Here is a 55,284-nt window from a genome sequence, read left to right as displayed (position 1 = left end):
CTCCAACTGTTGTTTTCTATCAATTTTGATAATTCAGCTTCCATGGCTTCCTTCTAGTGGGGAAAAAGAATGGCTTGATAATATGTTGAAGGTTTTCTATGTGTAAAAATGAGTGAGAAAAAGATAAGTGGGAATAAGAAATAAAATGAGAAAGGGGGTATCGTGTACCTGGGAGAGAACCTTGGCTAGGTGATGCAATCCTATCTTGCATTGCTATGAGTCTTTTGTTTTGTAATTTGGGGTGCAGAATTTGCTGAGATTGGGTGGCTAAAATGGGTGAAAGAAATTATGAAATATTGGTGTATGGAGAATGATAATGAAACTTAAGAGATGTTAGGTCAACTCCTAAGAAGATTCAAGAATAGAAGTGCAAACTTGAGAGTGAGAATTTGAAGACAAATGAGTAGCAACTTGGGCAACATTTCTTTACCAATTCAAATTTGATTTACAAAGGGGCTAACACTTGTATTTATAGTGCTATGGGCAGCCAAGGTGCAAGTTTTAACCTTAAAAACTCTTCAGCTGGTCTAGAGTAGCATCGGGTCCAAGGAGGCCTAATTGTAACTCTATCTAGGCTCTTTCTTCTTCTATTTACACCCTACTCTAATTGGCCTAAAACATGGCCCAAGATAATGGCCGAAATACAAGCCTAAAATAAAGCCTATACTACTTTGTACAAATTTATAAGACTAGGAAATTTGGAAGAAAAGTTAAAAATTAATTCTCCATAAAAGTATAGTGTTTTGAACTCCTTCTTCTTATTCTTTTATTTTTCTAGCCATGACCCTTGTTAAAGGCCCAATATGTGCCCTTCTGAATGGTCCTCCATGTTGAAAATGAAGCTTTGATGCCTCCAAATTTGTGAAGATAGCTTGATGTCTGTGTTGTTGAGTTTGGGGTTTAGTTCTAGGTATTTTAGAATTTGTAAAATTCATTCTTAATCCAAAGCACCATTAAATCAATCTGGTTTTGAAAATGAAAAGTGTTTTTATAAGCTAAGTGAAAAACAACCGGTTGATTTCTCGGTTTAGTCGGTTGTTTTCCGCCCAGCTTGTTTGGAGGGTTTTCAAACTGTTTTTGACTTGGTTGACTAACTGTCAAAACCAATTCAATCGGTTAAATCGAATTTCAATCGGTTGATTTTTGAATTTCTTAACAGCTTTTCAAAAACCTGTTAAATCTGTTTTCAGTTGATTTGAAACTGTTTTGGCTCGTGTTTAACTGCCTAAAACGGCTAGTTTGAAAAGCTATAAAACTGGGTTACCCTCCATATTTGAAAATACAGAAAGAGAGATTAAGAAACTGTTTTGAGGAAGATTTGATTCAAGCTTTGCTAGATTTCCTAAGGTTGTGTCATTGGTTCAAGAAGTGAATTAGGAGCTCTATGATCTCCTGTACACCAGGTGTAATTTTTTCCTTTTATTCTTGTAATTGTTTTCAATTTGTATTCTTGAAAAACAGTAAATATGCAAGTCAGAGGATTGTTCTGACTGTATGTGTGTGTAAAGGCAAAAAGGGTGTGTGTTCTTGAGTGTTTAAGATCACCTCTTTGTGGTGTTGTGTCATTGTAATCTGTTGTTGATTACTTAGTGAAATACCCAGTGGTTTTCTGGGGACTGGATGTAGCTCTGGTAAGGAGTGAACCAGTATAATTGATTGTGTGATTTTCTCTCTCTTTCACTCATTACAAATTGTTTGATGTGGTTTTTGTCTCTGTTGCTTTAATCAACCGGTTAAATAAAAATATCAACCGATTGTTTTTCTACAAATAGTTTTAACAGCTTTGATTTCTTGGCTTCCCTGATTGCTCTTTCTGTAATTCTTCATAAATCTTCATTTTTTAGCTAACATTTGCAAAAATCTTTTGTTAAACAATTCACCCCCCCCCCCCCCGCTCTTGTTTAGGCCATTAATTCTTACACTCCATCAGACCCTCCCTCTTGAAAAAGGATTTATCCTCAGATCCAATTCTTCAATATTGTTAGCACCACCTGCAAAAGGAATCAAATCACAAACATTAAAAGTAGTGCTAACTCCATAATCAGCTGGGAGGTCTAATTTATATGCATTGTCATCTATGCGTTGAAGGACCTGGAATGGATCATCTCCTCTGGGACTAACTTTTGACTTTCCTTCGTTTGGAAATCTTTCTTTTCGTAAATGTAGCCAAACCCAGTCTCCTTCCTCAATTTTTTTTCTCCCTTTATTATTTCTTTCAATATATTTTTGAGCTTGTTTTTCAATTTGGGCTTAAACCTTCTCATGGAACTTCTTAATAAACTTCGCTCTAGAAACTACTTCTTCATGAATCAAAGAAGAATTTTCTAGAAGTGGTAGTAAAATCAAGAACTGTGAGAGGATTAAATCTATAAACAACCTCAAAAGGAGAAAGATTAGTAGTTCTGTTGACTACTTAGTTAAAAGCAAAGCAAAGCCTTAAGCAATCTTGCAATCTTGAAATACTTTAATCTTTTTGGTAATCTGATCTCTCTCATTTTTTCAGAGATGTAAACACTAGTTATATATACTCAAAAGTACCATTTAAGATTTTTAAACAAAGGCCAAAACAGTTTAAAATTAAGGAAAAAATGTTTACCAGACTTAACAAATTATGTTAAGGTTTTTCAAAACACAATCGATTGAAAACTCAATTCAACCGATTGAATTGGCCTTGACTGTTAGGCTCCCCAATTTCAGCTTTTTAAAATCTTTTTCAAAACTAAGTGTAAAATTGTTGATCAAGAGTGATCAAGGGCTTTGAAGTATCTAAATCCAATGTGTTTGATACAAGGCTGGAGTTGCTGTTGTGTTTAGGATAGGATCTGGGTAGTTTAAAATTGTAATCAACTCTTTGTTGAATCTAAAGCTAATGTGTTTTTAAAACCTTTTTAAAATTAAGTGTTTTTCAAACTAAGTGAAAAACAACCTGTTGTTTTGTCAAAACAACTGATTGTTTTACACTCAGGTGTTTTTGAAAAGGTTGAAAACTGTTTTGGTTGGTTGACTTGCTGTCAAACCAAAACAATCGATTGTTTCGTAGTTTCAATCGATTGTTTCTTTGAAAATCCTAACAAAATTCTGTTTTGGTAGTTGAATGTGCTTTAAATGACTTCCAACTGAATACGCTCCTCTATTAAATGCTTTGACCAATCTTTGAAAAGTATAAATGGTTTGTTTATGTTTTAAATCAGACAGGAGAAATAGATTTGACTTTCAGTTGTGAGAAAGATTGCTTTCAAGTTTTTGAACATTCTCATCAAGCTTTGGGTTTTCTCAAGAAATAGTGGAATAGGATTGCATCTGTATTGATTTCAAATTGTTCTGTAAACAAGTGTAATTTGTTCTGAATCTTTTGTAAATTTTGGTGTTGTTGCCAATGAGTGTTGTGTGTTCTTGAGGTGGTGAAGATCAACATTCTTGGTGTGTGTTGTGCCAAAGTGAGTGTGTTTATGGAAGGGTTCAAGGTCACTACTTTGGTGGTTTGTGTGTGGTCTGTGTTGATTGTTTAGTGAATTACCCAATGGCTTATGGGGACTGGATATAGCTCTTGGTTTAAGAGTGAACCGGTATAAATTGTTTGTGTATCTCTTTCTTTCCTTGAACTCCTTTAAATTCATTTGTTATTTCTTTACTGGTATAAACAACCGATTATTTCGCAGAAACAACCGATTGTTTTTTTGGTGCTTTGCTATTTTGTGCTTAAATTCTTGGCTAACTGAAATTTTGATCTGGATTCACACAAAAGATTTTGTTCAAGCTGAAAAAGTTTTCAAAAACCCCTCTTAAACAATTCACCCCCTTCTCGTTTAAGGCCATATATTCTCACAATTGGTATCAGAGCTTGGTACTTGAAAAATATTCAAGTTTGATCCTAAAATCTTTTTTCTATGGCTGAAAAACTACCTTTTGGGGAGGGTGCCTCAATTAACAGACTACCTCTGTTCTGTGGTTTTAATTATCAATTTTGGAAAGTTAGAATGAAAATCTTTGTTGAATATCTTGATAAAGGAATTTGGGATGCAATTGAAAATTGTTGAAGATGGATGAAGCCTTTTCTATACCTAGTGTTAGTTTGTGTTTGATGTAGAAAATAGCTAGTTTGTTGTAAAGTTTGTAATAGGTTTAGATGATCTTGTATGTAGGCTTGTGTATGTGTAAGGTTGCCTTTTGCTACATGATCTATTCTAGATGCCTAACCAAGCCTAGAATAAGCACATTAAGTGGTTAAAAGTTTTTCCAAAAAGCTTTTTGGAGTTTTCTCCTAAAATCAGGATACTGCACAAAAATGAATATGTTTCTCTGTAAAAGAACAGGTTTATTCTTTGGTCTGCTGAAAGGATTTTTGAAAGTTAGTTAGGGCACCAAAGGTACAACTCAGACAGTTATTTCAGTTAGCTGAGTTGGCAGTTTTCACAAAATAAATATGTTAAGTTCAAAACTGAATCTGTTGTTTTCATAACAGCTTTTCAATTGTTTTTTGAAAAGAAGTTAGAAACTGTTTTCTATATAAAGAAAAGCCTCTCTCACGTGAAAGGATGCTGAGCAATTACGTTTTTGACAGAGATCAAACACTTTCAATGTGAGAAGAAGGATTGAAAAGATTTTTGAAAGGTTTTCCAAAGGGTTTTTCAAGTGTGCTTGTTCTAGGAAACCTTTGATCTTGGTGAAGGAGCTGGTGCAGTTCTACAGCAAATTGAACTACTGGTTTTGAGTTCTTGCATCTTCTTTTCAGGTGTAATCTTTCCTTTATTCTGGTTTGTAAAGGTGTAAGTGTTAGTCACTCCTTGATAGGGTTTCTTGGAGTGCAAGGTGTGCTGAAATAGGGTTTTTCAGCATTGGTTGTATTGTTCTTGTAGTGTTCAAGAACTGCTGCGTTTGTAAGTGATTGGTACTGTTTTTAGTGGATTCCACCTTGGGGTAAGGTGAAACTGGACGTAGCTCTGTATGAGTGAACCAGTATAAAAACTTGCGTGCCTTTTCTTCTCATCCCTGCACTCATTTCTGGTTTTGCTTAATTCTGTCAAGAACTAAATCTGTTCTTTTGAAATTGAATCTGTTAATTCTAGGTTTAAGTAAAAATTGTTCTTCCTGATTTGTTAAAGCTCTCTGATCATAAACAAGGCAGTTGTATATGATGTTTTAATTGATCTGTGAACAAATAGTCTATTCATTAAAACCTGAGAAAGATTCATTCTCTTTAAAATCTTGTGTTGAATGAATTTGATTGTTTTCTTAGCATAGCTGTGTTCTTCATACTCATAAAATCCAACTAATCTGATTCTGTTATAACCCTCTGTTGATTACAATTTTAATTTGAACAAATTCAAATTGTGCTAGACTGCTCTGAAGAATCAATCTGTTTCATGTAAAAACAATTTGTTCTTTTGTCTCTGATATACTATTAATTGTGTGTTTTTGCAAAAATTTTATAAGCTCAATTCACCCCTCCCCTCTTGAACTTAAACACTAATAGACCCAACAATGACCCTTTTATTCCTAAATTTGAAAAGGATGGATCTTTTATTGAAAAACCTTGGTCCCAATGGACTGATGCTGAAAATAAAAAGGTCAAGTTTGATTGTATTGCCAAGAATATAATAACATTTGCTTTGAATTCTGATGAATTTTCCAGGATCTCACAATGTTCATCGGCCAAGGAGATGTGGGACATTTTGGGAAGTCACCCATGAACGAACAAAATGTGAAGAGAGGAAGGAAACATACTCTAATATAAGAGTATGAGATGTTTAGAATGCTTAAGGGAGAATCTATTGCAGAAGTGCAAACGAGGTTCACTCACATCATCAACCATCTAATGAGCCTTGGGAAAACCTTTGATAAAGAGGAACTAAACATCAAGATTCTCAAGTGCCTTGATAGATCTAGGAAACCTAAGGTAACAACAATCTCCGAATCAAAATACTTAACATCCTTGACTACGGCCTCATTGTTTGGAAGCTTAGAGAACATGAGTTGGAGATGAATAGACTCAATGTTCAAGAAAGTGAAGACAAGCATGTGAGGAGCATTGGCTTAAAAACTGCCAAGCACAAGAGTAAACAAGAATCAAGTGATGAAAGTGAGGAAGAAAACCTTAGCTTGCTGTCCAAAAAGTTTAGTAAGTTCTTGAAAAGAAATCGCAACAAAGATTCCAACAAAGAAATGTATGGAAACAAGAAAACTAGTTATTTCAATTCTAACAACTATACTTGCTTTCGTTGTGGAGAACAAGGGCATATAAAAGCTGATTGCCCAAATAAAAAAGGAAAGGAGAAGAAGTCAAGCTACAAGGAAAAGAAGGAAAAATAAAAAAAAGAGCATATATTGCTTGGGATGAAAATGAAATCTCTTCATCAAGCTCCTCATCAAGTGAAGACGAAAAAGCCAACCTATGCTTAATGGCAGAAGGAGATGATGATTCAAGCAGCTCAAGAAGTGTAAGTTCATGTGCTTCCCCAAGTGCTGAAAATTATAGTCAATTACTTTAAGTTTTAAAGAAACTCATGATGAAGCTAACTGACTGGCTCTCTCAAACAACCGATTGAAAGAGTTGAATAACTGGCTTGAGAGAAGGGTCAAAACACTTGAAGAAGAACAGGAAAAATCAAAAAATGATTTTGAAAATCTTGAAAAGCATTGCAAAAACTCTTCTCATGTGTGTGACTCTCTTGTTTGTGAAAATTGTGAAAATCTTAAAAAGAAAGTTCACTATCTTGTTAGAACTGTGGACAAGCTTTCGAAGGGCAAATCCAACTTTGAGAATGTCTTGGCATCTCAAAATTGTGTTTTTGGAAAAGCAGGATTAGGTTTTAATCCACAGAACAAGCAAGATAAGTTTTCGAAGTCTTTTTCAAAACTGTCAGGAAAACAACCGATTGTTAAGTCGAAACAACCGGTTGTTACATGCTTTTATTGCATGAAAAGATGTCATTCAGTCAGATTCTGTAAAATAAGGAAATATTATGTTCCTAAAGGTATCATGAAATGGATTCCCAAAGGTTGAGAGGTTTCAAATGATGAAGGTAAATCAAAAGAACCCACATTTGTAAAGGGACCAAATCATGTTGCTTGAACTTATTATGATGTAGGGATACTGAGTAAAGTGTGAAGTCCTAAGTTAGCTGATCAAGCTTTTGGAAGAAAAGCAGTGTGTCTGGAACTGAATTAAAAGTTGGTACCAGTCGAAGTTGTTTCAAAAGCCAAAAGAAGCATTCTTGATCACAAACAGTAACTCGTTGAAGGAACTTCATAACAAAAGGATAAGACCTTCCTTGTTTTGCTTTTCATTTACTAATTCATGATTAATTTTTATTTTTCAAATGGGCAATTGCATCTGTTTTGAACCTTTCTCTGTTTATGCTTGGAATTCACATTTTGTTAAATTGCTGCATAAAAACAACCGGTTGTTTCCTCGAAACAACCGATTGTTTCTTCTCTGACAGCACTGTGAAGAATTGATTTGATTTCTCTATGAATTCTATCTTTTGAAGATTCAAAATTTAATGAGTCTTTAAGTCAATAAAGTTGTCTTGAAAGCCTGATTTGATTATGGAGGAAGTTACATCTTGTCATAAAGGAATATATTTCATATCTTGGAAATTCAAGAGCTTTTATGTCTAGTCAAAAGTCACATGTGTTGACCATGTGTTTTTCTACTCTATGCTGATGTTTTCTGTGCAAGGTTTGGACCAGTCTTTTTACCTTGAAGACTGAAACCCACTACCACCAAAGAATCAAAGAAGGTTTCTACTTTGCTATAAAATCTGTTGCAGTTGTTTTCCTTCACAAAAACAACCCATGGGCTCATCTCTTGCAACATCTCTTTCTCTCCTTGTGTGTGTGCCTTTTTCTCATTCTGCTTTCATGGATTTCACTCCTCCTACATCAAAAAGGATTAAAACTAGGGTTGTGAGGTCAGGAGGACGTCTTGAGGGCTGGTTTTCAGGAGATAATGAATTGATTGAGAGGTATCGCTTTGAAACAAGTACAAAAGTGATAAACAATCCGAAAGTTGTCTCCTTTAAAAAGCCAAAAGTTGGATAATGTGAGAAGGTTTCTCAAGGAACAGCTGTTGAAGAGGTTCTTGGAGATGAAGGGGAACATATATCCGGATTTAATTCGGGTCTTCTACACAAATTTGAAGTTTAAAGGAAACAATCTTGTTTCACATGTTAAGGGTGTAGACATGGAGATTACCCATGATGTATGGGCTGCTGTAACTGGTTTGAAATATGTTGGGCTGAGAATTAATAAAGGAAACATTGGTGTAGTGGAAGACTTCAACAAGATTCAATATTACAAAAGTTGTTTGAAGAATCCACAAGCTCAAGTAAGAACTTGTTCAGTTGGAGGGCTGAAATTAGATTGTCACTTGGATTCTAATTCCAAGGGGGAGCAACCATTCTGTTTTAATAGAAGAAGATCTTGTCTATATCTATTGCATCATGAAGAAAGTCAAGATCAGTTGGATTCATATCATCAAAGAGCATATGCAAAAATCCATGAGGTTAAGTGACTACCATTACCCCTATGCTGTTTTAATTTCTAAATTTCTACTCTATTTTGAAGTGAATCTTGAGGATGAAACTTCTGAGTTGGTGAAATCAACACAAGAAGTGAACAATGATTCACTAAGAAAAATGGGTTTTACCAAGAACAATGGAAAATGGGTAAGCAAGGATGATGATCATGGTGGTTCCTTAAGTGTTGCACCTGCTGATTTTGATGAAGAAGATCAAGATGTTGATATGAATGTTCAGAATGAAGAACAACCTGCAACTAACTGTGGTGCTGGAACAAGTGCTGGACATCAAGGGAATGGGACTCCCTCAATGTCTTCTTTTGAGAGATACATGGTGGATAGACTTGATGGTTTTGCGGAAAATCAAAGAAATCTCCACGGTCTTTGTGTTACAAATTTCCAGAACATTGACAACAGATTCCAGAGCATGGACACTCGCTTTTTGACCCTTGATGAACATATTGAAGTTGTCCAGAATCAGATTTTTGAGCTACAATATGGAAAGGAAAACGAAAAGAAAAATAACCGGTTGTTTGCTCGGAACAACCGATTGTTTCTGCAATCTATAGTTGCTTTACTGATCTTTCTCTTTATATTCTGTTTTATCTGGAACAATTTATGTTTTATTACTTCCTAAAGTCTATTTATGAAGACAAATAGCGGGAAAATTTGGTTTTGTGTTGTCTTAAACTCTGCAAACTCTATCTGCTTGAATGGTTTTTTATTCTGTTGTTGTTGCTGATGTTTAAAGTTTGAATATGGTTTGTCTTTTTGGTTGGTTTTCTCTGCTTTGATGTTTATGCAGAAAATGAGCTAATGTGTTATCCTAACCTGCTGCTATAGATGCTTTGTATTGCATAAGTTTTTTTTTGCAGGAACTGCTTCAGATTCAAACAAAGTCTAACACAAGCAACTAGGGATTTGTCTTCATCAAATACGGAGAGATTGTTGATCAAAAGTGATCAAGGGCTTTGAAGTATCCAAATCCAATGTGTTTGATGCAAGGCTGGAGTTGCTGCTGTGTTTAGGATAGGATCTGGGTAGTTTAAAAGTGTAATCCACTCTTTGTTGAATCTAAAGCTAATGTATTTTTAAAACCTTTTTGAAATTAAGTGTTTTTCAAACTAAGTGAAAAACAACTTGTTGTTTTGTCGAAACAACCGATTGTTTTACACTCAGGTGTTTTTGAAAAGGTTGAAAACTGTTTTGGTTGGTTGACTTGATGTCAAACCAAAACAATCGATTGTTTCGTGGTTTCAATCGATTGTTTCTTTGAAAATCCTAACAAAATTCTGTTTTGGTAGTTGAATGTGCTTTAAATGACTTCCAACTGAATACGCTCCTTTATTAAATGTTTTGACCAATCTTTGAAAAGTATAAATGGTTTGTTTATGTTTTAAAACAGACAAGAGAAACAGATTTGACTTTCAGTTGTGAGAAAGATTGCTTTCAAGTTTTTGAACATTCACATCAAGCTTTGGGTTTTCTCAAGAAATAGTGGAATAGGATTGCATTTGTATTGATTTCAGATTGTTCTATAAACAAGTGTAATTTGTTTTGAATCTTTTATAAATTTTGGTGTTGTTGCCAAGGAGTGTTGTGTGTTCTTGAGGTGGTGAAGATCAACATTCTTGGTGTGTGTTGTGCCAAAGTGAGTGTGTTTATGGAAGGGTTCAAGGTCACTACTTTGGTGGTTTGTGTGTAATCTGTGTTGATTGCTTAGTGGATTACCTAGTGGCTTCTGGGGACTGGATGTAGCTCTTGGTTTAAGAGTGAACCGGTATAAACTGTTTGTGTATCTCTTTCTTCCCTTGAACTCCTTTAAATTCATTTGTTATTTCTTTACTGGTATAAACAACCGATTGTTTCGCAAAAACAATTGATTGTTTTTCTGGTGCTTTGCTGTTTTTGTGCTTAAATTCTTGGCTAACTGAAATTCTAATTTGGATTCACACAAAGGATTTTGTTCAAGTTGAAAAAGTTTTCAAAAACCCCTCTTAAACAATTCACCCCCCTCTCGTTTAAGGTCATATATTCTAACAAAAACAACATATTGAAACGATAAATCAACAGGTTGTTATTCACTACTTTGAAAAACACTTTTCTTTTGAAAGAACTTGATTGATTCAGTTTTGGATTAAGCTATGAGTGGATTGACAAATTCTAATTTACCTAGAACCCATGCCCAGAAGCAGCAACCCAGCCATCAAGGAATCTTCATGGATTTGGAGACATCAAAGCTTTAAGTTCAATAACTAACTGATTTAGATGATGACAAGGCTCGATATTTCCAAGTACTCGAAGAAATGTCTTCCATATTCTATTTAGTTACCCTCATAAAACTTGAGTATTGAGAGGGTGGCCTTCTTTTCCATGCTTGTGTATTTTCATGATTGTGGATGGAAGATGATTAAGTAGCTCATGGAATTGTGGGAGAACTGAGGAAAGGAACTGAGAATATGGAGTGGGAAATTGGAAGAAGCCTAGTGAGGTTAGGCCTATTCACTAGTAAATATTCTAGAGGCTAAGACGAAGATTACCAGTGTTTAGGCTACAATTTGGCAGCATAACACTAATCGTTCATAAGCTGAAAATTGCATGGTTGCACAATTCTATTTATAGATGTAAATTAGGGTTAGAGTATATCCAAAAGAGAGGGAAATTTAAACTTGAACTCTCTCCCTTTAGGTGTCGAACTCAAACTCACATTAAACATGTGTTTAATTTGTTAAGCATGGGCTAGGCATGTGCACTCTCACTGATTATTTACCTTAGGGTTTTCTTTGGGTTAAGGAGGCTTAGTGGAAACCCTAGGTAGGTTTTAGAAACCATAATTCATCATATACTACAATGGACCAAATCATATACTACTAGGAAAATGTTTTAGGCCCACTTTATTTAAACAATTACAAAGGAAAAAAAGATATTATTGTATTTACAACTAGGTCATGGCCCAAATATATAAGAGCTTCTCTTTGTTAGTCTTTGTTGAGTTTCACTCCTCTTGAATTCTCCTAGCCATTTTCCTCTAGTGGTTGGTCCTTTATTTGGGGCTCTCCCATCATCCCCTCCCTTTTCAAGAGGATTTATCCTCAAATCTAGAACGTCCACCTCATCATTTGTACTAACTGCAAAAGGAATTAGATCAATAACATTAAAGGAAGCATGAAACCTATATTCCTCAAGAAGATCTAATTGGTAGGAATTATTATTCACTCTTTTGAGGACTTGGAAAGGACCATCTCCATGAGGTTGAGTTTAGACTTCCTTATGGTAGGAAATTGACCTTTTCTAAAGGGTTGAGTCAAACCCAATCTTCCCCTAAAAAAACATCTCTCTTTTCTCCATGTTATTTTGTTTCATGTATCTCCTTTTTTTTTGTGTATTTGACTTTTAACATGCTCATGTAATTTCTTGACAAAGTCAGTCCTGGATACCTTTTCCTTATGTACAAACTCGTGTGGGTTAGAGTGAGGTAACAAGTCTAAAGGAGTGACTGGGTTAAAATCATATACAACCTCAAAGGGAGAGATATCAATACTCTTATGGACTATCATATTACATGCAAACTCAATGTGATGAAGGTACTTATCTCAAAATTTATGGTTATTCTTCAAAATAATCCTAAACATGGTAGTCAAAGACCTATTAACTACCCGAATTTGTCTATCTATATGAGAATAACAAGAGGTTAAAAAGTGTAGTTTAATTCATAGTCTTCTCCAAAAACTTCTAAGGAATGACTAATGAATTTTGGATCTCTATAAAAAAATTATAATTAAAAAAAAGTTTAAAAAATTATATACTATTTATAATAAATGAGACATATGTCATATATTGTTAATAAGTAAGATAATAATATAAGTGTCACATTCTACTACCATTATAATGTTCTCAAATAATGAATATTTTCCAATTAAATCTCATACTATTATAATAATTCAATAAATACGTATAATTGGTCAAGAGACCCATAGGCACGGTTACTTACTAGAATTTAATGAGAAAAACACATTGATATGTGACAATTACGTGATGTGCGTCACCTAAAATATTCATATAAAATGCTGATTTAAACTCTGAATTAGAACTCCGTGACTCATATTCTAAGTTAACGAATTAGACACATGAAAAAAAGTTCAACTTCTACATTCTAAAACGACAAAAAATAGGATGAACTTTATTAGAAATTAGAACCCAATTCAAAAAATTATAGACGGACGGAAACATGGGAAATTTATAAATTTGATGTAATATATTTCGTTTTAAAAAAATGATAAATTTTAAAAAAAAAATTACAATCACCTGAGGGAACATATTTATAAATTAGAAATTGTACTCTAAAAAATAAATTTCATTTTTATTTTTATTTTTAAACTACATTCGTTGGAAAGTACAATTTCTATTTTTTTTTTAACTAAATCTTAAATCCTAAATCACGATTTTTGTTTGCCAATATTTTTTTTTTTATTTCTTTTGGTTTTCATTTTTTTATTTTTCAATTTTATTATATTATTATTAAATAGTTGTTTAAATTACAATAAGAAGTTAATAATTATTTAAAATAACTTTTAAATTACAATAATAAATTATATTCAATTAAAAATAGTTAATACAAAATTTTAAAATTAATTAATTAAATACTTAAATTAACATAATATTTTTTAAAACTATAATGATATATTTTCTCTAATAAAAAGAAAATAAAATTTCATTGAATATATAATAATGGTATATAAATTAAACTTAAAAGCAAATGCATGTTAAATTTTTTTATGTTATTTATTTTTAGAATTGTATATTTAATTATTTATAATTGAATATAATTTAGATAGTTTGTTATTATAATTTAAAAAAATATTTAGTTAATTTAATTAATTAATTAATTTTTGAAATTGTGTATTTGATTATTTGTAATTAAATATAATTTATTATTGTAATTTAAACAAATATTCAATTAGTTTAAGTCATTAATTAACTTATTATTATAATTTAAACCCATATTTAATAATAACATAATAAAATTGGAAAATAAAAAAATAGAAAAATAGAAAAATGAAAAAGAAAAAACAAAAAATGATACATTCCAACATGACTTTAATTAGAAACAAAAAAATCAAGAAATCGTACTTACAACTAAGACTTCGGTTAAGAAAACAAAAATAGAAATCATCTTTTAAAAGCACGAAAAAAAAAATAGTCATAGAAACATAAGTTTTTTTTATCTAAACATGACTTCAAATTAAAATTGTCTTCATTTACCCATTTTTATTATATTTAAAAAAAATTCAATTGTGTAAAAATGAAAAAAAATTACACCAATTTATAAATAACCCGAACATATCACCCATACATTTACCACTATAAAAGTTATAAAAATATTAAATTCGTTCCTCATTTACTAGCTTACGTGAATCTATTTTTATTTTTTTTACAATTTTAAAATTAAAATGAAAATTAACACACCTGATTTGGTATTTTAACCTAGTGCACACAATGTGACTGCTAAAATTCATAAATAAAAACTATGGGCATTGTTTCAAGAGTTTATGATATCATTAAAATTGAGAGAAGGCTAACAAAGCTATCTACATGAATCACTAGGGGTAAACGAGTTGGTTATTCGCTATGTCGTAACACTTCTGCACCTAAAACTGATAATGTGAGACACATAATTTGATTACATCTCTGCAAGTGAAGTTCTAATCGACTGGCAAGAATCTCATACAAATTGGAGCACGAACCTTGAACAAAGCAAGAATAGATGAAGGGAGAATCCACAATCCATCTCCACAGATCAAACCAGAAGCAATTGCTGGAAGCATCAAACTAGCCTCCTTGCTTTTTAGTGTGTGATATGCATACACAATTAAACTACCCACACACATGTCAATAGCAAAGTATCCACCTACTACAAAGGGTACAGCCATTGCCATTGGAAATGGAACCCATCTCCCAATGTTTTTGGGGTTAAAATCTCTCACCAAGTTGGCTGCCACGGAGAATGCAAAGAAGCCACAACACAGGTGCAGACAATAGTGGGGAAGGGCAGAAAAGCCTTCGACACCAAGAATTGCCATGTTTCTATAAATGATTGCATATGGGGCTTTGTATTCACCATCTGGGTTCCCCACATCAAAAGCCTTGTAGAAAAGGAAGAATGTGAGAGGAGCAACGAGACAACCTATTGCGGTGCCAATAGCTTGAGTAAGAAGCATAGATCGGGGGGAAGTGAAGGTGAGATGACCAGTCTTGAAATCTTGCATCAAGTCAGACGAGGTGGAAACAAGAGACTTGATCACGCCACAACCGACGAGTCCAGCAACCACGCCGTGGCTTTTCCCACCTAAGGCAGCAAGCACAAAGAGAGCCACTTTCCCGTAGTTATAGGCCATGTTCATGTCAGTTAAGCCAGCACCATATGCATTGCAGAAGCTAAGAGTTGGTGCTAGAAGATAGGCAACCACCACATAATACCACTTCACCTCAGGGAAAATGAAAGGGATAGCTGTGATAGAAATGACAGAGAGAAGTATGTACCCTGACAATGCTAACCATATAGGAATCCTTTCACTTAAAAACACTTCGTTGCGTGTCACATCATCAGGAGCCTGCTGCCTCTGCCTCTTGTTATCTGAAATTGAAACTGCGGCCAATATTAGATTCATTTTGAAATACCACACTTATTCAAACTATAATTAAACCCCTCACATTGTCCTCAAATTAGTAGTTCTGCCAGGTCTAACATGGAACAACAAACTTCACAATAACATAACCCAAAACTGGAAATTTGATACGAGGCAAGTTTTTTACGTGATCTTTTATTCCTCCTTTCCATGCAGGCATGGATATTTGTGGCGGAAAAAAGCAAAATTTTGGCAAAATTGTACAACCCATCACCGAGGATCAAGGCAATGGAAATAAAAACCTGCATCAAGAAAATATGGGAAGGTTACTTAAGGCTTGAAATGGAAGAACTTAAATGAAATTAGATTAGAAAGTCCTTTATTGTAGTTCATTTCTGACCCTATAGCCATTAAGACTCTTCATACTACTTTCTGGTAAACTCTCAGGGAACCATTGTCCTTTTAGTCCCCTGATCAATGGCCACATAATGCCCCAAGAGAGAACAGCACCAAGAAGCAAGGATAAGTTGACAAGATGGGAACAAATCATTCCTGCTCCAACATAAGTCATGCTGAAATCGAAGTAAAATCTGCAAAATTCACACATTTTAATCATGAGGGGCAATTATTTCGTGGTTCACACTGTAGAAGAAAGATGAAAGCACACACGAGTTTTTCCATGCTTTCAATCCGAAAGTAGGAAACTGAATGAATCCACATTGCTCTCCGCCAGCAAAGAACCATTGGAAGAAAGACCAAAGGAAACTGAACGAGAAGAATTTCATAAAACCATGAACCTGCTTCCTGTGAAAGATGTAAAGTAGTTTTTATACTTATACAAGTTTACTGTGTTTAACTTGTTTGTGTTTAACTTGAAAAAGATAGATGATGCAAAATAAAAGCTTATTCATACTTTGCCATCTCATCTCCTTTTGGAGTGTGGAACCCATTAATAAGGACGGCTGTCGCAGTTCCAGTTGGATAAGTCAATTTGTAGTCAACGATCATCAACTGTTAAATAACTTACATTGGATCAGATGAGGCAGCAACACAATTCAAGTTACTCCCAACCAAATTCATCTGAAATAGTGATTTTCATCACATCTACATTGAGAATAACAACCTTTGGAAAACCAGATATGTTCAATTAATCAAGTGAAACCATTGAAGGCCACTCATCACAAGAAATACCTTCCTAAGGGGAACCAAAATCGCTAGCCCGACAAAGTATGTCGAAAAGAGAAAGGCTGTCATCCAGCCAATTCCAGGCTCCTTGGTTATTGGAGTATTCCCCGGTGTATCAACCCCTACTTGCTCATACGTTTTCCTATTCAAACCCAAGAGGTGAGACCCAAAACCACCTACAAATAATCAAGTAAAAGTTAAAAAAACCACATGAACAAACACTATCAGTTATTCATATGCACATACAAAATTATAGAATTCAATTTAACTTGTCACCTCCAAAAGAAGAGCTGTAGCATGCGACAGCACAAGTTTGAATTATGGTATTCTCCTGTCTAGTGAAAGGTGTTGTAACGATATTAGCTTTTTCAAGCAGCATAGTCCAAGTTCGAACAAGTACAAAGCCAAGGAGAGCCGCTGAAACATTCAGATTTGGAACAAGTCCGGTTGAGAGATTCAGCTTCATCACAATCACACTATAAATGATACCAATGATGAAGCTAGTTATTAGTCCTCGAATTGTGATCTGACTTGTCCATGATGGCATGCTACTCTGGCCCTCTGGCTGCTCTAGTTCAGCTTTTTCAATGTCTTCATTGGCACAGTTCTGAATCTCTTCTAGCTCTTCGTGGTTTGAACTGCCCATTGAATCAATCTTCCATAAACAATTAAGAAAGGGACTCTGTTAGAAAGGAAACAATTGCATTCAAGTGTCTACCCTGCTACATCTCACTTGGCATCTCTATTTAACTTGCAATTCAAGCTGGATAACAAGTCACAATTTATAAATGTGGATTTGGTCAACCATAATACATATCACTAATACTTCATCATAAAACCTGAAGTGATACAGAACAAAAGGAATGAGAAAATCTTCTTTTCTTGTTTAGCATCTCTGTTCTAAGAAGTATCCAAATTGCAAAGAGAGAAATCCAAATTGGGTAACAAGTTATAATTTGTAGGTGTAAATTCGAGTCACCCACTTCATTATAAGAAATAAAGAGATAGAAAACGAAAGAAATGAGAAAAAGTTCTTCCTTTTGTGCCATATATGCACACACATGCCCAGAAACAGATAAATTTAAAATAAAAATTTGTAAAAATATCTCTCAAAAAATCTAATAGAAAAAAAACAACTACTTTATCAAAATATGCTAAAATCAAATGTCATACCTCAAATTTTCCTTTTGGATGATAAAAGAATGGAGTTCAACGACAGGATGGTGCAAATTGAAAGCAATGTCGTAGAGTTAACTCAATCCCCCAATGATCAGAAAAGAAAAAATGGACACGCGTCACCTTCCCCAATTGAAGAATCCAAAACCTCCAAATGCTGTACAAGACCTACAAACAAGAGATTTTGGTGTGCATGCTGGTGTGATGAGTAAACTCAATAGAGGAGGAGATTAGAATCTCACTAACCCTTCTTAGGCTTTGATAATCCTGTCATAATCAACGTCAAAAGAGAGACTGCACAAACAAAGATTCGCAATACAGTGCAATATTTATGTCATTGCTAAAAAGGGGAAAAGAGTAAAAGAAAAAAGGTACATGCCATCTCATTTAAACTTCACCAACTTTTATTGTACTAGTGCAATACAAAGCTCAAGTGTGCCGTAGTACAAAGTCTAAAAAAAGAAAAATTGGAAAGGAAAAGCTTTAATTGTTGTACTGCAGTAGTACGAAATCATTTTATTTTTCTTTGGTCCTAACAAAACACTTCGTGATTTGAACACACGTTTGGCTATGAACACGGAATCAAAACCATTGTCTTTGACTAAGGTAAAGAGTCATTATGGTTATTTACGTTAAGCGTGTGGCTTGAACATTTAACCAAGTAAATGCGGACAGAGAGACTCGTTACAGGTCAACTACCGATAATCCCGAGAAGGACAATGACAGTGCATAGGTAAGAAAAATGAAACTGAAAATTAACGCATGGTAGTGCTAAATGTTAAATCAGACAATTTAATGCCGTTGACCTTTTGTTTTTAAATATTAAACCATGTTATAACTGTAATCTATTAAATATATACTTTCATCCCTAGTAATAATAATAAAAATAATATATTTATAATAGGAGATTTTTCATTATAATTATTATAACTATTTTTAATTGTATATTTATTTTTATTTTATCTTTATATTAATATTTTATTTTAGTTATTTCGTTATTTTATAATTATTTAGATTTAAAATTATAAAACATATATTGGATTTGAAAGAACCTATTTGAGAGACGTGAGTTGATAGACAGTTACTTTAATTCGGGAAAAAATGCACAATACAAATAAAACTTTGAGAGAAGTGTGAGAAAAAGAGACTAACACTGTAAAAAGAACAAAAAGAAAACATAATCAAAAAATGAATGTAAACCACCAATGTTAGGGTAGGACTCATCGTCCACCTCTTGGGTGTGGATCTTATCCTTCAGCTCCTCAATAGTCTTGGGGTTGGTGGGGGTGGTGAAGGACCTACTAATGAGATTGGTCGGTTCAACGGACGGTCCTCCTTCCACGAACTTTCTTTTCATCTCTTCATTCTTCCTTTGGAGAGTTGGGATTTCCTCCTCATTTATCCGAGTGATCTCCTCATTCCTTTTCTTCATCTTAGCCATCTCTTTCTGCAGAGACATCAACAATGTCATTTTCTCAACTTCAGACATCCTTTCGCTACCCATGCATCGGGTTGATACCATCTACTTTCTTTTTCACTCAATTTCTCTCGGTCCCACGGTGGGCTCCAATTGTTCTCAAATGGGGTTGGGGCCTAGAGAACTATTGGAACTGCTTCTCAGCTTCCTTGGTCGGTCGGTTGGTTCTTACTTCAAACAAGTTCCTTCCTCTCCTCTATTCGCTCTACTCCTCGGTCTTCATGTAGTCCGAACTTGGATGGTACCTGCAGAAGGCACTCTGACGCTCAAGTCAGATTTAGTATTCGACACTCGATATTCTGAGTGTGGTATATTGATGTACCTGATGTTTGAAATTTGTGTTATTTATATTATTTTGGTGGCTTTTTCTTATTAGGTTGGATTAGAGAATTGGGTCATGTTTAGGATACATTACCTAGCTCTTAATTGTTTATCAACCTCACTAATTATACTTAAGCGTAATTTGGTTGTGTGGTGTCAATCAACGTAATGACCATGTTCCAAACTATAGTGTCGGTTGTGCGGACCTTACCGATACATAATATAATGTGAAGGCATGTCATTTTGAAAAATGTTAATGAGATATGTTTTGAGTGTTTTTTTTATTTGCTCGGCAGAGATATGTTTCATGGTGTCACTACAAAAAAAATCAGTATTATCTACGGAATTTTACCCACATATCTGAATCCGTAGGTAAATTCAGCATTACTTACCAACTATTACGCATGGACAACATTACATATATATATTACCCACAAATTCTAAATCCGTAGGTAAATTCAACATTACCTACCAAGTATTACCCACAGATCTTATTACCTACCAACTTTTACCTATGGATTTCTACTACCTACCAACTATTACCCACGAATCTCTATTACCTACGAACTATTACTCATAGATCTCTATTACCTACCAACTATTATTATAATAATTATGTGCATAATATTAAAAATATTATTATAATATGAATAATTATAAAATCATAATTATTCATAAATAATAATAATCATAACTAATAAATATACATATTATTAATATTATAAAATTAATAATATTAATAATATTTTATAATATTAATATAATAATATAAAAAATATTTAATAATATTAATAATATTTAATAATATTAATAATATTTAATAATATTAATAATATTTAATAATATTAAAAATATTAATAATATTTAATAATATTAAAAATATTAATAATATTTAATAATATTAATTATATTAATATTATAAAATTAATAATATATTATAATATTAATATAATATTAATATAATAATATAAAAAATATTTAATAATATTAGTAATATTTAATAATATTAAAAATGTTAATAATATTTAATAATATTAATTATATTAAATATATGAATAATATTATTAATTATATTAATATTGATAATCATATTAATAAGTATAATAATAATTATAACATGATAAGAAAACTTAACTTGTGTAAACACAATATATAAACACACAACATCCCTGCAAGAGAAATTGAATATTAGGACCACGTCCCCTCCGCATTCAGATCTTCTATCCTAGGGTGCTATTAAAAAATTAAATTTAGCTTCCCTTACCTTAATTGCTTGCTTTCCAAGCAACTTCTAGAATTTTATTTCCGAGAGTCTGGATAAACTTCAAGATTTACGGGTCTAATGCAAGTTATCCAATTAGAACAAAAATTCAGTATATAGTAGAATAAGTTGAGAGGATTAAACTTCTCAACTGACCCCACCAAGATTGATGACTAAATCCTAAGGAAAAACATAGAACAAAGGATCTTTAGAGCAAAAATGAACTTACTCTGTTTGAAAATCTGATAGGGTAGAAATGTTCCTTAACTTCTCAGCTACAACGTGGTATGATCAGATTCTAAAATAGATGAAGTATGAAGTGAGAAATTAAGAGAGAAGATAAAAGGGAGAAATGGAGGAAGAAAGAAGAAAGAAAAGAATGGTGCGTGACCGGGCAAGGGTTCTGTTTCTATTTTAAAAAGAAAAGGTGTTGTTACATTTAACGTGGGCTTTACCCATGCAAAGGGAACAAAATTTGTTGCGTCCTTTAAAAAAAATCTATGTGAATGACAAACACAAACCCAAAAAAATAAAAAAAAAATTAGAGTAGGTGTAGCCTACGCACAAGTCCACATACAAGTCAATGTTAAATAAAAATGAAAAATAAATTAGAGTGGATTTAATCCATCCATAAGTCGATGTTAAAAAAAAAAAAATATATATATATATATATATATATATATAAACTTAGAGTGAGATTGATCCATATTAATTAGGGACAATTTATTACTAATGAATTTGTAAACTTGTCGAATTAAAGAGTCATCACAACCCGCAAAGAGCATAATGAGGGAATATACATATGAATATGAATTTATTAATTTTGATAATTTAATATATGTTGAACAATATGCTTTGATGTCTTCAAAGCTGTGTGGAAATCTAGAAGACCATGCCACTATGTGTGTGTGTTGTCTAGTAGTTTTTGACTTGTTAATTCACTCCTTGTTTTGATCCAAGCTCACTTGATTCTTTATCTTTTTGAAAAGAAGTGTTTTTTAAAAAGCTGTGAAGTTTCAACCTATTGAATTATCGAAACAACTTGTTGTTTGACACTTAGTAATTTTCAAAATGATTTGGAAAAGTTGTGCTTATTTTGTCTTTGTTGTCAAACAGAAACAACCGGTTATTTCGATAAAACAACTGGTTGTTTTTATGAAAACCTTAACAAGAAAATTATTCAATCGATTATTTTGGAAAACAACCTGTTGTTTTCATAACAAAATTTTGTTAAGTGGTTTTAACTGTTTTAAATGCTTCCAACTGCTTTTGGTTTATGATCTAACAACTTTGACCACTTGCTTGAGTCTATATAAAGGATGTTTGATATTCTTTTCAAGACTCTAAGAAAGAGAGATTGCTTTTAAACGTTTTTCAAGAATTCAAAAGCTTTGAATCATCTCAAGTGTGTGGAATAGGATTAAGTTTTGTATTTTTTTGAACTTAAGTTTTGTATACCCAGGTGTATTCTATTCTCTTCTCCTTAAACATTGTATTTCTGTGTGTTCTTGTGTAAGGAAGTTTCAGAAAGGTGTTTCTGGAAACTATGGTGTTGTCAAGGAGTGGTGTGTGTTCTTGAGGGGTTCAAGATCATCACTCATTGTCTGTGTTTTGTAATCTAGGTTTGATTACATAGTGAATTCTCAATGGTTAGCTGAGAGTTGAATGTAGCTCTTGGTTAAGAGTGAACCAGTATAAACCTCTTGTGTGATTCTCTTTATCTCTTCTCTTATAAATTGTTTTAACTTTATTTTATATTTTGTTGGTATAAACAACCAGTTGTTTCGAGAAAACAACAAGTTGATTTTCTATAAATAACCTTAAAACAGAAATTTTATTGAGTTGAAAAGAAAATCAATTGGTTGATTTTTCAGAACTTTTCACTCTACTTCCAAACTTTTCGAAAATCCTATGAAGATAATTTCCCCTGCCCCTCTTGTTTAGGCCACTAATTGTATATATTTATTTTGTATGAAACTGTATAATAATTCCCCCTGCCCCTCTTGTTTTTTACAAAGATATGGCTAATGATTAGAGTCCATTTACTTCAGATGTCACCTCTACCATTTACTAGAATAAGGTCTCTCGCATTGAGACATGCTAGTGGTGACAGGACACCACTTACAGTAGATGTCACTACTGGGGTGACATATGGTTCTAATGCAAACATGTTCAACAACTATCATGGAGTCTTACCACGTGAAAAGATGTCCATTTTAGTACATTCATTGGATCATGTGCCTAAGGTTGACTGATCCATGATATGGAAGGATATCTTAGTAATGCATTATATAGTGTTATCATTTTAATATATTTGTCTTTTATATTAAATTGTATTTAACATTTCATGGTATTCTCTTGCAGATGCATTTTGACATCACCAATATAGAGACCTTGAAATCAAAGGTTCTTTCTTCGATTGTCAGTTTAGGTTGAAACTAACATCAATATAAAAATTTTGGACTAAAAATGGTCAAAATTCTTGTTCAAGGTATGCAAAAATTGACGAAGAGACTTGGTGCTCATTTGTTGAAAGTCGTGAGGTTGGAGAATGGACGGTTAGTACAATTACTTATTCTTTCAAATTAATGGTTATAAATAAATTTATTATTAAGTGATTCACTTTGTTTGTTTCATTTGGGACAAGGTGCTAGACCAAAAGTTAGGGATATTCAGGCATATAATCTTACCTCGCACTTGTTGTCTCGTGGGAGTTATCATAAGCTTTAAAAAGATATTATAAGGGAGAAGAAGAAGAAGAAAGCACAACTTGTTACTACTTTCGAGGAAGAATCAAAGGCCAGTCAACCTTCATCACCACCTACCCGCCACAAAAAATGGAAGCAAGCCTACATAAAAAAAATCGGGAGGATATAGTTCTGAGTAATCACGGATAGTCTCAGAGAAGATTGTAAGATATTTTCTTCTCAAGCATATTTTTAGCTATTTTTGCAAATTGATATGAAATAATTACATAAATTTTGGGTTTTGCAAGATTCCTTTCTTAAGCAAAGCTTCCAACGTACTTTTTTCCCTCAAGATCATCAGGATATACTTGTTGCTGCTATTGGACGACTTGAGCACATGGTCGTGTGCATGCTGCAGGATCAGGGGTTGACATCTATCAGTTCTTCAAGATTTTTTCACGGAAATACTCGTCTCGGGCACCTAGCCAAGAGGCCATCTTGTTATTGAACAAATTAAGTAGGAGGTCATAAAGGAGGTCACTCATAAGCTTATACAGGAGTTTTAGCAACGCCTCGAGAGCTTAGGTCTATCCCAACAAGGTGTTCCTGCACAACAAACCTTTGTGGCTCCTAGGTAAAGTTAGTGCAAAGGGGAGTTGTGCAGCTGATAATCCATTAAGGGATGATATTGGCTCGATAAGTCAATATGAGTTATTTGTGGATGACGGTTTCACTCCTCGACAAGTGGCCCTAGGGAAAGTGTTTGAAAGGGCCAATGTTTTACATAATATGTCTCTTTCCCCTGATGTGGTGAAGGTCATGGTCGAGAAAGTACATATTGTTTATGTTGTAGTTCCAATGCCAACATATGAGGTATTTACTGTGGCACAAGCATTTCAAACATTCATAATGTAACCTAAACACCTCGTTTAATGTATTCCAAAACCTCTAATAAGAAAAAAAATTGTAATTATTAAATTTTATTTATGGATGAATACATTTGTACATTTAATTCATTGAAAATGTTGTTTATTTTGTAGCAACAACGTCGCAAACCTAGTCCGCAAAGAAAGAAGTAGGTTGCTTCTACTGACGATCCTATAGCCACATTATTATAGGTTGTCTCTATAGGTACAAACCCTATGGAGATTTCATGGGGTGCTACTTTTTTGGAAGAAACAGTGACATCCCGTTATATATACACATGTCTGATATGTTAGAGGTTGCAATTACCAACTGGGAGCTTAATATATAGGTCATTCAGTTCTGCATGATGTAATCATTGATCATGCTTTAACTAATTATATTGGTAGGTGTATGTCTGGAGTATGTATTAATGAGGGGAAACAAGAGTTTTATGGAGTCATGGATCCCCAACTAATTCATGCTTTGGGAAATAAGAAAATTGAAACTCAAACATACATCACCAACAACTTGGTAATAGGGAGAAATTGATATATTTTCCCCTTTATATTAATGAGTAAGCAAAAGTTTTAAGTGGTCAATTATTAGTACTCCATCACACTACAAGAAAATTTGGTATTACATACAACACTAATCCGTATATAAGAGACCAAATCCGTATGTAAAACATAGTTACAAATGAATTACATACAAAAAGATAATTTATATGTAAAATTATCGTAGGTAATTGTTACGTACGAATTAAAAATCCGTATGTAATTACATACGAATAAATCCATATATAATTATATACAGATAAATCCATATGTAATTGTCTGTTAAATTTATATACGGATAAATTCGTATGTAATTGTCTCCTAAATTTATATATGGATATTTTTGTATATAACTTTATATGTAAGTAATAATGTATTACATATCAAATAATATGCATATAACTATAATTTTTTTTAATATTAAAAACTTTTCATATAATCACATAAAAATAATTAATTATATATTTTTTGAATTTTTAAAATAAGATTATTAATATACCAAATTTATTTTTATTAATAACATTAAAATTATCTCATTGTACGGACGTAACTAAGTAAGCAATTTTCAACTTCAACTCATTACATTAGTGGTGTCACTTTATTACTACTCACACCTGTTAGAAAAACATTAATAAATAGAAGTACAAACAGCTAGCTTTTGAACGGGAATTTCGTCAATACCCCTAAATTGATACTCCATTGATTAAATTGTGCAGCACCTTTTTACTTTATGCATAAGTATGAGCTTGTACTTAGTTACAAAACTTACCTAAGTACATAAAGTGATATTCTCCAGTTAAATTTATAGTTTTATTTTAGAAATTATATTTTTATTAAATATACTATATATTAGTTAGGTGAAACTATTAATATACTTTTAGGTGATGATTCAAAAGGTTATGTCACTACACAAAGTCATAGAAACAATGATTCATACATTTTTATCTAACATTTAACATGACACATAAGCAGTTTTGAAGTTATAAGCACATGGTTTACAACCTAATTAAAGTAAAGTAACTACAAGAAAAATCAAAGAACAATATACATAAAATTCTATATATGTTCACACCTTCCTTTCTCTAGCTTGTGCTAATTCCCCTTCAAGTTGTTTATCAAGATTCTGCAAATCATTTTTATGTCATTGATCCAAGATCTTCTCCAAGCCAATGCCTAAAATGATAATGTATTGGAAAGTTAAATCCTTTATTCATTGTACCGGTAGGCACCGGACGAACGTGGTCGACCGACCGAACGCATAATAAATGTGAGGCATGTGTGACAAAGTTAAAGTGGTTAAGATACACCTCCGAAGAATAAGGAATACGCGTTTAAAGAAGATATGTTCCCCGGGTATTCCGGAGCACGATTGGTAAGACCTATCCATAACCACCCTGAGCCCAAGGGGTAGAAAGCCCATTAGGCAATCCTATAAATACGGTGCTCAAGCCAGAGAAAGGTACGTTTTCATTCACTTACTAAACCACACTTAGAATCTCATACTTACTTGAGCGTCGGAGTGCCTTCGCAGGTACCCTCCCCCGCCCGACCGAAAGAGAAGAAGACCGACACGTCAGCAACTATACTACATCAACCGACCATGCCTGGGCCCCATCTCTCCACTCAGGTACAATTGGCGCCCACCGTGGGGCCGAGGCAAATCTTCAATTTTTGAAGCTATAATGGTTGCGACAAGAAACAACAACGACGCTATGGCAGAATAGATGACTATGATTCAAACCCTCCAAACTCAGATGGAGGAACTGCGACAAAAGGGGATGGAAAACCATCGTCAACACGAAGAAGATAGACGCCACCAAGAAGAAGAAATCGCCTTATTGAGAGAGCAGAATGCACGACTCCAACGACAGGTCGATAATCCCGAACGAGAAGGCCAATCCCATATGGCCGACCGAACCGCATCTCGCATACCTACACCGGCCGACACCAACCCTGCTTCCAGAGCTGAAACAGTCGAAAGAAAGTCAAGTAAAAGGGGTCATCCTTTTACAGAAGAAATTATCACCACACCACTTCCTGACAAATGGAGAGGTCTCGCTATTAAACTCTATGACGGCTCGACCGACCCGAACGAGCATTTAAATGTCTACAAGACGCAAATGACTCTGTATACCACAGATAATAATGTGTGGTGTAAAGTATTCCCCACGTCCCTCCAGGGAGAACCTCTTACCTGGTTTACAGAGCTGCCTCTGAACTCCATTGACGACTTTGACATCCTAGCCGTAAAATTCTCCACTCAATATGCCACTAGCCGACCGCATCACATGTCCTCCATGTCTCTCCTAGCGGTACAACAAGAAAAAGGTGAATCTCTCAGAACCTTTCTAGATAGGTTCAACAAAGCATGTATGAACATCCGAGGACTCAAGCAGGAAGTTGCATTGCACCATTTGGTCTCGGCCATCCGGCCGAGCCGTTTTACTGAAAGTCTCATCAAGAAGCCGCCTCAAGACATGGAAGACCTTCGAACTCGAGCAACCAAATTCATGCAAATCGAGGAACACATTGATTACCACCAACGGTTCAAAACCGTCGGATCCGGAGTCCTCAATGACCAAACCCTGAGCAAAGAAAGAGAAGTCGAGACCGAACGAACCGTCCGAACCACTCCAAGGTCCGACCGGAACAGAGGAGGCCGAATCCCCAGGTTTAACAGTTACACCCCCTTAACTGTGCCGAGGGGACGAGCCCTAGATGAAGCACTACAAACGGACTTAATCCCGATATTGAAGCAATATCAAACGCCACCGAATGCAGATACCGCTAAGCATTGTCAATACCATCGAAACTTCGGCCACACAACCGAAGGATGTCAAGCGTTGAAGGACAAAATCGAAGAGCTCATCCAGGCTGACCATTTGCGGCAATTCGTCAAGAGGACAAGGAATTCAAGATTCCCACCACGGAGTACCGACCGTCCATCTCATGGTGTCGACCGGTCAACCGTAACGATTACAAACGCCGAACTGACCATAGCCAAACTTCGCGGAAACGCAGTGAAAGCCTCGTTCGGCGTACACGCGCCCGCAACACAAGTCCCGACCGAAACGCCCGCCCTCGCCAACGAGTCCGCGAAGTCATCAACATGATTGCTGGACCCGTTAACTTGGGCGAACCGAACCACGAGGCAAATTATATAGCCGGGGGCTTTGCCAGTGGCGGGTGCTCAAATTCCGCCCGAAAGAAACATCTCCAGGACATCTAGTCCACTCATGCTACCACAAGGAGGCGTCCACACATACCTCCGATCACTTTCACTGACGATGACTTCACAGCTATAGATCCAGCCCAGGACGACCCTATGGTAATCACTGTAGAAATTGACAAGTTCGCAATTGCCAAGACTTTGGTAGATCAGGGTAGCTCGGTCGATATATTATACTGGGAAATTTTCAAGAAAATGCGCATCCCAGAAGCAGACATTCAACCCTATAACGAACAAATTGTAGGGTTCTCAGGTGAACGGGTCGACACTAAGGGGTATATCGACCTGTATACAACCTTTGGTGAGGAAGACGGTCTCCATAAAACAATAAACGTACGATATCTGCTGGTTAACGCCCAGACTTCCTACAACATCCTGCTCGGCCGACCGTCCATCAACAGATTAAAAGCCATTGTCTCCACCCCACACTTAGCCATGAAATTCCCTTCGGCAAATGACGACATAGCAACAATCCATGTTGATCAAAAAATCGCTAGGGAATGTTATGTTGCGAGTTTGAAAAGTGAGCCAACTCGGCGACTCTACACAACCAATTCGGACGACCGACTCCCACAAAAACGAGGACGATCCCCCACTCGACGTTCTGGACGGCACATGTCCCGTCGTCAGATGATAGCCCTTGTTGATCTTGACCCTCGTATGGACGATCCCCGTATGGAAGCAGGAGAAGACTTGCATCCATTCCCACTTCGCGATGATCGCCACACTACACATGTTGGCACCTCACTAATGCCGGACGACCGATTGGCCATCGGCACAACGCTTGCTAAAAATGCCGACCTGTTCGCATGGACAGCCGCTGACATGCCTGGCGTAGACCCGGAGGTCATTACCCACCGACTCTCATTATATAAAGAAGCTAGACCAATAGCTCAGAAGAAAAGAAATTTAGGGGACGAACGACGCCAAGCTGCACGTGCCGAAGCTGATAAGTTATTACAAGCCGGATTCATTAGAAAAGCCCATTATACTATATGGCTAGCCAATGTAGTTATGGTAAAGAAAGCAAATGGAAAATGGCGAATGTGGGTTGATTACACGGACCTCAATAAGGCATGTCCAAAATACTCTTATCCTCTGCCTACCTGATGTGAATGTAACTACAAGAACACATGATTCTTGACATTCTTAGGAACAACTTGAGCTGGATTTGAAAGGCACTTTACTTTAGAATTGGATCAATGTTCTAATTCAAGAACTCACCAAAACTTAGCACCAACCAAGACTCATATGGAAGTCCATGTATTGTCAAATTGAATCAAAACACAAGGAAAGAAGAACAAGAATTAAAACTGGACAAAATTTAAAAGCTAGCTACTGAATCAAACAGAATTAAAGGAAACAATGCTGGAAACACAAAATTAAACGGTAGAAAAAGAAGTAAAACTCTAGGAATCAAAACTACCGAATGGAAAATTGAAGAAAAGGAAGAAGAACACTTATAGGAAGATGCTTGCTGGATTTTGAGAATTGGAAGAAGCCATTCACGCCACTTGGAACCTTGAACCAAGATAAGTGATGGAGTGCCACCACTTGAAGCTCACCATAGCTCACAAGATAAGGCAAAGAAGAAGAAGACTCAAAACTCACAAATTCTCTCCAAATTTGAGTATAGTCTCTCTACTATAAAATTCCAATATGAAAATTACAAAGGGAAGCACCTTATTTATAGCCTAGAGGTGCTGAAAAATAGGTGGGAAATTTCAAATAAAACTCATTTGAAATTCCCACCAAAAACAAGTCACATGGGAGGTGTGACCTTTTTCTACTATGACACCTCCTAAAAACTACACCTACACCCCCCTACTAAGTCACATGGACAATGTGACTCTCTCTAATACATTCACACCTATTTATTTAATATCCACACCTCCTACGAGAGTCATTCAAATGATGCTCTTTTATTTAATGCTTGGCCTTGCCCCTCATGGTTTAGACTTGGGCTTCTTGGGCTTGGGCCTTCTTGGGCTTGGGCTTTGGGCTTGGGCCTCATCTTTTGCAAAGACTAATAAGAAGAACTTTAAATGCTTTGGCCCTTGTCATTTCTTCTATTGATAACATCTTTTTTATTCTCATCACTACCATTGATCGTCTTGTTGATAGGGCGGCCAGACATCACATCCTCAACTTCCTTGATGCCTATTCAGGTTATAATCAAATCCAAATGCACCCGGCCGACCGAAAGAAGACAGCCTTCATGACTGATTCCGGTAATTTCTATTATGAAGTTATGCCCTTCGGACTCAAGAATGCTGGGGCCACTTATCAAAGACTAATGGACCATGTATTCCACGACATGATCGGCAGGAATGTTGAAATCTATGTCGATGACATTGTTGTCAAATCCGACTCATGTAAGCAACATATTGTCGACCTAAAAGAAGTTTTTCAGGCCCTCCGCCAGCACCAGATGCGACTCAATCCTGACAAGTGTGCATTTGGCGTCGAGGGGGGAAGTTCTTAGGTTTTATGCTTACCCATAGAGGCATAGAAGCTAACCCTGAGAAATGTAAAGCTATTTCCGAAATGAGAAGGCCCAACTCCATTCAGGAAATTCAGAGACTCATCGGCCGGCTCACCGCCTTATCCAGATTTGTTCCTAAACTTGCAGAACGAACGAGACCCATCGTCCGATTATTGAAAAAAGCATCTCGCTTTGAGTGGTTGGCCGAATGCGAAGAAATTTTCCTCCAATTGAAAACTTTTCTATCTTCCCCACCGGTCATCCAGAAACCGGACGCCCGAGAGCCCATTATAGTCTACCTCGCCGTTTCAAACGAAGCCGTTAATTCGGTCTTAGTTCAAGAAATTAATTTTGAGGAACGACCAGTTTATTTCGTTAGCCGCGCCCTCCACGGCGCCGAAATCCGATACCAAACGATCGAAAAGGTGGCTATGGCTCTCATCATTACCGCCCGACGAATGCGTATGTATTTTAAAAATCATCGTATTATTGTTCGTACAAATTACCCCATTGTAAAGATTCTCACTAAACCAGATTTAGCCGGACGAATGATCGGATGGACGATAGAACTATTCGAATTCCACATTCAGTACCAACCACGAGGAGCCATCAAGTCGCAAGCTCTTGCTGATTTCGCAGCCGAACTCACCCCTTCCTCAGCCGAGACTGAACCCTCATCGTGGATCTTATACGTGGACGGCTCCTCCAACGAAAGGTCGTGCGGCGCTGGAGTCGTTTTAGAAGGCCCCGGCGAGATTGTCATCGAGCAAGCCCTAAAATTCGACTTCAAAACTTCAAATAATCAGGCCGAATATGAAGCCATTTTAGCCGGCCTACACTTCGCTCAAGAATTGGAAATCACTAAGTTAATTTGTAAAAGTGATTCCAGACTAGTCATCGGTCAGCTTAATGACGAATATGAAGTCCGAGAAAGCTTTCTGCAACGATATTATCACTTAGTCAAACAATTGATGAGTACATTTTTTGAAATTTCCATGCAACACGTTCGACGTGATCACAATACTCGCGCGGACGCCTTGTCCCGGTTGGCAACCACGAAGTGTAAGGGAATACATCGGTCGGTCATCCATGTTACGCTTGTACGCCCAAGCATCGACCTACAGGAATGCCTAACGACTGACGCGGAATCCACTTGGATTACCCCAATTAAGCAATATTTACTCGATGGTACAAGTAGTCCTATAGGTGAAAAAACCATGAAGTTGCAGGCCGCCCGTTTCGTCTTAATCGGTGACGACCTTTATCGCCGAGGTTATACCCGACCACTCCTTAAATGTTTGACACCTGATCAAGCCTCCTATGTCGTCCGGGAATTACATGAAGGTATTTGTGGTACTCACTCAGGCGCACGAACAATGGCCGCCAAAGTAGTCCGAGCCGGATACTATTGGCCGACCGTCCAAGGCGACTGTACCGATTTCATCCAGAAATGCCTCAAATGTCAAGAGTTTGGTACTTTGTCCCATCAAAAACCTGAAGAACTTCATTTTATGCTATCACCCTGGCCGTTTGTCCAATGGGGTATGGACATCATTGGCCCTTTCGCCCCCGGTAAAGGCCAATGTAAATTCTTACTGGTCGGCATTGATTACTTTACCAAGTGGATCGAAGCCGAACCTCTGACTGCGATCACCACTCGCAATGTGCAAAATTTCGTGTGGAAAAATATTGTTTGCCGCTTCGGCCTTCCACAGATCATCATCACCGATAACGGTCGACAGTTCACCGACCGGACGTTAGCTGAATTTTACGAGAAACTCCACATCGCCAGTTCAGTCGAGCATCCGCAAACAAACGAACAAGCAGAGGCGGCAAACAAGGTCATCTTGAACGAACTGAAGAAACGTCTCGGCCCAGCAAAGGGCAACTGGACTGAAGAACTCTTAGAGGTCTTATGGGCATATCACTGTACTCCTCAAACGACTACACAAGAAACGTCGTACAGCCTAACGTATGGCATTGAAGCTATGATCCCCGTCGAGATTGGAGAACCCTCTCTCTGCCGACAAACCCTTGATCTTGATCTAAACAAGGAAAGCCTCTCGGTCGGCCTCGATCTCATCAACGAACTTCTGGACAAGTGTAGAATTAGAGAAGAAGCATGCAAAATTCGGGCGGCCAGACGATACAACTCCAAGGTCAAACCGAGGCTCTTCCACAAAGGCGACTTAGTATGGCGAATGCGGAGTAGCGCCCGGAAGGAAGGAGGCAAGTTCTCTAGCAATTGGGAGGGACCATTCCGCATAGCAGATACGGCAGCTGGTGGAGCCTATTACTTAGAACATTTATCTGGGAAGGACATACCGAGAACGTGGAATGCCACGCATCTCAAATTTTATTACAGTTGAACTTAATAAAAGTGTACTCTTTCCTCGCTCGGTCGATTTTTCCCTAAGGAGGGTTTACGACCGAGAAGGTTTTAACGAGGCACTATAAAATCAAAGTCTCCTATTCCTTTTATTACTCTCAATTTATGCCTCGTTTGGCATCCGAATTAACTTATTACTTTAACGTAATCAGGATTATTTATGCCTCGTTCGGTACCAGAATTATCTTATTACTTTAACATAATGAGAAATTATTTATGCCTCGTTCGGCATCAGAATTAACATTACTTTAAAGTAATCAGAATTATTTATGCCTCGTTCGGCACCAACATTATACTATTACTTTAACGTAATGAGGAATTATTTATGCCTCGTTCGGCATCAGAATTAACTTATTACGTTAACGTAATCAGAATTATTTATGCCTCGTACGGCATCAGAACTTTAGAATTATTTATGCCTCGTTCGGCATCAGAAATATCATTACTTTAACGTAATCGAAATTATTTATGCCTCGTTCGGCATCAGAATTATTCAGAATTATTTATGCCTTGTTCGGCATCAAAATTAACTTATTACTTTAACGAAATCACAATTATTTATGCCTTGTGCGGCATCAGAATTAACTTATTACTTTAACGAAATCGCAATTATTTATGCCTCGTTCGACATCATGATTAACTTATTACTTTTTTCAAAATCATTCAGACCTCGTTCGGCATTCGCATTATTGCTAACGAAATCAACTACGCCTCGTCCGGCATCCAAATTAATAAAATCTACTTACAACAAACAAACAAGGTTCCAAAATACCAATCCGGTCGATCAGCAATCAAATATTACATCCAAAATAAAACCATCATTGTACGATGCCCACATGCCGGGTCCAGTAATTTTCTATGGGATATTCATTAATTCTTCAAACGAGGCGTCCGGCTGTGGTCCCGGAGTCTCCGCCTCAGCCTCCTCATTAATGTCGCCAGGGTTGGTCGGCACAAGTTTTCCATCGACCACCATTTTCTCAATGTCATATCGGTCGTCCTCCAGTGGCGCACCGTGCAGACAAGCCACTTGTTGGATGCCCAACCGGAAGTATTCTTCGCTAATGCGAAGCATGAAGTCGTGACACTTGGCCACTTCCGCTTTCAAAGCCTCCTCCCGGTCGGCTCCTCCTTTCAATTGCGCCTCAAGACTCTTCGTGAGTTCATCTTGCGCTTTTAAGGTCGTCTGCTTCTCCTCCAACTGGACCTTCAACCTCTCGACCTTCTCGGTCGACATCTTAGTGGCTTGAGTAGCCTCGGTCACATCTTTCTTTAACCGGGGTATGGTAACGGTCGTCACTCTCTCGAGCTCTTCAACCACCGTCCGGGTTGCCATAAGCGCCCGGCTTTGTAACTCTAATGTTTCCACCATCAGTTTAGTTGTAGGGATGGTGGCAAAAATCTCATTCTCTTCGGCGGTCAGCTCCGCCTGCAGGTGGGCCGCTATGTCCATGCCGACCGCCAACAGCGTTGGCTCAGAGGTCGTTCGGGATGGCCCAGCTCGGCCCTCCTGATTTCCCTTCGGGGGCCGACCCCTTTTCTTCGCAGCAGCCGAGGCCCCCGCCGCAGGAACCGTTGTAGACGGAACGGCCGCCAACACCCCGGCCGTGTCGACAGAGGCCGACTGACCATCCCTACTCTGGCGCAACTTGTTCATATACTCATGCAAAGAAGCGTCCGCCCGACTCATGATTTCTGCAAAACACACAGGAATTAAACACTATTAATGAAGTTATTCAATCAAACCAAATTTACAATCACATACCAATAAAATCCGCCCAGGGATCGGACGACGCATATAACAAAATTATCTCCCTCGTAGGTAACTTGTGAGGGAGTTGGTCAAACACCACCATAACAGCCTTATCCAAAGCCGACAGGGCCGTACGGGAACTCGTGTTAAGCACAGTCGGATTCTGGGTCCAATGGAACGGAAACTTGGTAACATCATCATTATAAAAATACTCTCGGTCGTCCGGCTCCACAAATATCTTGAAATATCGTTCCTTGAAGTTCTTGTAGGACGTGGTGAAGGCCGCAAAACGCACACTCCCCGGACGGCTGGTCAATGACACCCAACTTACCGGGTTGGACGAATGTGTGTTATAATAAAATAAAAACACTTTCGCTCTGGGCGTCAAGTCAAAAAGTTGACACACCATTCGGAAGGCCTGCATGCACGCCCATGAGTTCGGATGAAGTTGGGTTGGAGCTAGGTTGAGAAACCGTAGCACGTCCATCGTGAACTCATCGAAAGGCAACGTCACTTTCAAATCAGCGAATAACGTACTATAAACATAAAAGAAATCTACCGGAGCGTTCTCCCTTCCATGACAGACACGGTCGGTATACCCACATATTTCGGCAATAAGAATATCTGAAGGTAAACCCGACCGCACGACAGGGGCCCTAGCTATCACTTTATCCAGGTCGTCCGGTTTCTTAAAAACAGTGGGTATATTCCTAACGCTAATATCTACCCACTCATAGCTCGAACCCATGGACCCACTCGTACTTTCGTCACTTCTGGACGATGACTCCCCACTCTCACTCGACTCCCTACTACCTACTCTATTTGAAGAAAGTTGAGACATAACTAACCTTTCGTTCACAAATTTACACCTCGGTCGGCAACTATGGTTCGTACAGTGCAACAACTCGCAAAGTGGACTCGGCAATCGGAGCAACTCGGATGCCGAACTCAAGGAAACGTGGTCTCTCTACAACTGGGGATGCTATTTATAGCATTTCCCTCTCACCCTCATCCATTAGATTCCCGCTCATCCTACGAACCATATCAGCCGGAAGTCGAAACGTCATTTAATCCACACCGCCGGATCCATCTCCGCCGTCTTCGACAAAAAGCGAACGTCCCGTCATTCCGTTACATTTAATGCCTGACACCTCGAAAGGCACAACAATCATTACGACTCTTCGGCATTTATTCACCTCGAGCCTGGGAGGCAAGTGTACCGGTAGGCACCGGACGAACGTGGCCGACCAACCGAACGCATAATAAATGTGAGGCATGTGTGACAAAGCTAAAGTGGTTAAGATACACCTCCGAAGAATAAGGAATACGCGTTTAAAGAAGATATGTTCCCCGGGTATTCCGGAGCACGATTGGTAAGACCTATCCATAACCACCCTGAGCCAAAGGGGTAGAAAGCCCATTAGGCAATCCTATAAATACGGTGCTCAAGCCAGAGAAAGGTACGTTTTCATTCACTTACTAAACCACACTTAGAATCTCATACTTACTTGAGCGTCGGAGTGCCTTCGCAGGTACCCTCCCCCGCCCGACCGAAAGAGAAGAAGACCGACACGTCAACAACTATACTACATCAACGGACCGTGCCTGGGCCATCTCTCCACTCAGATACATTCACAATTTTCTTAAAATTTAACTTCTACATTTTAATTTTCAGAAGATGGCTAGTCCTATTTTCTCCTCCAAATTATATTATTTGCATACTTGTATATTTTCTCCTCCCCTCACAATATTTCATTTATCAAAATAGAAAAAGTAAAAATAGACCCTAGTCTTCAAAGCAAGGTACCCACCATTCATTATCTTTCCCTTACTCATTATGAACAGGTTGTACGAATAATTAAGTAGGCAAACTATACCTTTCACCTCAAAATCATTTTTTGGGCCCACTATTTCGCACTTCGAAGTTGGAAATTAATCAAAGAAGCAGAAATAAAAAAATAAGGTATAGTAAAATTAATATAAACATTTATGTAATGAGTATGAACAGGTTGTACGAATAATTAAGTAAGAATTCTTTGAGGATGATAAGAAAGGTAACTACAGGGAAGATAGCAATAGTCACTTTATAACAAATAGTTACCTTAATAAATAAGACATAGATTTAGTGAGATCACTTTTTCCAAGAACAACTTATTTGTTTTTTTAAAATAACATGAAAATGACTTAATTGTATTGATCTAAGTTGTTACTTGTTAATGACAAAACAGACTAAAGATCATAGCACAAGAGGTACAGATTCAAAAAACAATTCTCAAATATATCCAACTCATAAAGAAAAGTAAAAACAGATGAGATAATGAGTTAATTGTATCCCCTGTTTCAATACTACTGTATACACGCTTCATAAATTACTTGGTGTTTGATGATTTCATCCTGTAATTACCTCCATTGCAAGTCCATAAGTTGCTTCGTTAGGTTTTAGACCACTTTTTCTCAGTTGCTTAAAAGCCCATGACACACCTTTCCACGACTTGAATGGAACACAAGCAATAAGCACCTAAGAGAAATTGAAGAAATCTGACGATTCAATAAGTCTGTAAAATTGCATTAATTAGAAAGCTATATAATAAATTTTAAATATGTAGTTGTTGTCTTACAGCATTGTACATGATCAGATCAGATTAAAGAACTGGATCCCAATTTTTGCAATGCATAAATGCTTTGGGTTTCTGCCTCATGCGTTTTACAATATATCAGCTTGACCAAGTGTAACCGCAATGCTGTGAAACAGAGGGAATAAGAAAAACCAATGAAGCAAACTTGATGCTCAATGATAATTCAAAAACGAAGAAAGAATATGAAGATGCACAAACCCTAGTAGGAGCAGCCCATAGAACGGGCTTGGAACATTCCATTTCGAGAAATATCCCTGCATCCTCGGTCTGGTAAACAGAAACTTCTCCTTCGCGGCCATGAAAAAGTGGTCACCAGAGGCATTGAACTTGACCAGAGTAGCCTCCTTGTCAAGGCGCAAGCAACAGTTGCGACGGTTGTGGACGAAGTTGACAACGACAAGACACACGACAAGGTCATTGATGGCGGAGTTGCGATGGAAGGAGAGCGTGGTGAGGTGGACGAAGCCGTCGACATCGAATATGGAGAAGAAGCTAGAGGCGTCAACGAAGATGAAGTTGCGGGGAAGGGGAGGTTGGGAGGAGTGTAGAGAGAGAGGACAGTGACAAAGGCGAAATGTTGGTGGAGGGAACTGAGGGAGGAGGCGGAGGTGAGGTCGTAGAGTGAATGGTGTAGACTAGGGTTCATGAGACTCAGGGTGTGTTTTGTGTTTTGAAACATATTTGAAAAATATTATTTTTTAAATTTTGTATATAATATACCTTTATATATGAATATAATCCGTATCTAATTAAAATTACATACTGATTATATTTGTATGTAATTTTTTTTTGGCTTACATATGAAAAAATTCGTATGTAATGTCTATTTACATACTGAATTAAATCCGTATGTAATGTTTATTTACATACTGAATTAAATCTGTATGTAACGTTTACCTTACATACAAATTTAAATCTGTATGTAATTAATAATCGGTATGTAAATACAATTTTTCTTGTAGTGTCAGTTGTGTTGAATCAAGTGTGTTCAAGCTTTGAAGAATCCAAACCCTTTTAAGGATGATGGAAGGCTGGATGTGCTTGCTATTGATGAGCTGTCTTTAGATAGGATCTGGGGTAGATTATGTGTGTAAATCCACTCTTGATTGAATCCAAAGCTTAAGCATTCTCAAACCTTTTCAAAGAAAAGTGTTTTTCAAACTAAGTGAAAAACAACCTGTTGTTTTGTCAAAACAACCGATTGTTTTATACTTAGGTGTTTTTAGAAAGGTTGAAAACTGTTTTTGATGGTTGACTTGCTGTCAAATCAAAACAACCGATTGATTCGAGCATTCAACCGATTGTTTGTTTTGGAACCATAATAGAAAACTGTTTTGTGCTTTGACTGAGCATTAAATGATTTTATAACTGAATACACTCCAGTTTTAAATGCTTTGACCAGTCTTTGAATGCAATGAATAGTTTGTTCAGTATATGTAACAAACAACAACTTAGTTTTAATAAAAGAAAAACAGATTTGAGTTTTTCACTGATTTTGCTTTTAAAGAGTTGAAGTTTGCTTTGAGATTGCTTGGATCAAAGAGAGTGTGATATAGGATTTTCATCTTGTATTGATTTCAGATATTTTCTGTAACAAGTGTAATCCTTTGTACCTTTGAAAAAACTCTGTGTGTGAAGCTGAGAAGTGTTGTGTGTTCTTGAGGTTGTCAAGATCAGCATTCTTAGTGGTGTTGTGCTAAGCCAAAGGAAGTGTGTGTCTTGAGGGGATCAAGGTCACTTCTTTGGTGGTGTTGTAAGTAATCTAGGGTTGATTGCTTAGTGGATTCCCAATGGTTTCTGGGAAGACTGGATGTAGCTCTTGGTTAAGAGTGTTCAATCTCTCTATCCTTTGAACTCTTTAAATTCAATTTTATATTTGTGAACTGGTATAAACAACCGATTGTTTCTGCAAAACAACCGATTGTTTTTTTGGTGCTGTGCTTATTTGCTTTGTGTTTTTAGCAAACTGAATTCTGATTCAAGTTTTCTTGAAGTGATTTCATTCTAGACTTAAAAGTTTGCGAAAACCCTCTTTAAACCATTCACCCCCCCTCTAGTTTAAAGCCATACATTCTAACAAGTTATACTTATACTAATGGTTTTTTGAATGTAGGCGTTACTGGAAGTTACTTGTGTTATTCGTAAATGATCACACTGTTGCGTGGTTCTTTTCATTACACAATAAGCCACCCGCGTATCTCCAGTAATTAGTCGATTGATGATTAAATTTCCAACTTACACTATTTTATTACTTAAATGTTTCCTAACTTGTTTTTTTATTAATTAGCTCATATAGTGGATATAACATTTTGAGAGATTGATGAAGTGCAAAGTTCCAAAAGATTACATGGTTACACCTAAAGGTTATTTGTAAATTTTATTAATTAATTTCCTATGAACCAATTTCAACTTATTTGTGTTACCACTCGATTTGAATAAATGGATTACGTGACGAACACTTGGGAAACATATTTTCTTAACTTCTATAACTATAGGATAAATGATGATATTTGATTAGTTAAATCTTATGTTGTTTAGTATTAGTTTAAGTTCACGTGCTTTTAGTGAATAGACATTTTCATGTGCTTTAGTGTATAAAATTTTTCACTTTAAATAAATAATTTATAATTTTATTTGATGTGGTTAATATTCTATTGTTTTAGGAGTATTTTATAGTATTATATTTTTTTACTGTCATATTTCTAAATTTGGATGGTGTTTAATAAATTTAAGGTTAACAAAGAGGAGGAAATCAAATAATCAAATTGAACTAAAAAAAATTTCAATATAGATGATAACTTAGACCAAAACCGACTACTATATCATTGACAATTTTAGCCACAAACCACCGTCTATATAGTCACCTAATTCTTTTTTTTTTTGAAATTATATCACATATTAGACAACAGTTCAAACCAAGACCATCATCTACATGTAGTGCATGTGTTATTTAATTTCTGTTGCCCAAAGATATAAATTATGTAAATACATATTTAAGGCTTTATCTAAAGGATACATGAACTAAAGATTTTGTTTAACACGATTTAAACTCTAAGAGACATACAAACTTAATGTTTCGTCTAATACGCTTCGAACCTCGAACGACAAACAAACCTAAGGTTTCATCTAACATGTTTTGAACTATCAAGGACATACGAACCCAAGACTTCGTCTAACGTGATCAGGTGAACTATGTCATGATTTGACAAGTTTCATATGTCATAGATAACAACAAGTAAGAAGATATTTTTACTCTTAGTTATTATTCATGACACGACAAGTCTAATGGAAAGGATAAGCTCAATTATATTTTTCTTTTTCTCTTGTAGTAGCAATATTCCAAGTGTAATTATAGGATTATTTTACCTTCTTCTTTTGTGCAAAACTTTACCTATAAATACAACCACATATTCTTCAACATTTCTGATGGTAAGATAAAGAAAGACCAAAACTTCATAAGAAACAACTTAAATAGAAGAATAACTCATTGTGAGCTTTAAATCATGTTAGACAAAACCTTTAGTTCATTTGTCCCTCAGAGTGCATCAAAAGATTATAGTAGGGTATATTCAATATGTTATAACCCAAGCCTATGTGAACTCTCAATAGGTTCAGGAAAAGCATGTGGTGTGATTTGATTTTAGATTGACACATTTTAGAGGTTTCACTTTTGTTTAAGCCTTTTGAATTTAGAAAAATATGGTGATAAGCTCAAAGAAGATTGCCACTGGACACAAACTTAACCAAGTGGTTAAGTAAGTGTGAAGGTTCTCTTTTTGAGAGAAAAAGAAAAAACACAATGATAAAGTGAAGATAATGATGGTTTGCGGAATTGAAGACAATGTATGATATATAATACAATTTAATGACCAAATTATAAAAGAAGAAACAAGAACACAAATGAAAAGAACAAAAACGTAATGGAATAAAGGAAAAGATGAAGAGAAAAGCAAACCTTATGGAAAATTGTGGAATGAACATGCCACTTGGAAGGATGGATAATTCCAAGATGAGTGGTGAAGAGTTGTCACTTGGAGTATGCTCTCACAAGATAAGACCCACAATTTAGGAGAAAATACTCACTAAACACTCAAGCAGAGTTTCTTTATTTTCCAAATTCATTGTCCAAATACAAGAGGCAAGACACCCTATTTATAGGAAAGGGTGCCTTGGTGGGCAAGAGTGAGAGGAATGGGCGGCCAAAGCAAAGTAGGTCCAAACACAAGTGTATATTGTGGCGGTTATAAATGCCAGTTTATACGAAAATAACCGCCACAATATACATTTTATTTTGTAGTGGTATTTGGATTTGGCTCAAGCCCAAATTATACTAAGTATACCCTTATCTAGCTTATTCTTGTATTTGGAACCCCCAAAGTGAGCTCAATTTATTTAAATAAACTTGTCTTGTAAAAATACTAGAAGGAAGAATAACTAATATTGTGGTCCATGTCTGGTTCTTCTTTTGTTGAGGCTCTTCTGAGGTTTGGTGGGGTCTGGTCTTGTATGCTGAGATGATTGACCTAGATGTGAAGTATCTGTGGTGTCCTTGATCATCTGCTTCTCGAGTTGGGTTGTATCAGCATGTGTGCAAGGTTGAAAGGGATACCTACTACGTGTTAGAAAAGAATAGAGGCCTTAGTTAAAGCAGTTAAACCAAGAAAGGATGAAATGATTTTAAAAACCTTTTCAAAAGATTTTCACTTTCTTCAAGTTCTTTTAAAACTGATTCAATTTGACAAATAGAATACAATTAATTTGGGAATCAAAATTGATAAAAGATTGGTTAACAACAATGTAAAGACGATAAAGAAAAAGAAAGATTGCACGAGAAATTTATACTAGTTAAGATCACAAATTATCTTACATTTAGTCTTAGTTATTCAACCTTAGAATAACTAATTTTCAATATCTTCAAAAGTTTGTACAAACACTCACAATAACAATTATAAACACATGACAATAAAACACAACAAGATCAACCCCTGAACACAGTCAAGAGGATATGTTTCAATCCTTGGAACACTCCTAGAGGATATAAACCTTATCAATTATTGATCACACAAGATGATATACACAGAAAAACTTCCAACAAATAGGAAAAAGGAAAGATATACCAAAATTCACAACCGAAGCAAACACAAAGTTGATGCAATTAGCATAACACAAACCTTTTTATTCTAATTTTTTTTAAAGCACTCTTTCCAATTGAAAATAGCTCAAATAATGTTTTAGAGTAGTATTAGTTGTTTAAAAGACCAAGACTCTCTTTATAAAGTTAAGAAAACATTGATTTAGAAAAGATTCTAACATATTAAATTAATTATTTCAAGCATTTAATTGATTATTATTGCTAAAATATGAAAAATAGTCACAACCCCTTTTTTATAATCAATTATGGCATGCATTAATTGATTATTTCAGCTTTGAATTTAATTAAAAAAAGTTAATTGATTATACAATATTTTAATAAGTTAATTTATGAGAACATTGAAACCTTAAATATGCTCTTCAGTTTAATCAGTTAACTAAACTGATATTCAATTATCTTGTTTTGAAACCTTTCATGAACAGTTTAATCAATTATTTAAAAATTTGATGAATTAACAAAATCATAAAACCTTTTTCTTACATTTTTAACTTTTAATAAGAGAAAATTATGAGCAATTTTCTTATTTCAAAAAAATTTACAAACAAAATAAACTCTATTATACAAGATTTTTTTATTTATTTAAAACTAGTTTAGATTCTCCCCGTCTATGCACACATCACCTTCTCTTTATTATCTCAGTCGAAACCCGGGTCACTGGATGCCTCACAAGCCGAGTTAGAAATCTCAAATTCTTTTTCTATTACCATCTAGGTTATACATACCTCAAGAACACACAACACTCATTGGCAACACCACAGTTTCCAGAAACCTTTCTAAAACTAACTTAGCTTAAGGTATTTGTATTTTATCTCCTACTGTGTCTCCCTAGCCAACTACAAAAAATAATTAGACGGGGGAGAATTATTGGAGGAGATCGGTGGAACGCTAACATCATTTCTCAACCCATTCGTCTACAACGTTCTTTTTTTCAAATTTTCTAGATAGTCATGGTGAATATGAGATGCTCAAGTTGTTCCAGAGATGGGCGAGAGTTAAAGAAGTGTTTATATCAAGGCGTATGATATGGTGGGGTAGAAGATTTGGTTTTATTAGGTTCTTCTATGTTGAAAATGTGGTGAGGCTGGAGAGGGATCTAGACAGCCTCTACATTGGTAACAAGAAGTTGTATGTTAATCTGCCAAGGTATCAGAGAGATAGGTATGGACGTAAAGGTGACAAATCTAAGGTGTCTACAGGGGCAAGAATCGGTGGGGAGGTTTACCCTAATGGGCTGAGGAAGGGAAATGTGGTTTGGAGGGAAAAAAAAAAGGGAATGAAGGTCATACAAATGACAATGTTTCTATGTCATATGCAGATGTGGTCAGAATGCGAACTCATGAACAATGGAGTGGACTGAGCCTTATGACGAAAGCGCTAACTCTTCCTTGGATGACTAACAGTTGGGTTGGTCGTTTGTCAACCGAGCTCAACTTCGAGCTTCTACAGGAAGAGTGCTTTAAGGGAGGAGGCGACAATAGTTGTAGGAGAAAAACCCATATGCAAGTGTACCTTTTACCATGAAAGTTCATCAGATAGTGTTTCCTCAACAGAAACTTTTGTTGAAAATACAATTTTTTCTATTGACTCAGGTAAACGTAAGGGTGGGGATGAAGGGGCGAATGGGAGCTGGTCGGTGATGTCCTACGGCGGAGGAAGGGGTGGGTCTTTGGCAGGGATAGAGAAAACACAGGAAAAGGAATGTTCGGGCTGTGTGGAGGGCTGTCAGAAAAAGAAGGTTTATCCTTTCTTAAGAAAGGAATTGAGTAAGCCGTCTGTATCTGCTGCTGGGTCAGCTTTATCTGCAAATCAAAAAGTCTCTAATGCATGGGCCACATTTCAAAAATCTGTGGCTGTCTTAGAAGAGGAAGTGGAGGTGTCTAGTAATTTGAATACCAGGCCCATTTAATTTGAGGCCCACTCCAAACAAAGTTGCCGACAAGCCCACTTGGGAAAAAAGGGTGTATGCGAGCTAGAGGCAGGGGAAGCGGTGGGTCATCCTTGGAACACGGAGGCGAGTGGTAGCCACATGGCGTGTGAAATCGCGATTGTAGGCAACAAACACAATGTCAGCATCTCCATGGTGGACGACGAATGTAAGGACGTGCGAGGAGAGATTAAAGAAGCTCTGGACCAAGAAGGGAAAGAGGAACAACAAGAAGGATCGGGGGAAATCCCTGGTTCGGATGACTCGCAAAAGAGTTTGAACACGCTACAAACCCACGCTCATGTCCCAGATAGAAGGGTTGCAGGTCAAGACGAAGGTAGAGGCGACGTAGCGATGGTGTTGTGTAACGCTGTGTTAGAAGGAAGTGTTCAAGGAACTAAATCTTTTTCAGAACAAGTTCCTGAGGCTTCTAAGGATTTAAAGAAGACATCGGGTATGAACTTGCCATGTTCATTGGCTGTAGAGGAATCGTTCTTCGGAACAATTGGCGAAACACCTCTTCGCCGGCAAAAGATGAAAGGGTTCTGCGATGTGGTGAAGCCAAGTACCCACCCTAGGAGGTCTGTAAGGCTGAGTGAAAAGGCATCGCAAGCAAGGAAGTCTACTCTAGTCAGAGAAGGTTCTTTGCCGATTTCTATATCTGATGGGCATATTGGGAATTGCAATTATCGTATTCGGAAAAATAAAACCAGGGAGAATCCGACCAAGTTGTGGGATCAAGGAAAGCAGATTGGGCTAGTTTGTCGTGGTGATGAAGAGGAGGTGATTCAAGAATATCAGTGCTTGGAAGACAAAGATCTGAAGTTTATGAAGAGCATAGCAGAAGGTAGTCTGAATGGTTTTTTATGAAGATTTATAATTTGAATATAAGAGGTCTGGGGGGAGGAACAAAAGGAAGGTATATGAGGAGGTGCTTTTCTGTAGAGGAAGTAGAATTTGTATGCCTTCAAGAAACAAAAACAGCAGAAGTCACGGATGCCAAGATTTTTTCGCTATGGGGGGATAACAATGTGGGATGGATTCATAATGGAGGGATTAATGGCAGTGGTAGTTTTCTTTCGATGTGGCACAGAGAGGCTTTTATCTTCGAGAGTCACTCCATGGGTAAAGGCTACATAGCTGATGTGGGTATCCATGTCAGATCGGGTCAAAGGTGTTGCGTGGTAAATGTTTATGCAGCTTGCAACCTAAAGGAAAAGAAAATTTTGTGGGAGGAGTTAGCAAGCTATAAAGCGGCATCTCAAATTGAAGTTTGGTGCTTCTGTGGGGATTTTGATGTAATCAGAAGTAGGAGTGAAAGGAAAGGGGTGGACAGGGGGGATTTTTCCAGTGAGATAAAAGACTTTAATGATTTTATTGAGTCAAATCTGTTATTAGATCTGCCTATTGTGGAAAAGAAATATACGTGGTTTAAAGCAAATGGTACGGCGAAGAGCAGGATTGACAGAGTATTAGTTTCTGAGGAATGGTTGCAGAAATGACCTATGTGTAAGCAATATGTCCAACGAAGGGAAGTCTCGGATCACTGCGCTTTGATGATTAAGTGTGTAGATAAGGATTATGGCCCCAAACCTTTCAGATCTATTGATGCATGGTTGCTTGAGACAGGTTTTTCGGGGATGGTGGAGGAAGAGTGGAGGTCCTATGAGGGCCAAGGAAGTGTGTTAAAGGTGCTCAAGGACAAGCTCAAACTTCTCAAAGTGGATTTAAAAATCTGGAACAAGGATGTTTTTGGGAATCTGAATTCTTCTAAGCAGTCCCTGCTACAGGACATGGAGAATCTGGATTTCTAGGACAACCAAGGTTGCTTAGAGGAAAGTCAGAGGAAGCTCAAATCAGACCTGGTAAGGAAGCTTTGGGAGGTTGATGCAAAGATTGAATCCCTCCTTCGTTAGAAGGCCAGAGCCAATTGGCTTAAATTTGGCGATTCATGTACTAGCTTCTTCCACTCGTCTTTGAGATGGAGGAGACTAAGGAATGAAGTGAAGGGTGTTGAAGTAGGGGGTGTATGGTGTGAGGAACCAAGTACAGTTCGGCTTGAAGTTAAGAAGCAGATTTAAAGCAACAAAAGATTTTGGAGTGAGACTGGAAGCGGTAGAGTTTAAATTCCTTTTACCAGATGTAAGTCGGAGTATGATTGAGGCTTTTACCGAGGAAGAAATTAAAGAAGTTGTATGGCAATGTGAGGGTACGAAGAGCCCAGGCAGATGGTTTTAATTTCAACTTTATCAAGAGGAGTTGGAATACTCTTAAACCTGATTTTATAGCAGCGTTGAAGTGCTTCCAGGAAATTGGTGTTATTCCTAAGGGGTGCAATGCTTCATTCATAGCATTAATACCTAAAGTCCGGGACCCGTGCAATCTCAACCAGTTCAGACCCATCTCTTTAGTGGGAGCCATCTATAAAGTTATCTCAAAAGTTCTAGCCGAGAGATTAAAGAAAGTGTTACCTGATCTTATAGATGGTAGTCAATCAGCTTTCATAGAAGGAAGAGGTCTGGCAGATAGAGTGCTTGTGGCAAATGAGGTGATTGAGGACATGAGAATGAGAAGGAAGAGGGGCCTGTGCCTGAAGGTTGACTTTGAAAAAGCTTATGATTCAGTTAGATGGGATTTCTTATATGATATGCTCAGTAGGATGGGTTTCCATCGTGTATGGATAAACTGGATTAGAGCTTGCTTGGAATCTGCTACTGTTTCGGTGCTTGTTAGTCCCACGGAGGAGTTTAAACCCACAAGAGGTTTAAGGCAGGGTGATCCCATGACACCTTTTCTCTTTTTAGTAGTGGCAGAAGGCCTTGCTGGACTTGTACGGCAAGCACTGAGAGCTAATCTTTTGTCTGGTGTGAAGGTTGGAAATAAGGAGGTAAAGGTGTCTTTTCTCCAGTTTGCAGATGATACTCTTTTCTTCTGCGAAGATTCATGGTGTAACGTGGTTATAATGAAATCCATTTTAAGGGGGTTTGAGATAGCTTCAGGTTTGAAGATCAACTTTCACAAATCAAGGCTCGCAGGTGTGAATGTGCAGTCAAACAAGCTTCTTTGTTATTCCAAGTTCTTGAATTGTAATCTGATGGGAACACCCTTCAAATACCTAGGATTAGAAGTGGGAGGGAATCCAAGGAAGAAATCATTTTGGGATCATGTACTAAGCAAGCTCAAAACAAGGTTAAGTGTATGGAAGGGGCGGTTTTTATCTTTGGCAAGAAGGACGTGTGTTATTAAGTCCGTTCTCAATGCAATACCTCTCTTTTACCTATCAATCTTCAAAGCGCCAGAGTCCATTTACAAAAGCATTATTAGTATTCAAAGGAGGTTCTTGTGGGGGTGGGGCAAGGAAAGGAGACCCATTGCATGGGTAAGTTGGGAGGACCTATGTAATCCAAAAGAGGAGGGAGGGTTGGGGCTAAAAGATATCAAAAAATTTAATGTTGTTCTCCTAGCAATGTGGAGATGGAGGTTTCTGTCTCAAGACAAGGGGAAGTGGAAGGAGGTGTTAGAATCCAAGTATGAGGGGAGCTAGATTGTCCCCATTTACCAGTAAAATATCAATCTTGGTGGTGGAGAGATCTAGTAAAGGTGTGTAGGGAGGGAGGTGGAGAAGGGTGGTTCCAAAAGGAGGTTCATTGGGTACTAGGTAGGGGAGATAAGGTTAGATTTTGGGAAGATGCGTGGATTGGAGACACAAGCCTTAAATCCTTGTTCCCTAGATTGTATTCTCTTTCGGCAAATAAGGAGCAAAAAGTTGAAGAGGTTGGGATGTGGGAAGGCTTGGATTGGAAGTGGAGGTTAGGATGGAGACGTGACAAATTTGAATGGGAATCGGAGTTGGAAGAAATTTTTTCTCAACACCTAGTGGGGGTTGATGTAAAGCAAAACAAGGATGATGTTAGAGTTTGGGGGGAAGAGAATCTGGAGAAGTACTCAGTCAATGCAGCTTATAAAAGTTTATCCGTTGGACGTGGGGGTACCTATCATGCAGCTTTTGAATACCTTTGGAAAGCTAAAGTGTTTCCCAATGTCTTGTCAACATATTGGAGGGGCTTTAGTAAATAGGATCCCAACTAGGGAGGGGCTAAGTAGAAGAGGAGTACAACTGACTTCTCTAGCTTGTGTGCTATGTGAAGTGAAGGAAGAATCTTGTCAGCATTTGTTCCTAGAATGTACTTATGCACAACAGGTTTGGTCCTTATGTCTTAAATGGTTAGGTATCACGCTAGTTTAGCAAAATAGCCTCAAAGATCACTTTCTGAGTTTCCACATACCTCAAGCTAGTTTCAACCAAAATTTGGTCTTAAAAGGTATTTGGGCTACCATTGTGAGGTGTATTTGGGACCAAAGAAATGCAATTATTTTCAAACAAGATGTAGTTGATGCTGAAGAGATTCTGCAAATGGCACAGTTTAAGTCGTGGTTGTGGATGAAGTATAGAGCTTCTTATAACTCTCATTCGTTTACGGATTGGTTACTTAATTCGTTTGTCTGCTTAAAAAGCATTAATTAGTGGGGTTTTACTCTGGAGGCAGAGGGTGGTAAGGGAATCTACAAAAGAAGGGGAGGCATTTAAGTATGGGCTAGTAAGAAGGAGTAATGAGGTTGCGGACAAGTGAAGTCGGTTTTGGTTTATGCAAAAGGTTATTCTTAAACACAGGTATTTCTAGGTTGTATCTGTGTTGTTGGCGTGAGTCTGGTGAACAATTTTGTGGAGGTTTTGGGATGTTATAGGATTCCTTCAAGGCCGTATGTAGTACAGTTTTTAATGCTCTGGGGAGGGAGCGTGAAGCACATATGCTTTTTTGTCTCTCTGCGAATTCCAGGAAGTATCTTTGTAGTGCAAAAACGCAAGAATAGATTTGGTTTTCTGTTTTGAATCTGTCATGGGTGTGGTTATCCTCTGTTCACTGCTTTATAGTTTGGCAGGAACAACAGTAGCTGGTTCTGGCCTAGCTTGGAGGATCAGGTTTTCACGGGAGTAGGGTACTGGCAGGAGTTTAAACGTTCCTATGTTGTGCTTGGATTTGTTGGTTTGCTTTTTGCCTTAGTTACAGGAACAACAACTTGGGTTGCCATCTGGATAATTGGGAAAGGAATTTACAGGGTCAAAGGTAATGATGTATGGAACTGGAAGATAGCTGATCCTGCAGATGCTTGAAATGGTTTGCTGCATAATTGTCTGGATATGATTCTATGTCTGTATTATTTTGTTAATTGCTGCATAATTTGTTGTTGTATATGGTTTGGTATGGTTGTTGTCACATACGATTCTGTAATGCTGCTTTTCTTTGGTTTTCATTTGGATGCTGTTGTATGTAGCTCTAGTTATAGGCTTTATTCCTCCTTTTTTGGGTTTGTTATGTTGTAGTTTAAGTCATTTATGGTTTTTGTTCTATGTGTTAAGGAGGAGTAACCTTGGAGTTTTATGTATACGGGTTGGGATACCCCTGAAGTATCGCTTTTAATTTAATTTATTCATTGCTGATAAAAAAAAATCTAGGTTATACATGCTCATCAACTTCACTTCATCCTAATACATATGCTCATTCATAAAATTTCTTGACCCCATTAGAACCCGACAAAGTCTTGCAACTCAAACAAGAAGACATTCTTACTCATAAAAAATGACAAAAACAGAATAAAAAAAGCTCTTTCATTATTAGAAATAAGAATCACTCAAAGAGAAGACTCCAAAAATTCATCCCTACTCACATTGACTAACCTCTATCTATAAGAACAAGAAGCAAGTATCAAACACCGCAACCTTCTATAATCGATCGTTTTCATCTTACAATCACGAGGACACAAACCTTCTTCTCATGAACATCACAATAATCATCAAATTTCCATAATTCCTTAGGTATCTCATAAAGGTTCTGGACTCTTTGTCGACATGAATCCAACAAGTCGACAACAAAGAAATGATTTTTAATCACATTGGATAACAATTAAAGTAAGATTAAAGATGATGTGGATTTATCATCTAAGGCCCATATAGGTAAAATTCCACTAAGAGTAATATAAATATGTGACCATCTTAATGAGGGGTAATTTATAATGTACGTATTTTATTACTCTACTAACTTGAACATTAAAGTGTGTTAACAGAAACATCATACCTAATCTATTAGTATACAAAAAGACAATCACTATTCGATCATTAAAGACAAAAACGACCATTATTGTACCAACAAAACCTAAGGATACTGCAGAATACATAAGAGAAGTTGAAGATAAGGAGTTCATCCTGATTTTGCACTACCATAGTACGATTGAAGTAATTTGAAGATTAATAATTACAAAAGAATGCAGCCAACTAGAAGAGATATCCTTGTAAATGTCCGTTGGTTCATGCAAAGTCTTTTTTTTGGACTTGAATACTCGGTTATTTGGACAACACAATCACCTTACTAAGAATCCATAGCACTAGAGAGAACTCGAAGGCAAATAGAGTATGAAGCAATCCTCGATCAAGTGAATACCCATACACCGTTATTCCCCCGTGATTGTGCTGTAAATATGTTACTGTAAAAGTGAAACATCATAAAGTAATTAGTTTAAGCCTAATTTTCAACTGGATTTGAAAAGGAAAAATAAAAATTCATTATACTTTACAATTTTAATTTTTAACTCTTATTTAAATTTAAACTCACTTAAAGTTTGTCGGGTTTGGAAAGATGAAAGTTGTGGGATGACAGATACGTGTATGTTGGAGGAATCATCAGAATCAGAGTCACTAGCGAGGCCCTCAGACACCTGCGTTTTGCAATGCTCTGATTCAGCAGATGCAGTAGTCACCAGCATGTGCCATCTTGTGGCAATTGCGACTATTCCTTGTGCTCTGTGTGTGATTCTTGCTGCTCCCAAAATGCACAAGAAGAACCCACTTAATTGCACTGCTGAACAAATCTGCATACCAACATTGCCTTTCTCAGTTAAGGAATTCCTTTTAGTGATACAAGTTTGTCAGACATGACAACTGAAAAGCCATAGATTCTACTAAACCAGTTTTAAGAGAATAAATATCAAATTAATCCTCCAATGCAGATCAAAATATGTTTGGACATGTTTCTTGAAAAATCTTTGCAGAAAAAAAGTATGAGAAAACCAGAGTGCTTACCACAAGGTCACCAGAATTGAAGAAGGTCTTATCAGATTTGGAAGCCAAAACCAGGAGCAGAGCACCCAAGTGACTAACAGTGATGGTAACTAGAGATCCAATTATGAAGAATCTATACCTATGACTTGTAACCCACAACTGCCTCCTGATCCTCACATGCTCTTTGAATATCACCCCTGCCTCAGACCCACACCCTTCAAACAGCTTGTGTACCCCTTCAAACCTCAGCTTCTGAAGCTCACACGTGAGTCTGAAGAGCACACACAATAACAGGAACACCCCAGTTCTGTAAACCCAACACACCAGCACCAACACAAACACAATTGAGTTGAGAGGGAACCCAGGTGTTATGCCTGGGGTTGAAATCTTCACTGCTGAAAAAAATATTATCTTGTGGACAAGCTCCACCAAGAAGGAGGGTAGGATTATGTATGTCAAGTATCTGAAAGCCTTCTCAAGCTCCCGTGTGTACCCGCGTCGAACATAAACCGTGTCTTCTTGCAAAGCGTCTAGGAACAGAAGCTGCCTAAGGCCATACCTGCATGGACAAACATCACTCAATCAACAAATAACAACTCAATAAATAAATAGATGCACACCTAGCCATTCATTTCGCCAGACCTTCATTTAGGCTTCATTTAATTTTCTAAAAAATAAACTGTGCTAATTACTTTGTTGTTGTAATAAGCTTTTAGAAAACGGCTTTTCAATCTCAATGTCAAAATTTAAAACCTTGATTTCAAGTGCTTTTATATATATATCCTAATGGCAAGCTGTTTATGAACTTTTGTTTTCTTACCTTGAATCAACTCACTTGGATTTGAAAATCCTTTTACCTGTATTTGGAATCATAATAGTATATACCTTTTAAGAGCCGTGTATTACGTGCTTTACATTAACTGTTATATGCATGTATTGAAGTCTTATTCGTTTCATTTCATCTTAAAAATAAAAAACAATGAAATAAGAACATAATAAGTATTCTCTCCTTATTATAATTATTGTAGTTTTAATTATCTGGAAAAATTTCAAGTAAATTTATCTTCTCAACTTTGAAATGAAGCGGTATTTATTATTTTCCTATCTTATACTTAAATTAATTCTTTTATTTAACTTAATTAAAATATTTATAAAAACAAAAAAAAAATATTTCAGTAAATCTATTTTAAAATGGGATATTCTGATTTTGTTGTTAATATTATGAAAGAATTTTAATTAAAATTTTGGATGGAAGGATCACCTAACAGTCTTGCACCTATGAGACTTAGACACTTCTCTTAAATGGTGTATCCGTGTCGGACACACGTATCGGTATCGACACTCGTAGGACACTTATCAGTCAAGTGTTCAATTTAAAAAATATTTGTTGAATTTTTTAAAATTCTAACACAATTCTAACACAATTTTAAAAGGTATAAATACAATAATTTTCTAAAAACTCAAATTTATTGTATAAATTTTTATTATGATTATAAAAATAAGGAACAAATTCTTTTGAACCCGTCATGAAAAATATCTTCATGCTTCCAAAAGAATCTCAAACATACTTTTACACATAAATATTTATTTTCAATTTATTTAATTCAAAATTATATAATATATAGATTCGTGTCTCCGTGTCCTATATTTTAAAGATTATACGTATCTCCGTGTTCGTATCCATATCGTGTCAATGTCCACATCTCTATGTGTGCTACATAGCTTGCACCTCAAGACAATTTCTCTTGTTTTTTAAGTAGTGCTTAGAAGGAAAAAATAGATATGGAGATAAAGTAGAAGAAATGGAAGAACTTGACGTTGATGAGAAAGAAAGAAATATAAAGAACAACAAAGGGGGTTGTTGGGTTTGAAAAGAAGTTGAAATATGTAAAGCTATTTAAGCAGAAATATTTCAGTGCAAGACATATATACACACACGATGAGGTGTTTGGTTTGGTACCTTCTGAAGAAACTGGAGATTGTAAAGAAGGAAATAATGGCGAGGCCAGATTCGGGCAGTTGAACAAGCTTGTTGAAGGAGAAGGGGTCATCTTCTGGAGCGGAGGAAGGGACTTCAACGAAGATAGAGGTGAGAAGAGGAACAATGATGGTGAAGAAGATGAAAGTCACGTAGGATATTAGTTTTCCAACGCATGAAGAGTGGTCAAGGGCACACCACTTGAGGCTGATGCGAAAGTTTCGCAGTTCATCGAAGATCATGGACTTTGATCTCGCGTATGATGGCTGTAGGAGCAAGGGAAGAGTGTTATTTATGGGTGAGAACTGGTGGGGTGGAAGTTCTTCATTTGGGTGGTTTTCAGCAAAAGACACTCTTCTGTTGCAGGGTTCAATGTCAATGCTTGTGTTGTTGGTTTTGGAGGGATTCATTGTTGTTGAGAATGTTGAATAGAGACAGCCTTTTTTTGGTGAAGAAATATTGTGGGAGTTGTGTTTATTTCTACTCTGATATTGGGATTAACTACTGCAGTGCAGCGTCTCCACTAATTAAGAGATGACGATGTAAAGTTGTAGTACTGGAACAATTTTTTTTTACTTAAAAACTAATGTATTAGAGTGCTCTAGATTTAGAAGCAAAGGATGTGTATAACTCGTCGTGTATCTTCACTTTAATGTGGAACTTTTTGGAAGTTTTACGGTATAGTTGAGGAGAACTAGACACAAGAAAAAAGGTAGAAAGCAGAAACCTTGCTTAATCTCGTGAGTTTTCTCTTTTGCCTTGTGCTAGAGGTTTCAGTTTCAAGCCAAGAATAAAGGGTATTGGAGGAGACGACACTGGACAGAGATAAAGGTGTAAGTTGTCGATTTCATTCTCAATTTCTTTTGTCATTGCAGTTGTGAAATGGAACTTCTTTAAGTTGCTTTTCAATGAAAAAGATCTTCATGAATAATTGCTAATAAAAAAACTGTCGTATAAAAATAACAATAATTTCCTTTTAAACAAGTGACACGCACATATATATCCAGTAAAATAAAAGGTATTACTTTATTAACTTGTATTAACAATTCTATACCACACAACTCTCAAAATGGACACCTAATTTATGCATTATAAAGGAGAAATTATATTCACAATAATATTAATAGAAAAATATTATTATTATTATTCATATTATTAATACTAATATTATTATTATTTTATTATTATTAATAATAAAATAATAATAATATTAATAATAATATGAATAATATTATTAATAATAATATGAATAATAATAAATATTATTATTGTAAACAATATTATAAAAAAATCATTTAAAATAAATTGGTTTCAAATTTAAAATGAAATAGCTATCAAAATAAATTGGTCTCAAATTAATTTACGTTGCTAATTTTTAATGATTTAACAATTTAAATTAAATTAGTCGTTAAATATAAATATAATTATATAAATTAGCGATCAATTTGATTTTGATTCCTAAATCCCTACAAATCAACGATCAAATTTGATTTTCATAGCTAAATTACATTAATTTAGTGATCGAAATCCAAAGAATCGCAAAATACAAAGATATGTTTATAAATTAGTGATTGAATTTGATTTTCATCGCTAATTTGCACGGATATAGCAACCAAAATTAAATTGGTTACTAAATACAAGTATATCACTATACTAATTTAGTGACCAAATTATAATTATTTTATTATTTTAATTATAATTATTTTATTATTACGATTATAATTATTTTAATGCATGACATAGTCTAAAAATTCTAAGGAGGCTAATTTGACTTTTTGGTCTTCTTGGACCTCATGTACATTACAAATTTGTTCAACTTTAGCCTTCCATCTTAGGTAAATGTTGGAGTCACCTTCTCCACTAAAGCTAGGAAGTTTTACATAAGGCAAAGAAATTTTAGGAGCATGGTG

At 36.3% G+C, this 55,284-nt stretch overlaps 2 protein-coding genes and 1 long non-coding RNA gene across 7 annotated transcripts; all 3 read right to left on the bottom strand.

The window, feature by feature from the left end:
• Window positions 1-13,993: 13,993 nt before the first annotated feature.
• LOC137826723 (metal-nicotianamine transporter YSL3-like) lies at window positions 13,994-17,925 on the bottom strand. 5 transcript variants are annotated; one of them, XM_068632819.1, is made up of 10 exons: window positions 17,755-17,842; window positions 17,506-17,676; window positions 16,864-16,987; window positions 16,609-16,749; window positions 16,339-16,508; window positions 16,061-16,158; window positions 15,817-15,951; window positions 15,548-15,737; window positions 15,335-15,449; window positions 13,994-15,167 (listed from the first exon to the last, which is right to left on the bottom strand). In XM_068632819.1, exons 3-10 carry the CDS (start codon window positions 16,976-16,978, stop codon window positions 14,224-14,226), a joined length of 1,908 nt encoding a protein of 635 aa, XP_068488920.1. In that variant the 5' UTR covers window positions 16,979-16,987; window positions 17,506-17,676; window positions 17,755-17,842; the 3' UTR covers window positions 13,994-14,223. The 5 variants fall into 5 exon arrangements, with proteins under 5 accessions (XP_068488920.1, XP_068488921.1, XP_068488917.1 ...); XM_068632820.1 differs by having other exon boundaries at window positions 13,994-15,155; XM_068632816.1 differs by having other exon boundaries at window positions 16,609-16,987; window positions 17,755-17,925.
• Window positions 17,926-25,632: 7,707 nt separating this feature from the next.
• Window positions 25,633-37,843, bottom strand: LOC137827111 (uncharacterized). Its single transcript, XR_011083668.1, has 4 exons — window positions 37,405-37,843; window positions 37,189-37,311; window positions 36,975-37,088; window positions 25,633-25,887 (listed from the first exon to the last, which is right to left on the bottom strand). It is a non-coding gene; the product is annotated as an uncharacterized lncRNA (long non-coding RNA).
• A 12,494-nt stretch (window positions 37,844-50,337) lies between these two features.
• On the bottom strand, window positions 50,338-53,991 carry LOC137826523 (uncharacterized). The gene is made up of 4 exons (XM_068632513.1): window positions 53,357-53,991; window positions 51,418-51,955; window positions 50,951-51,206; window positions 50,338-50,822 (listed from the first exon to the last, which is right to left on the bottom strand). Exons 1-4 carry the CDS (start codon window positions 53,782-53,784, stop codon window positions 50,683-50,685), a joined length of 1,362 nt encoding a protein of 453 aa, XP_068488614.1. The 5' UTR covers window positions 53,785-53,991; the 3' UTR covers window positions 50,338-50,682.
• Between the last annotated feature and the right edge of the window lie 1,293 nt (window positions 53,992-55,284).

The sequence above is a fragment of the Phaseolus vulgaris genome, chromosome 8 (assembly GCF_000499845.2).
Source record: "Phaseolus vulgaris cultivar G19833 chromosome 8, P. vulgaris v2.0, whole genome shotgun sequence".
Lineage (NCBI taxonomy): Eukaryota > Viridiplantae > Streptophyta > Magnoliopsida > Fabales > Fabaceae > Phaseolus > Phaseolus vulgaris.
This window is presented reverse-complemented; position numbering and strand designations above follow the sequence as displayed.

Bases quoted from the DNA above. Each gene is read 5' to 3' on its own strand.
- LOC137826723 (XM_068632816.1), bottom strand. From the start codon at position 16,978: ATGGGCAGTTCAAACCACGAAGAGCTAGAAGAGATTCAGAACTGTGCC. The intron at 15,450-15,547 runs GTCAGAAATGAA...TTCTTGATGCAG, and splicing joins AGAGTCTTAATGGCTATAGG to GTTTTTATTTCCATTGCCTT. The intron at 15,168-15,334 runs GTAAAAAACTTG...TATTGGCCGCAG, and splicing joins AAGGAGGAATAAAAGATCAC to TTTCAATTTCAGATAACAAG.
- LOC137826523 (XM_068632513.1), bottom strand. From the start codon at position 53,784: ATGAATCCCTCCAAAACCAACAACACAAGCATTGACATTGAACCCTGC. The intron at 51,956-53,356 runs GTACCAAACCAA...TTGTCCATGCAG, and splicing joins ATCTCCAGTTTCTTCAGAAG to GTATGGCCTTAGGCAGCTTC. The intron at 50,823-50,950 runs GTGAGTTTAAAT...TCACTTTTACAG, and splicing joins CCAAACCCGACAAACTTTAA to TAACATATTTACAGCACAAT.